Source organism: Cupressus sempervirens, chromosome 1 (assembly GCF_028749045.1).
Source record: "Cupressus sempervirens isolate cs-2001-9-10 chromosome 1, ASM2874904v1, whole genome shotgun sequence".
Taxonomy (NCBI): domain Eukaryota; kingdom Viridiplantae; phylum Streptophyta; class Pinopsida; order Cupressales; family Cupressaceae; genus Cupressus; species Cupressus sempervirens.
In genome coordinates this window covers 462,626,704-462,698,792 of record NC_143118.1, presented here as the reverse complement: position 1 = coordinate 462,698,792, position 72,089 = coordinate 462,626,704, and positions in this window count along the sequence as shown.

The following is a 72,089-nucleotide window of genomic DNA, read 5'->3' as shown; positions in this document are numbered from 1 at the left end:
CATGTATCATTTTCAAATTCATTTTGTCTTTTGTGATTTTTTGAGAACTTGTGAGTGGTTGAGAGGCTATGATGGCTTTGGAAAACATTCCACTTCACCAACAACATTTTGAGCATAGCTAATTGCACAACTAGCCAGAGTAGTATAGGGCACTGGTAAGTAGCAACTTTTTGTCAATTTTTTGAGCTCTTTTTGATGTTTTTTCATACATTTTTAGGGTTTTCCATAGAAAAAGTATCACACAAGTACTTTGGTAAATATCACACGATATTATTTTGCCCAAAATGTGTCGCACAAATACTATGTAGTCTATCATATGGGACATACTTATATGTCACATGAATTGATGCAAAATGTCACATGACCAAATTGTGTCACATAGCTTTAGAAAAAGTATCATATGATACTATTTTAGCAAATTATGTCACCTGCATTATGAAAAAGTATCACATAGTTATTTTTTAGCATGTTTTTATGGATTTTTTGTGCTATGATCATGTTTGCAATGTGTTACTAACGTGTACAAGCTATGTGTTGACAAGAGGTATTTCCAACACTACTGATCATAGCCCCCAAAGTGGTGGGGTTACATGTTGTACAATATTTAAGCGATGATGAGCATGCGGCCATATCTGCTATGGGTTTGAAATGGGTCATACAGATGCCCCATATATGGGCAAACCATGGATTATTGACTTGTTCTTTTAATCAATTAATGAACTTAGGATAACATAGTCAAACTATAGGTTATAATCAAAATAATTGATTATTAGCAACTTGGTTTAGGAAAATGATTAATTAAATTAGACAAAATGCTAAGAAGGGGGCTAATAGTCTAGATGAGCATTTTTAGGTGATTACAATTTCCCTCTTTGACTAATGTGTTATTGATCTAAGAACACATTACATCAAAGAAAATAGAAGCCAAGTAGGCAGCAATAGATCTGATTCTGAAGAATGAAATGTTGAAAGAAATAGCAAATCCTAAATGTACATCTTGATAGCAATAATAATAAACACTAAGAAAAGAAAAATAATGTCAGAATCCAAGAAGGATGCTAACACCTAGCAAAGTAGATAGATCAAGAGCAAGTGAAAAGATCAATCATATGCCCCTAAGAAATAAACAGCTGTAGAAAGTGATGATAAAGTATTTTTGCCCCCTTGGGATCAAAATTGAAATGAGGTAAGGGGAATGTAGAAATGAGCTAGATATGAATAAATTGAGATATAGCAATGTCCAAGATGATAGATGAATGATAAGAACCAAAGAGTGACTATTAAGAAGTGATAGAATGCCCTAGTTTGACCAGAGTTGATCACGAAGGATAAAGCATAAAAATTAGGTCAAATAAAGTAGAAAAGTGATTTTAACCATGAAAAGGTGAATAGAATGAGATATGAATCATAGAAATGGTAAAGACATGAAGAAATTAAGATGCCTTAGTGATGATTTGGAGATTAGACCTCAAAAAGTCAGCTAACTGCTCAAAAGAAGGTAGAATTTTAAAATGTGATTTTGACCATTGAGATGAACTCAGATTTTGATTTCAATCCCAAAAATGGATCCAAGATGTCAAAATTAGATAGGGATGTAGTTTTTGTACAATTCTAACGAGTTTGAAAATTACGTCAAAATGAGGTTAAAAGCTATAAAAGGGGCCCAAGTGTCATTTTCAAATTCATTTTGTCTTTTGTGATTTTTTGAGAGCTTGTGAGTGGTTGAGAGGCTATGCTAGCTTTGGAAAACATTCCACTTCACTGACACCATTTTAAGCATAGCTAATTGCAAAATTGGTCAGAGTAGTATAGGGCGCTAGTAAGTAGCAACTTTTTGTCATTTTTTTGAGCTCTTTTTGGTGTTTTTTTGTACATTTTTAGGGTTTTCCATAGAATATTGCATGATACTTAAAAAGTATCGCACAAGTACTTTGGTAAATATCACACGATATATTTTTGCCCAAATTGTGTCACACAAATACTATGTAGTCTATCATATGGGACATACCCATATGTCACATGAATCGGTGCAAAATGTCACACGACTAAATTGTGTCACATAGCTTTAGAAAAAGTATCATATGATACTATTTTAGAAAATTATGTCACTTGTAGTATGAAAAAGTATCACACAACTAATTTTTAGCATGTTTTTATGGATTTTTTGTGTTATGATCATGTTTTCAACATGTTACCGATGTGTAAATGCTATGTGTTGCTGATCAGAGCCCCCAAAGTGGTGGGGTTATGTGTTGTACAATATTTGAGCGATGATAAGCATGCAGCCATATCTACTATGGGTTTGCAATGGGTCATACAAATGCCCCATATATGGGCAAACCATGGATTATTGACTACATTGGCTGAGTGGTGGCATAGTGAGCATAACACCTTTCATCTACTAATTGGAGAGGTCTCAATTACATTAGAGGACGTGTATCACATTCTTTGAGTACCATGCCATGGTGAGTTGATAAGTTGTTTGATTAAGTGTTCTGGTCATGTTTTACAAATATCGATGCGAGGGATACTGATGTTAACCTTGGTTATATCATAGGTGTACTATGATCAGACCCTGATAGATGGGCAAGTCAAGATGTAGCAGTTATTTCATGATGTTAGCATTTTAGACTAGAATCTAGGTTGGGAGTGATTGATTGCTGAGTATGGAATAGATTTCCCTCTTCCTAGCTTATTATGTTCATGGGTAGCTTAGGCTTTGGTGATAGATAGGGGCTAGAAGGACTTCCCATTAGGATGGGATTGACTAGTATTTGATCTGATTGCATGGCCATGTAGGTTGGCATGGGGGCATGTGATACTAGTAGAGATGTACCATGAGCTACATGAGATAGTGTATCATGAGGGCCACTCATGGGCATGTGGCATAGTGGTGGCATAGATCTAGGTTTGGGAGGACATTGTTGTGATCCAACCATGGGTGCAGCCATGAGAGTGGAGCCAGCCATATATCTTTAGTTATAGAGGACTTATCCCACAAACACGTAGTGGGGATGTGACCTATTATCAACACATTTTTTATGAGCTAATAGTGTTCACATGGAATCCTTACCAAGAGTGTTGTAGATGGTCTGATGCATGGGAGTTGGACTACATGAGATATAGTAGGTCACTGGTGAGTAGGATGGTAGATGTAGTGGAATGGTTTGTCATCACTCGAGTATGGTAGCAGTTTTTAGAGTGCCAAGTGATATCAATGGAGACTACCACCTATGCTTGGATGCATTTAGATGAGGTAAAAGGATGGTTACTGATGTTGGATTACTAGAGAGCAGTATGGGATACAACGGCTCTAGTGGCGACTCCCTATTATTATTGCCTAGATGTAGTAGATGTAGGGGTAGATCGTGCATATTTCTATGAGAGACAGAGGCACCCATTTTCAAAATTCATAGAGCCTAATGCAGTATCCAAAGGATGGGGAAACAGAGGTGGTGGAGGTGGAGGTGGAGGTAGAGGCAGGGGTATAAGATGAATGGAGATTGGAGAGGGATCCTAATTAGGGAGGAGGAGGATGTGGGCATAGGCTATGAGGGAGATGGAGGAGGAGGAGATGCAACTAAGGTGATGGCAAGTAGGGAGAGTGGAGGTAGAGCCAAGTAGCCAGCTAGGGGAGGTGATGACAAGCATGATGCTAGGATCCACACTTTAGATGTAGAGTTACAGGTAGCTTAGGTTACCATTATAGTGCAGGATCAGTAGCTCATGGATGAGTGAGTATGAGGAGATGAGCTCCACAGGGAGAAGGATGTGATGAGGTGATAGGCAGCTCATCATGGTGCTTTTGTCACATACTATTATGCCACCTACAAGGTTGTAGTGCCACCAGGGTAGGGACTACTTGATGACTTAGAGTAGGTGGGTAGATCAAATGGTGTGGTATAGCCACCAGATAGGAGATAGGCTCCACCACTAGGGCCACCACCTCCTCCTATTGCAAAAGGGTGGGAGTTAGTCATAGGCTGATACCAATAGTTTTGACATTTTGATTGTACATCATGTATTTTTGAGACATATATCCAGATTTTGATCTCATTTTTGTATATGTACTATGACACATTGATATATATATGTGAGATACTAGATTTGATTGGAATTCTTGTGTACTTGTCTCAAATGGATTTTTCAGCATTTTAATTTTCATGTGATGTTTCAATTTCTATTTCTTACTCATGTATGCATTTGTTTGAATACTTATGCTCATGTATCTCTCTTATGTATTATGTTTTTAGCTCTCATGTGTATGATATAGACTTTATGTTTCTAAAAATATGTGACACTTGGATAGATTGAATGTGATGTTTAGATTAACCCCTTGTGATGACAGGATAACAAGACAGCTATGAAATGAAAAGATCAAGAAGGTGAAAGACATGATAAAGAAAGAAAAGAAGGATGTGAAAGTAGTTAGCTAATAGGTCCACAAAAAAGACAAAGAGAGAGTTCTCCCCATACACACGAATGCAAGACTAGACTAGAAAAATGATCCTTAAATGCAAGCAAATATGCCAAATAGTTTACCAGTAAGGGACACATAATATTTAGACTCTTGTTTCATCATTGAGTTCTTATTAGGGACATCATGATATCATAGAACCATCACTAGTATAACTATGAGGATATGAATATGATCGATATTAGATAGGTATGTGGAAATCCAATCTAAGAATCAAAGAACTAGAAGTCAAGATAACTACATGATTAGATTCCCTAAGTTTAGTATAGCAAGATTACACCTATATCAAGGCATAAGTGTTGGGATAACCCTTGAGTGTGGTCTTATGAAAAAATGGTCAAGGATGATATGTCCATAAGTCCAAGTGTCAAATAGGACAAGCATGAAACATTTAAAACACTATAGACAAATAAAGTATACCCACAAGTAGAAATCAAGAAAACATGCCCCATGCCCCCAGTCTTCTTTTCAATGACATCCTTGAGAGACTATTAGAGAGGGAACACATAGTAAAGAAATTTTCATAAAAAACACACAAAGTAAATAAAAATCAACATAGCTCAATCATTTAAAAAATTAAGTGTGTGTGTAAGTTACTTGGCCATTTCTTCAAGACTTGACTCTAATAGTGAGAAATATTTTGACATTAGAGACCATAGGTAAAACTATCTAAAAAGTGTTGAGAAACACTTAATGTCCAGTTGGGGGTAGTGTTGAGAAACATTGTTTTGTGAGTTGTGAAAGAAACCCTAGTGCACAAGGAAACCTCAAGTAGGATAAATAGCAATGCCCCTGAGACAAGGACACAGAACAATCCCAAGCTAGAAAATGTGTAGTGAAATGAGTGATTGAGACTGATAGACATAGGTGTAAGGGTCTCAAGCAGTGCCTATTTCTAGGTTTTCACCACTTGGCATATTTCTCTCTTTTTAGGAATTAAAAATAAATAAAATTGTATTTTTTATTTTTTTAATTTTTTTGGTGATACATCAAAGCGCCTATTACTAGGTTTTCACTAAGATGATCATTTTTTAAGGACATTTTTTAATTTTTATGATTTTTTTTAGGATCATAAATATGTAAAAAAGAGTTGAGTACTAAGCCTTTAAGCATAGAAATTTTTTAAGTGTAGGACATTAATAGGCTCTGCAAGATCTTTACCTTAAGGAGTAGACAGTTCATAAGCACCAAACCCAAATGCTACTATGATAATGTATGGGCCTAACCAATTGGGTTCAAACTTTCCCTTCTACTCTCTATGCTATTGATTCTTTCGATTTTCTCTAAGCATGAGGTCACCAACTTGAAAATTGCATGGATGAACCTTTTTGTTATACCGAGTAGACATCTACTTTTGATAAGCCCTCATGTGATCATAAGCTGCCTTATGACACTCATCAAGAGTCTTTAATTCTTGTATTTGCATAGCTCTATGGTCTTCATTAGTTATCAACCCATGCAAAGAGACTCACAAGGAGGGGATATCTACTTCTAATGGAAGAATGACCTCACAACCATAGACTAAAGAAAAAGGTGTGGCCCCTATAGGAGTAAAAATGGTAGTTCTATAGGCCCAAAGCGCTAAATTTATCTATATGTGTCAATCTCTCCTAGACTTATGAACTGTGTGATTCAATATTTTCAGCAATGTTTTGTTGGAGGCCTCTACTTGGCCATTCCCTTGAGGGTAATAAATAGAAGACTAGTGTTGTTTGATCCAAAACTTCTTACATAGCTATCTTAGGTCCTTATTTTTGAATTATCCTCCATTATCAGTGATAATAGAGGAAGGAATACTATATCAACAAATGGTGTGATTTAGTATGAATAGGGAAACATTCTTGCCTATAGCAGCAGATAATGGTATAGCTTCGACCCATTTAGTGAAATACTCAATTGTTGTAATAACAAAATTTTGGCCACTAGATGAACTTGGGTGAATCTTGCCAACCAAGTCAAAGGCCCATTGTTGAAATGACCAATATGTTTCTAGGAGCATGAATTAGATTACCATGGAGTTGACATTTTTGACAAGACTTGGCATAATGAGAAACATCAACTTGCATAGTTGGCTAGTAATAACCTACTCTAAGCAGCTTCTAAGCAAGTGCAAGGCCATTAGAATGTGCCCCAAAAATATCATCATGGAATTTGACAAGTGCCTTTTTAGAATCTTCTATCTCTAAAAATGTAATAAATGTTTCATCTAGACCCCTTATATACAAGTCACCAGAGACCAAAATGTAATGTGAGGCCTTGTGAAGGAATTGGCATTTTTGGTTGTGAATGAGGCTCTTAGGAACAATTTGATCATGTAGGTAAGAGAAGATAGTGGCATAGTGGGAGAAATCATGACCTACAATGATGTAGATCACTTGGTTATTAGGAGAATATAGGTAGGATGACACAATTCTTACACCAGGAACTCAAATTGAGATTCATGTTCTTATAGTTGGAGAATAGATGCTAGAGTGGTTGTAGCATTAGTAGCTTTATTTTCTACTCTAGGAATTTTCTGAAATGTCACAAAAGTGAAGTAGTTCCTTAGAGCATCTATCAATTTTTTTATAAGGTATCAACTTGTCATCTTTCATTTGATATTCATTATTTACCTAGTTAATAAGAAGTTGGGAATCTTCATAGGTATGTAATTCAATTATTCTCCATTCAAGAGTCATCTTGATCCCATTTGTTAAAGCCAATTATTCCACCATGTTGTTTGTACAAGGGAACAAGAGTTTGTAAGATTTGGGAATTGTATGTCCATGAGGGGAAGCAAACAATATACCTGCTCTAGCTCCATTTTGTGTGTGAGAACCATCAAAGAACATTTTCCATGTTCTCTTAGTGATATACATAATTGAGGAATTTGGAAATTTAGCTTGTATGGGTGTTGTATCTTCTAGAGGAAAATCAACTAGTTGGTTAGCTATAGCTTGTCCTTTGATGGCTTTACATTTGACATACTGAATGTCAAATTTTGAACGAATCATCATCCATTTAGCTAGACGATCAATAAGTGCAGCTTTGCTCAATAGATATTTCAAAGGATCAATTTTAGCAACTTGGTGGACTATATAGCCAAAATGTAATGGCAGAGATTTTGAGAAGCAAAGACCACTATGAGACAAGCCTTCTCTATGCTAGTATAGTTCATCTCTTTAGAAACCAAAGTTTGACTAATATAATATATAGCCTATTCTTTACCAGTCTCATCAGTTTGGGCTAATAGTGTTCCTAGAGAAGAAGTTGTAGCTGAGATATACAAGATAAAAGGTTTTCCTAGAATAGGTGTCATAAAAAATGGAGGCTTTGCCAAGTACCCTTTGATTTGATCTAGACTTTTTTGACACTCATCATTCCAGATATGAGTAGAACCTTTGTGCAAATTCTTGTTGAAAGGTTGAACTTTATTAGCCAATTGATAAATAAACCTTCTTATGGATTGTAGATGTCCTTTTAGACTTCTGAGTTGACTGATATTTTTTGGAGGAGGCATATCCATGATAGCCTATACTTTTTCAAGATCAACCTCAATACCTTTTCCTGAGATAATGTAACCTAGCAATTTTCTAGAAGTAACACCAAAGGCACACTTTTTTGGATTTAGCCTAAGTTGGAATTGTTCCATACGGTCTAATATCAAACTAAGGTCTTTGAGATGTGTGTCTCTTTTTCTAGATTTTACCAATGTGTCATCAACATAGTCTTCCATATTTTTATGCATCATAACACAGAATATGGTGGTCATTGCTCTTTAGTAGGTAGCACTAGCATTCTTGAGCCCAAAAGGCATGACATTCCAATAGAAAGTAGCCCATGCACATGTGAAGATTGTCTTCTCTTGATCAACTGGAGCTATCTTAATTTGATTATACCTAGAAAACCCATCCATAAGGGAGTACATTTCATATCCTGTAGTCATGTCTATGATCATATCAATGTTTGGTAGTGAGAAATCATCCTTGGGGCATGCTTTGTTAAAATCTCTAAAATCAATACAAACTCAGATGGTTTTATCATGTTTGGATACAAGTACAATGTTGGAGATCCATTCTACATAGTCAATTTCTCTAATAAAGTTTGCATTCAAAAGTTTTTCCAACTATGCTTTCACAAACAAAGCTACATGTGGATGCATCTTCCTCAATTTTTGTTTAACAGGCTTGATATCAGGAGAAATAGACAAATGATGCATGATAAGATCTTTGTCAAGCCTAGGCATGTCTAAGTATGTCCATGTGAAATTAATCTTTTTTATCTTGAAAAAATTGGGCAAATTGCTCATTTTCTTCAGCTAACAATGATTGAGCTACATGAATAATTTTAGGAGATTCCTCTATCCCCAAGTTGATTAGCTACATAGGCTCAATGAGAACTGATGATCTATCTTGAAAAAATCTTGGTATACTACCAAGTACCTCATCCATAGGTGCCTCAAAGAGGTTTTCACCATTAGATATCTCTTTATTTTTACTATTTTTAGGTTCAAATACTACAACAATGTAGTTTTTTCCATCTGACTATTTATTTTTTCTTTTGATCTTATGACTAAGGAACTTGATATCTAATTTTTTCATTTGAATTGTAGGTTCACTAGTAGAAGAAGTGCTAGGTTCAATGGCATTTAGGTAATAGGAAATCTCATAGTCATTTTGGAAAGATGGTATTTCTGGTGTCTAATGTTGAATGGACTGATCTATGAGATCAGGATGAATCAATGAGAGTGAGGTAGAATCTTCAAGCTTATTGATGTGAAAAGAGTAATCTCTGGTGACATGTGAAGTTGAGCCTATATTGAATGTTTCAAAGGTATCCAGATTAGGAATAGTCCCAGAGGAACTAGTGTGACCCACTAAAGAATTTTGCGAGTCAAACTCATTGGACCTTACAATAGACTCATCTACCACATTCAATTGAATTGCGTAAGTGTGAATGACATCAACCTTGAGTTCACAAGAGGTTTCTGATAAACTTTCCTATTCATACTCTCAAGAGTTTGTACTCTAATCTCTAGCAATTAGATGAGCAATATTTTGTCTAATCTGGTCTCTACTCATGTCCTCATGGTTGGATTTATCTTGCTCTAGTTTTTGAGAAGTGGAAGCTATGGCATCATTAATAGTATTTGGAGTGTCTTCCCCCCAAAGAAGAGAAGTTGTAGGCACAAATTCATCTTGCAAAGTGGTAGCAATGAGTAGATGCTAGCATATTATTCTCTAGCCCAAATCCTAAGCCAACAATGTCTCGAGCATCACGACCTTGAGTATGACTTAAAGCTTCAATTAGACCTTTTTTATTACTATTTAAAGACCCATGACCTTGATATCCCATGTTTGCAAGCATCTTATATCCTTTTCCATATCGTTTGGGAGAAATGGGAGTGGCAACTATAATATCTTCTTCATCTTCCTCTCCCCTATATATCTAGTCTTTAATAGCTTGTTCTTCTTTTTCTACTTCTAAGGGAACTAAGGAATGGACAAAAGAGCTAGAAAGAGAGTCATGGAAAATGCAAAAGGTTGGTTTTTGTAGATGGCTTCCCATAAGACTGAGGGGAAATAGGTAGAGTAGTGCTAGAGTCTAAAGTGTATTCGCCCATACCAAGACTCATCATTTTCATTTTCCATTCACACTTTGTAAGAGATGGTGTTGGCTCATGAGAAGAGTGATTGTTGGGAACTAGTATTTCAATAGTAGATAATGTGTTGATGGACATTGAGTTGTCACCAGGTACCACTACTTTAGTACCATTAAAAGGAAACTTGATGCACTAATGGTATGTAGAAGGCATTGCTTGCATGCCATGAATCCATGGTTGTCCAAACAACAAATTATATGTAAGGGGTATATCTAGGACTTGGAAAAAAACATCCTTTTCCACTAGAGCAACTCTAATTAGTAACACAATTAGAACCTTGGAAGGTCTCTCAACCTTGTCATAAGCTTTTATGGTGATCTTGCACCTAGGATCAATAACAAATTCTAACATGCCCAATTGTTGGATCACATTAAAGGAAATAATATTTAAGCCTGTACCATTGTCTATCAAGACTTAGTGAATGTGAGTACAAAAGATTTGGACTTCAACATGGAGAGTAAGGTTTTGGGGATGACTAGGAGCTCGATCACCTTCTTTAGAAAAGGTGAGGTAATGAGGTGAAGAAATATGATTCACCATAGCTTGGAACTATTTTGCATCAATATCTATGGAAATATTGGTAGAGCATAAAGTTTTTTCAAGGATATCCTTGTGAAAAGGAGATAACTCTAACAACTCAAAAATAGAAATTTGAGTTAGGGTACACTATAATTGACTAAGAAGGTCATAGTTTGAGATCCTAGAAGTGGTTGGTTGTTTAGAAGATGTAGCATTCTTGGAATCCTGGGAAACTTTTAGAACAACCTTAGATTGCCCCCTAGTAACAACATTAATTGGTTCATTTTGTGATGAAAAAGAATTAGCCACTTAGAGCACCATTTTAGGTCTAGAGTCATTATGGTATTGAGGAACATCATGCATTTTTAAGAAAACCTTAGGTCATTCATCTACATATCAGTTGTCATCATTATAACTTGCCATGCATAAATACTCAATAGACTCAAGCATACCTATAACATTGTTGGTGTCAGCATAAGCATAGCTGATCTTGGCATCATGATTCTTTTTAATAGATTTAGAGGTTTCACCCTTCTCATATTCTGGTAAGGGTTGCTTAAAAGCTTTGTGATCAGCATTTTTGGTGAGACCATCTGTGACAAATTTTCCTTCTTCAATAAGATCTTGAATCACATCTTTGAACTTGAAATAATTTTTAGTGTTGTGACCCTTGCTTCGATGATAACTATAGATATGATCCTCTCTCCACTATGGGGGTTAAATGGTTGGGTCATAGGGTCAAGAATTATCTGGAAAAGTAATCAAGTTGTTTTCAATTAGGGTCTTTAAGACCATTTCATAAAGCTCAACCATTGTTGTGTAAACACATCATTTCTTGGTAAACTTAGAGCTTTTGTCAAGTGTTTGTGGTTTCAAATCTTCTTATTTCTTTGTGACATAGATGGTAGTGGAAAGATTAAACATGAGTTCCTTGGTCTTAGGAGTATCCACCACTCTATCATTAACAACATAATTTTTTTTATTCCAAGGTTTACCTTTGTCTTTACCATTTCCATTGTTGTTCTTGTCTTTGTTTATGAAAATATCACCCCTTTTTATAGCAACATCTTCAATACAATATGCACTCCCAACCATGGCATTGAATGATATGAATAGTTTTTTCCTTAGATCAAAATATAATTCTAGTATGAGCGTATTGACAAAAATATCATTTTTTTTAGCCTTAGGAACTTGCCATAAATATCAAGAGTATAATGACCTCCATCATTGGGGATATGTTGTAAAAGGATCTCCCAATTTTTGTTTGATGTTACACAAGTCTAGCACTGTCATAGGATGTTGAATATTATAGGATTATTGCTGGATAAAATGTTGTGCAAGCTCATCAAATGTCTTAATGGGAGGACTCAATTTGATGAACCATTCCATAGCTTGCCCTCTTAGACTCCTAGGGAATAACCTCATAAGAAAGGTGTCTTCATGCATAAAATCCATGCTAAGAGAATAGGAATGCCTCACATAATCATGAGGATCACCATTTCCATCATATTTTTCATACTTAGGAACCTCTATATCCTTAGGAAATGGTAGCATGTAGAGACTCCTATCAAATGGAAGTGCACATATTGATTCAACAAATGAAGTTTTAGGTGGTTTTTTTGAAACTTGCAGTTGTGTGAATTGTTTCCTCAGTTCTTGTATTTCTTCCCTTAATATTTTAGCTTCAGTGGGTTCTTATTTTGGAATTATACACTCTATATCAAAATATTGGGGGAGTTTCTATCCTCTTGCTGCCATGTATCATAAGTATTGGTCTCTATTTTCCTCTAAAGCTCTAAGCATCAATTTTTGAGCAAAGCCATCTTGTTAGAATTTTATAAAATCTTTGCTAGTTACTTCTTCATCATTTTCATGATGAGAAGGGCATGCACTCATGGTGACTCTAGGAGTTCTTAGTGGTGTGTTTTTTCCATCATTTCCATCAAAAGGATTTTGAGAGCAAGTTCCCTTATCCCTTTCATGGTGGGCATGGTTATTGTTTTTAGCTTGTTGATGTCCTTTCTCCTTAGCATTCATGGCTTCAAAGATCATTTGATTTTCATGTACTTGTTCCTCTAAATGGTGATCAATTTCATTGGGGTGCACCATGGTGACCAAACCATTCTCACCCTTAGGTGTCTCACAAGTTGTTCCAAATGGGTTTTTGAAACTGTATAGTAGATTATGCCTAACATTAGCTATTTTCATTTTAGTAGACTCATGGTCTTCCACACAAGGCTATCCATGAGGACATCTAGCTGGGGTTTCTAATTGTTTAAAAGAAAAAGGGGTATGATTACCTCTCCCAACCTAAAATCTAGTTGTAATCGGCATGTAAATAATTTTTTTTTTGTTTAATATGATGAGAAAAGTAAGCCAAATATGAAGCTTTTACAATCAAGATTAGCCACTTGTCAAAGTGTGATAGATGGCTTGTCAAGCAATGCTCAAGAATTTACAGCACTCGTGACTTGAGCTGAGCAAGTGAGTAAGAAGCTCAATGGAAAGTAGCTAAAAAAGAATGGTAACCAAATTTTGACAAGCAATTTATCAGTGATGTTTTAAGACTTACATTTGATGGACTAAACCCATCTTTTCAACCTAGGACAATTTCCTAACATACAAATGTGCAACCAGGACCCAGGAAATGGGAGTGATGCACCCTAGAACAGAAAAACTAGAATGTAGACATTGTTTTAGTAAGAAATAGTTCTAGGAAATACTTTCTTAGTTACTAGGTGATAATAGAACAACATAAAATGTCATACAATGCACTTCAAAATAGGAGGGTGATACTTTTCTAGCAGATGACAGTTCACACAAAGTGATGCAATAGAACTCAACATCCAGAGTAATATAAATCATAACAGGTAAGTGATACAATTTTGGAAACTTACAATCATGCGATATTTCTTTAGAGACCACACGATAATGTGCCAATTTGTGTGTACAAAAGACCAATTTTGACTCCAAAATTTGTGTTTTAGTCTTGACAATTAGGTGATTTTTCAAATTAGATAATGTATGTTCCTAGTTCATGTCAATTATTAGCAAGGTTTGCAAATAGTAAGTGTTTTAACATGTCTTCAAATAGTTGAACAAGGGTAAAAAAAACCTTACCAACATGAACTTTTGATATGATAACAACCTTTCTACTAATATTACCATAATTTTTTGATGTGCAAAAATGTTAGCGTTGGTCAACACATTCAAAAATAGTAGCCAAGCAATCTACCTTAAGGTCATGGTTCATTACTCAACAACTTGAACCACACTTGATGCTCCTTCACCTCACACCAAGTAGTTAACCACAAGAGATATTGTCTTTTTCATAGAAGTTCCATAAGCACAACTAAGGGAACACATATGGTGAGTGTAAATCTTGGGGTGATCTAGGTAGTCCACTAGCATCAATCCTTGCACCAAGAAGTTGAGTAGCAAAATAAGGTGGATGCTAACCTAGGGTGTCTAGACAGGGCTTTTGTTCATAGTTTTTCTCTTGCTCCTAATTAAGGGACACCCCATCTTGTGGTGGGTAATAGACCTCGCAGCCACAAGAGCACCTTAAGAATTCTTTCTTAGTGATCTCCCTATGGTCAAAATACCATAAGCGATCACATTAATTAAAAATAAATACTACATCTATTAAAGTTTTGTTTCCTTGGTAGCCTTGAGTTTATAGTTGGTTGGAAGAGCTAGGTATTTTACTTGTCCCCACTTGGGTCATTCCTCTCAGGTTGTTTGAGAGTAGGCCTACTAAAGGATTCTAACTAAACATTGAGTGGATCAACTTTTGGAGGTCAAGATTTTTGATTCACCTCAAAGGTGAAGAGCATACTCTCCTATTCCAATTTTTTCACCCAAACACACCAAGAAGATTAAATTATCTACTTGCTTTCAAAATCCAAAGGTGGGTCAAGATTTTTGATTCACCATAAGGTCAAAGAGCATACTCTCCTATCACCAAGGAATCTCGATTACAAGTTTAATGTGCCTAAAAATGAACAACTATTATATGCCACACATGAAATATAAGAACAAGCAAATGTTTGGTTTTTATGCATCAGGCAACCCTGCAAACAATTGTTAGTAGCCCTTTTGCATTTGGAGCTTTGACATGCATTCTTTTAAGCAATATTTCAAGTTTTCAAAATGGAAACCTACAACCACAATCATTAGCACCATAGGTTAGGTTCCAAAATTTTTTTAAAAATCTATAAATGGACTTCTATAAAATAGTTAAAGACCTAAAAAAATGAGCAACCAACAAGAAAAAAATAAGAAATGACCAAAACATCCTAAACAACAAGAAAATCCTTGTCAGGTGATAGTTTTACTAGAAGACTATCGTACAATACTTCTCAATATATGTGGGTGACAAAATCTTCCTGTATAATAGATTTTACTAAGCTAGATAACAAAATCTAGAATACTAGAGCATCAACGTTAATATGGTAATGTGACACTATTTCCAAAAATGTATCACACAATAGTTATGTGAACTATTGTACAAAACTAGAAAAATATCACTCAAGGAATGCAATTAAAATAGAAAAGAAAGTGTAGACAGTAAGCGGAAAAAAACAATAAAAATGAGAATGCAAAGGACACAACATGATGTTCTGCCCCACAGTGGGTACCAAAAATGTACTCTAAAAAAAGAGTGTACTTCCCTAAACCCTTCTATCTAAAGTTTTCCATAGATTGGAAAGCTTGAATTCCACCTTAGGGCTCCCTAATCATGGAGTAAAAAAGCATACAAATAAGTATAAAATGGCTCTTAACAGAGCCTTAGAAATGCAACCCTTTCTAGTAAACCATGAAATGGAAGATTCTTTGAGCAAGAGAAAGAATGCTACTATCAAAGAACTTCTAATGCATGCAATGCGAGAATGCAAATATGTTAAAATGAGATGCACAATACAACTAAGCTAAACAAATAAAAGTGTTACATCCATGCTAATTAGACTATGTGATCTAAGCTACTTGCAAAAAAAAAAACTACACTATATGCAAAATAAGCTAAGATGCCATGTAACAAAATGCTATGAATGCAAGGAATGTAGACAAGAAGATGGTATTCTCCACAAAACCTCTCAAGCATTCAAATGGAAATCCTATAGCATAACAATACTCAAGAGTGTGGATCCTTTGAGGGGGAAATATCTCTTCCTTTTAAAGCCATATGGATGGTGAGATCAAGGTTGAGATGGTGTATGATCAATAATTGAATTTTAAAATGGGAGGGATCCATGCAAAATGGGTTGACTTTTCATATAAGACAAAAGTCTCACAGGCCATTTCTTTTAATTAAAAAATAGAAAAAGAACTTTATGTGTGCACTTTAAGTGGGTTAGAAGAATGGGGTCTTTTATTTAATTAAAAAGAGACATGTTCTTTTAATCAAATAACAAAACTTAGGATAGCATAGTCAAACTATTAGTTATAATTAAATTAATTGATTATTAGCAGCTTGGTCTAGGTAAACAATTAATTAAATTAGCCAAAATGCTAGAAGGGGGCTAATAGTCTAGATAACCATTTTTAGGTGATTACACTTAGTAATAAATGTACTATGTCATGTTTGATCTTCTACCTTCTTTTCTGGTGATGTTTGTTCAAGATTTTTATGTTATATTTTTAATAAGTATCCAATCCTCTATATAATGGATTTCGATCATCTTAGTAAAAAGTAATGAGAAAATAAACAATGTTGGTTTAAGATTCAAAAGTTACTCTTTTTCCTATTCTTCATGAATTATTTAGTTGATGTAATCAAAGAAGGATTTTAATGAAAGAGTGATTTTGGAATACTTGTTGTGTTCTTCGTTAGTTGAAGCCAACCAAGGAGGCCCACTTGGGAGGTGAAATAGATTTAGGTAGAGTAGATTCATTCCTTACAATTTCTTATTTTCAAGATAGATTTACTATATTAGTCCTACAACATTGTTACTATAAAATTTCTTGGAGCACTTGCAAAAAATGATCATGGTGGATGTTTTGAATTGTTAACTAGTTTAGATTCATTTTCCAAAAGCTTTCTACAATTCTGTTGTTAGTTCAATTGTGTTTATTGTTTTGTCATAGTAGTAGAGATTCCTTTCATGCATTTTACTTTCTTGCAACATAGGTGTTAAGACTTAAAGAAACTTAGTGCACATAATGTGCTGACCCATTTCAAGTCCTATGTCCCTGGGTTGACAATTCAAGTGTATTTCATGATGGAATAGGTAGTCTTTAGAATACATATAATATCCTTGAGAAATAAAATGGTGTGATTATCTTCATCTCTTATGAAACCCTTACATTTTTGCTGTCATTACTAGGGATGGTGTCAAACTAGGAACCTTCATGAGTTCTTTATTTTTAGATTTGTTTGTTAGCTAAAAACCAAAAAGTTGTGGGCTTGATTAACAAGTCACCAGTTAAATTGCATACATTGAAGAGGAAGTCAATGAGATGAATATGGGAGATTTATCCAATGGGAGTCTTTTAATTTGAATGAAGAAATTGAAAAAGAAGCTAAGTTTCCTTTTTAGGATGCAAGTCTTGATTTTCCTACAGGATCTTCCTCTAGAGCAGAACCCTTGGATATAAGTGGTCTTTAACCTTTTGCTGAAATTTTGGCCAACTTTCTTGATAGTTCTAGTCCAAATCCACCTATTGTTAAGAATCCCATAGCCAACATCCCTTGCTAGTAGAAACCCCATAATCAAATACCTCCAATAATGTCACAACCTACTTTTCCTTTTCCTCTCCCAAGCCTCATAACCAATGTGATCTCAAAAATATACCTGCAACTACTCTTCCAAAGTTCTATGGCCTTGCAACTAAAGATCTTGATACTTTCTTGTTTGAGTTTGGCATACTTTATCATAGCTTTAACTATAACACTAATGCCCATAAGTTCACATTATTTCTAGCAACACTAAAATAATCAACGTTACGATGATTCATTGGTTTAGGAGCCAATGTATCAGGTACCTGGGATGAAATGAAAACTCTATTTTTAGATAAATACAAAGAGTTTTGCAAGGGGAATAATCCAAGAGGAGATGATTGTAGATGCTTAAAATCATCCCTAAACACTATATTAATTAATTTTAATATTGCCCATGACATTGTAATTAATTATTAATTAATTAATTATATTGCTCACATTCTTCTACTTATTTAATTAAATTATTTTAATTATATGAGTTCATTCTCCTAAGTATTTAAATTTAATTTAAATACTCCTAGTCATAATGTGTTAAATTAATTTAACACATGATCCTCCATCATCCCATTTTAAAAATAAATTTTGTTTATTTAATCCTCACATCCTATTAATTCCACTAAACCCATGATTAAATTAAATTTTATTTAATTTAATCTTAAGCCTAACCTAGAGCCTAGCCTATAACCATCATTTTCATCCTCTTAAGCCTACTTCTTCTCTAATCTCACTTAATCATTCCTAATCATCTTCCTAATCCCCCTCATTAGCCTAAGAGTGTGCTCACACATGTGTGAGATGGCATGCCTACACATTGAATTCTTGAACATTTACATGGCTTGCATGACACTTTATGTGGCATCTACATGGATGCCACCTCACCAAGCCCTCCCTTGAGCCTATAAATAGAGGCCTTGTCTCAAGCATTGGCATCTGCCATTATTGCATTATTACCATGCCATTTTAAGTCTTGAGTTTTCATGCTAGGGTTTTCAGTGTAGTTTGAGTTTTCATAGAGATTTTTAGTTGAATACTAACCATTTGGTAGCTGGTTTAGCTTTCTATTTTCATTATTGGTCTAGTTTATATGCATTTTCTCATCTGCATTCCATTCACATCTTAGTTTAGCTTGCATAATTAGTTTCTTTGTTGCATTTCATATTTTCACCATTGAATGCTTTAAGTATGGCTTTCTCCATAGCCATTTCTAGAAGTATTCTTCATTTCATGTATTTTAGGATCATATTATATCATCACTCACATTTGTACATTCACTCAAGAGATTCACTCCATTGTTCTATTTGAGAGAGCACATTTAACATACCCTCCATCTTAACACACCAAAAAGGCTTCTTATAGGTACCTTTTTGGAGCTGTAGAGGTGGCTAAAAGATTGGTTTTGTTGGCTGCTTAGAGTTGCAAAACTCAAGCAAGCATTAGTTAGTTAATGTTCCTTCATTTTATTGAGTCTTTGATGCATATTTGAGGTTTTAAACTAATGTTTACTTGTTGATTCATGCTCTCAACAAGTCACATTTTCTAGCACACATTTTGGCGTGATCAATGAGACCTACATCCCAGATTTCATTCTAAAAATCTACAAACAAACCTTGTTCAGTCATAAAACATCGCATTGTCATCTTTGTTGGCCACAACTTCATCTATGATTATCATCTGTGTAGACCAGCATCTCAGCAGACTAGCGTCTATCTTTTTCAGTGTCTTCACCACAATTCAAAAACTATATCACTTTCTCTTCCATTTTAGCATCTCTATAGGAAACCATTCTATCATTTAGGTTTTTAGACTGTTGTCTTCAAAGTTTATCCTATCGTCTACGAAGTTCCATCTATCATCTATATGGAGTTAGTTTTTCATCTATGAAGTTAAGTAAGTCTGTCATCTTTAATGTATAGTTTTTCATCTGTGAATACATTCTATCATCTGCGTTGTGTGCGGGTCTTATTTTTTCATCTCTAACTTTCAACGTCTCTACATTTCACATTATTGTCTGTGTCTGATAACCATTTAGTTTGCTTAGAAACACACAAAGTGTCTTCTATCATCTACGAGTTTTAGCGACTACAGATTTTGGCATCTATGTTGTTCATCGTCTTTGTATACTAGCATTTGTGCCTGCATTTTGGCATCTGTAATTTTTAGCAGAATTATGCAATTGTGAACAATTATTTTTGCTAACATATTGACTTGCAAATTTTTACTGACAGTTTTGATGCAAAGAGTTATCCTTTAAAACTTAAAAAGCAAAACTAATAGTGATTTTTATCACTAAAGGAGATTTGTAGTGATTTTTATCACTTAAACTTAAGGGTTAATGAACTTTTATGGATTAACACTTTCATTTGAATGCATGAATGTTTGGGTTAGCTAACATTTAGACTTAGTGCTTAAAATGGACATGAATGTTTAGAGTAGCAAACATTTGGACTTTGGTGCTTAAAATGGACATGAATGTTTAGGGTAGAAGGCACATTTGGACTTGGTGCTTAAAAAAGAATTCACACCATCTTGAATGCTTTAAAGGATAATGGACATTTATGCCTAGGCTAGACAACATTTGGAATTGGTACTTAAAATGGACATGTATGCCTAGGCTAGATCACATTTTGATTTGGTGCTTAAAATGAAGTCATACACTCTTGAATTCCCTAAAGTAAATTAACTTTATTTTTTGCATTTTTATTTTCAGCATTTTATTTTCACGTACTCGCTTTACTTTCTTTTTGATGAATTTGCATTTTCATTTACGTTGGCACTATTTCAAGTTGGAAAGAACCTTATATGTTTTAATCATGAGTGTCTTCAAGTAGATAGAAAATTGAAAGCTTCATTGGGAAAGAACAAGTGTCTTTTAAACCCCAAAACCACTTACATATTCTCTCCCCTCATGCCTTCGGGTGATTTTGGGTGCACAAGAAATAAGTGGTTTTGTTTTTCTTTTTTAGGAGACCTACTTGGGGATTTCATCACCCCTTAGGATGACCTCAACTCCAATGTTCTGGAAGACTATAAAAATTAGGAGGTGAATCGAAAGACACCTCTCTTAGAAGTGGAATATTGTCACTCTTGGCTAAGCCCCAAAGAACTTTATAACTTTGGGAAGTGAAGGAGGAGATTTGGGTTACTGTCTCCCCCTGGCTGTGTGGTGGCATTTCCTTTCATCTATAGATTTGAGCCTCATGTACCTTGTGTATATCGAGGATGCCCTTTAGATAAGCCTTATTCATCCTAGTGATAACCTTCTTAGGGTTGTTGGCATGTTTAGCGTGCTTTTTCAAACATTCAAAACCAAAGCCAAAACATCAAAGAAGTTCTAAAATGAGTGAAATTGTGAGGTAACCTTTCATTGAGTGAGATAGGTTAAGTAGTTTGCATTTTGAAATTGGTTGAGTCTAATCACATCTTATTGCAAAGTTTTTGGATACTTGAAATTTGGATCTTGTTTTATTCCTACCATGACCGATAAAGTCAACCAAGTCAAACATAAGAAATTGAAGTTGTCCAAACCACCCATCTACAAGGAAAGGAAGAACCTAGCACATAGTGACAAACAATTTTGATATGCCATCAAAGACATTCAAAAGGAAGAAGCTAGACAAGATCATTATGATAGAATTGAATACAATGGAAAACTTCTAAACTAGTTTGGTTTCCTAGGAGTGAACCCAATGTTTTTATTTCTAGTGAATGAGGATTTAGTTAGCTCCGTAAGTGACTACAACACTTTCATCTTCTATACCTACCTCCATTTTTCAAACTCCTAGTCTTCCACTTTCAAATCTTCTTCTAGAGAGCTTGAACCTTTAAAACATCTTTTGAAACTATGATGCTAGACCTTTTATCTATAAGTAAACATTTATCCTAATCACACTTACTTATTTGGGATCACATGTCCATCTCTAAATAGTGAGCCATCAACTTGGTGTCCTATCTTGCCTCAAGATCACTTGACTATCTTTGGTAGGAGAAAGATACTACTATCCTCTAATCAAACTTTGTTTGCTAAACCAAGGTCTTTTTGGTCACACTTGGGTAGTTGACCCTTTAATCACATAAGGTTAATATATATTATCCTCATTTTCTTTTTCTTCCATAATCTTCCACCCATTGGCTTGGTCACTCTTGTATGGTACACACACGATCAAGAAGGTTCATGTTTAATCCCATGTCACGTTTGTTGGAATTATTGAGGCAATCAAAGATGGAGAATCCTTTTCCTCCACTCACAACTTCATTAGGGAGCACAATTACCTCTAGTTCAAACCTTGGTATGCCTAACTCAACATTTGTACAAGAACTAGAAGATTCCTTCCATAACACAACTTTGGGAGGTAATGATGAAGACGTATACCAAGATGAAGATCCTTTTGACCCCAACGATGTACCTACTGATGTTAGGACATTCCTTGTGGATCCCTACGATGTGGAAATGATGGAGAAATCCATTAGGGCAAAAAAAATTGAGATATTCCTAAATTTGGTCAAGGATGGTGTTAATGTTCCCCCAAGCTTTGATGAGAACACTTTGTTTAGATAAATTACAAAAGGTGGTGCTCCTGTATTTCCCACTTCAAATGCAGCTCTGACTTCTAGCAAAGGGAAAGAAACCATGTTAACAACTAGTGCTATGCCTACATCTAGCACTTCAACACAACCTACATTTCAATTGAGTGTAGAACATATTCAACAAATCATTAGTGCCATGCCCAATGTTACCACACATGCTAGTATTCCACAATCTACCTTGACAACCTCAACTATGGGATGCTTAGGCATTGGGCAAGTGCCTACTCAACCAATGGCAATTTTGACACAACCAATGCAATCCTCTTATTTACAAGTGCCAACCACTACGATAAAGACATCCATGCCAATTCCCACAACTGCATATCAATGCATTGGCCAAAATGGAGTACCTCCACCACCTCACACTACATTTGGGACTCCCTAAAATTTAGGAGGTGGATTAATGAACTCCCAAAAATCACAAGTGCAACCTAATCAAGATTTGGCTCAACAATTCCAAGAATTGAGAAATTTGGTCCTTAACATGAACAACAAAGGGGTGAACGATGTCTCTTTTAAGGAAATTTGTCCTTTTCCATTTGATAAATTCATTAATATGGTGCCATTTCTACCTAGTTTTTAAATTCCTAAATTTGATAAGTATACGAAAGAGACATGCCCCATCACCCATCTCAAGGAATTTTCCATCTTGTGCCAGGAAGTAGCCTACAATGATGACTATCTTAAGAGGCTCTTTGCACAAAGTCTTGGAGGCCCCGCACTTGAGTGGTTAATGAATTTACCTAAGGGCTCCTTTACTTCTTTCAATGACTTGACAAGAGAGTTTATAGCACAATACTCTTACAACATTGAACATCATGCCTCATTGAGTGATTTGTGCAACACAAAATAACAAAATGGAGAAACTTTTGCCAACTTCCTACAAAGGTGGAGAAATCTTGGTAATTGTATGCCATATAAAATTGAAGATTCCCACCTTGTGGATATATTTATCAAGAACTTGATACCCAAAATGTCTTTCCACATAAAAATGGCTAGCCCTGAAGACTTTTCCACTTTAGTCAAAAAGGGCAAGAATATTGAAAATGGACTTTTGGAAAAAGGTGCCATTAAACATTATAGTTCATCATCCTCCAACAATGAGTCAAACAACAATAGCAAACCCAAATTCTGATCCAAGAATAAGGGTGTTACACATGATGGTGTTACTAATGTCAAAAATCTTCAAGGAGGGAACAACAACAACTACCGCAATTGAAACAACAACCATTTGAATCATGACAATCAAGGCAATAAACAATCCCATAATCAAACACAATTCTTTCCATGCAACAAAAACTACAATCATGACAATGATCAAAATAGAAAGTTCACTAACTTTCATGAACCTTTGGAGGCCATCTTTCAAAAATTAGTGGATCACAACTTGATGGTATTCCCTAACACATGTCCTTTTGATGAAAATCAACCAAAGTCAAAATGGTATAGGGAAAATGAATATTGTAAATATCACCATATCAAAGGACATGACACCAACAAATATATCAAGCTCAAAGTTTTTATCCAAAATCTTGTTGATGATGGGGAAATTGAAGTAGAAGGAGGCCCAACCTCTAAAAATGATAAATTAAAGATATTCCAATAACCATTTCCCAATCACAAAAATGATAACAACAATACCAACAATGTGAATCGAGCTTCCACATCAAATGCATTACCTTATGATTATTCTACTAACCACATATAAGGATTTGACTCCTTGTGTGGTAAGATAGAAACTAGTGATATATGTGGATTTGACTCCTTGTGTGGTCACATTGAAGAGGTAGACACTCATGTGAATACCCATGTCTTACAAGCAGCTGATTGTGATGCCACCACTCGACAAGGAAGACTCACTTTGCAAGTTGCCACTCCCAATAACACTAATCCATCAATGCCACATGCACCTACTGTGCCATCCACCTCACAAAGGCCTAACTCTCACTATGATGTATTGTCCTAGCTAGGTAAGACTCCTGCACAAATATCTATCTTGAGCTTCTAACCACATCACCCATACATAAAGAGATCTTGGAGAAAGCTCTTTTAGAGTCTCATGTTCCTAAAAACATTAATGCTTCCCAATTCACCGCTATGATTGAAAACCTTTCTACCCAACAACACCTTGTCTTCATAGATAAATATTTCCAAGGTCTAGATCCCCACCATAATTTTTTGCTCCACATTGAAGTCCTTATATAGTAACATAAGATTAAAAGAGTCCTTATAGAAAATGGATCCAGTTTGAACCTTTGTACATTGAAAATGATTGGCATCTTGGGACTACCAAAGGATCTTCTAGATGTTAATAAAAGGATCACAATAAAAGCATATGATGAGAGGGAAAGAGAATCAAAAGGGGTTATCATGTTGCCTCTAAAAGTTGGACCAGCCATTGTAAATACTAAATGCCATGTCCTAGACTTAGATTTTCCATATAACATCTTGCTTGGTAGACCGTGGATACATACACTAAAGGTAGCCCCATCTACCTATCATAAATGCTTGAAATTCCCCCACCAAGGAAGAGAGGTCACAATCCCAAGGGATCCCACTCCTTTTGCATTTTGTAAAAGATTGGAAGGTGTGCCAATAATTTTTTGTCCAATAAGTGAGTTTTCCAAAGTTATACCTAAGTCTCTCACCATAACAAAACCACCTTCCATGAAAATACGAAAATTAGCTAATGAGGATTCAAATTCCTACAAGAGAAAAGAGAAGGCTGAAGATACTAAAATTAACACCACAATGAAGAAGGTTACTTTTGTTGATTTACGAATGGGAGAGTATAAGTTTGAAAATGCCTTGTGTGTTGGAAAACTACCACTCTCCCCTCGTTCCTTTAGAAAACCTTCTCAATTATCACCTTCTACTAATAAGGAAACCATGCAAGTTAGAAAGACAACATTTGAGCATTGGTGTTCACTTAATGATGAGCACATGGAAGATAATATCCTAGATTGGCTATATTTTGATGGCAAAGATGAACCTATGCAGTTTCCTAAGGGTAAATATGTTAAGGCACCTCCCATTATTAAAAACATGGGATATAATGGTATTGGCCTTAGACCAAAATAAGATGGAATTAGACAACCCTTAGAATCTAATAGCTATCCTAAAGGACATGGATTGGGCTCCATTAAACCTAAGGTATCCTTTGCTGACAACTATTGTACGGTTGAACCTGATTCTGAGACTAAAGAGGAGGAATTTTTTGAAGTGCCTCTCCAATACATTGAGGATGACCTAGATAACTATGTGCATGCCATTACCATACATGACCTTTCATCCATCAAATTACCTCGCACTAACCTTGACATGATAGATTGGGACCTTCAAGATACACCACTAGCTCTTGATATCTATAAGTTTGATGAAGCAATGATGGAACTCTTTGGCCTTAAGAGTTTCTGAGATTACAAACATGAGATCTAATAAAATGAGGAAGCCTAATTTGGTAGCCAAGTCAACTCTCTTAGTCACAAAAGTGAAAAAGAAAGAAAAAATGGAAAAATAAATGAAACATCCTCTAGTGAAAAATCTTCTAGGGCACTTTTGGATGAAGAAAAAGATAAAATAAAGGATGCATCTTCTGGTGAAAACCTCTTAGAGGTACCAAAAGAGGGAGAGTTTTACTTGCCACTTGGATCCTTGCCACCAAAAAAATCACCTATTTTGAATGAAGACACAATTCCTATCAATTTGGGAACAAAGGATAATCCACGAATCACCTACATTGCTGCTACCTTAAGTCTTAAGGAACAAAAAGCCATGACCGAATTCTTGAAAAAGGGAAAAATCAATTTTGCATGGACATACAAAGACATGCTTGGCCTAGACATAGATTTGGTTGTGCATCATTTAATAGTTAATCCCAAGATTAAACCAGTGAAGCAAAAGTTGTGCAATATGCACCCTAAGGTAGCACACCTAGTCAAAGCAGAGTTGTAGAAAATGTTAGAGACAAAGTTCATCCATCCTATTGACTATCCTAAGTGGGTCTCCAACATTGTTCCTATAGGGAAAGCATCTAGGGGAATCCATGTTTGTTCAAATTTTTGAGATTTAAATCTTACATGTCCTAAGGATGATTTTCCACTTCCTAACATAGATATCATAGTGGATTTGACTGTTGGACATGAGATGTTGTCTTTGATGGATGGATTTTTCAGTTATAACCAAATCAGAATTACAGAAGAGGATCAACATAAAATGGCATTTACCACCCCATGGGGAACATTTTGTTATCAAGTCATGCCTTTTGGCTTGAAAAATGTCGGTGCCACTTATCAATGCGCAATGACTATCATATTCCATGATCTTCTACATGCCATAATGGAGGACTATGTTGATGATATCCTAGGAAAATCCAAGACAAGAGAATCTCACATTGATGTCCTTACCACTATTTTTGATAGGTTGGAGAAATAAAAAGTGCACCTTAATCCTAAGAAGTGCATATTTGGGGTCAAATCAAGAATATTGTTAGGCTACATTATGTCAAGAAGAGGTATTGAGGTAGATCCAAAAAAAGTGAAGGCCATCATGGATATTCCTCCACCTACCACATTGAAACAACTCCACAATTTTCAAGGGAAGTTACAATCTATTAGGAGATTTGTGTCACAACTAGTAGATAAAGTCCATCCACTTCAGCATTTTCTTCACAAGGGAAACACATTTCAATGGGATTGTCTATGCCAAAAAGCATTTGAACAAAATAAGACATATTTGGCTAACCCTCTAGTTTTAGTACCTCCACTTGCAGGATGACAATTGATTCTATACATTTCAGCTACTTTAGTTTCCCTAGGAGCACTTTTGACACAACTAGATGACAATGGGAATGAGCAAGCCATATATTACCTCAGTCGAACACTAGTTGGTTGTGAGTTAAACTACACTGCTATTGAGAGAGCATGTTTGGTTGTAGTTTTCTGTATGCAAAAACTATGTCATTATATGCTTAATCATACTACATATCTCATTGCCAAGATAGATCCACTCAAATATTTGTTATCAAAAGCCACCCTCACTGGTTGAGTAGCAAAATGGGTCTTAATTTTAAGTGAATTCAACATTGTTTATAAGGATCATAAGGCCATTAAGGGACAAGTAATTGTAGATCAACTTGCTGAAGCTCCTCTTCAAGATGACGATCCCATTGTAGCTAATTTTCTAGATGACACAATTATGACCCTAGCCCCTACAACACCATGGAATTTTTTTTTAATGGATCCTTTACACAAAAGGGATCGAGGGTAGGAATTTTTTTTGTGACACCAAAAGGGGATCTTATTCTTAAGTCTTATAAAATATCATTCCCTTGCACAAATAATATAGCTAAGTATGAAGGTTTAGTCATAGGACTATGTCAAGCTATCAGATGAAATATCAAAAACCTTCTTGTCTTTGGAGACTCACAATTGGTCATTAAACAAGTCATAGATGAATACCACACCAAGGATGAGAAATTGTTGCCCTACCGTAGAATAGTTGAGGATCTTAATCAAAATTTTACAAAGATTTTCTTTCAGCAAATTCCAAGGGCTAATAATAAAGTAGTAGATGCCATGGCTACTATTGCCTCTATGATTGCCATGCCAGAATATAGTCCTAAATATGAGTTTCTCATTGAGAATCTTTTTACTCTTGCTTATGAGAAAATTGATTCAGAGATGGTGTGTGATATTGTTGTTCTTGAGTCTCCATGGTATGTCAACATCTTTGCCTATTTACATCACAAAACCATTCCCATAACCCTCACCCCAAACCAAAGCAAAACCTTCGTCTGTCGAACTACCCGATATACCATCCTAGGTGACACACTTTTTCAAAAACACTTTGATGGAACCCTCCTTCGATGTCTCAATTCAGATGAAGCTAGAATGGCATTAGAAGAGGTTCACCAAGGGATTTGTCATGCCCACTCTAGCGGCCTTATGTTAGCAAAAAAGATTCTTAGGACAGGTTACTATTGGCCCACTATTGAAGCAAATACATATCAATTTGTGAAAAGATGTGTTCCATGTCAGTAGCATGGTGATTTGATACATGCTCCCACCCAAGACCTTTAGCCCACCATCACCCCATGGCCCTTTTCCCACTGGGGATTCAATCTTTTTGGTCAAGTATACCCAAATTTCTCAAATGGCCACAACTAAATTATTGCCACCACTGAGTATTTTACAAAGTGGGTCGAGGCTATTCTCTTAACCTACATCACCAAAAAATAGATTTTGAAGTTCATCTTGAACTAAATTATTTTTCATTTGGGGATACCTCAAGATATCATGACTGATAATGGAACCCCTTTCAAAAATTAGGAGGTTGCCACATTGTGTAGGAAATTTGGAATCACCCAGCATTTTTCCACCAGATACTACCCCCAAGGTAATGGCCATGCTGAAGCTACCAATAAAACTAGTTTGAAAATCCTAAAGAAAATTGTTGATGCAGCTGGCCGTGATTGGCACATCCAAATTGCTCCCTCCCTTTGGGCTTATCGCACCTCCATCTGTACCCCCTAAGGAGCCAGCCCATTTCCCCTTTTTTATGGTTTCAAAGCCATATTGCCCATCAAAATTGAGCTCCCTTCCCTCAGAATCTCTCTCAAGAATCTAATATCCAAAGAAGAATACCAAGTTGCTCACTTGCAAGAGCTGGCACTCCTCGATGAGAGATGACTCAATGCCCTAAACCACCTCCACATGTATCAAAATTGCCTTTAGCTTTAGTATCATAAGAAATTCAAGCCATAGGAGTTTGAAGTGGGTGACTTAGTTTTGTAGCATAATATGAAGAACCTCCAAAACCGTGAAAAGAAAGGAAAGTTTGAGGCAAATTGGCTAGGTTTGTTTATCATTACAACCAAATATGGTTCTAGGGCATATCAGATTGCTACTCCAGAGGAAGATCTTCTCCCTAAGCCTATAAATATCTAGCATCTAAAGTAGTTCTATGCTTGAGCCTTTGTAGTTCCTATACAGTGTTTATAGTCCCACAAAAATCCAAAAAAATCAGAAAATTAGAAAATCCAAAAAAAAAAAATTCATAAAATGTTCTTTAAAAAAGCCTTAAAAAGCAGAAAAATGTTCTTGAAAAAAGTATGTTTTGATCCATTGTCTATAAGGCTCACTTCACTCCATTCCACCATCCCATTTCTCTTGTGAAAATTCTTATCTAGCCTTTTATGTTTCATGTATCCAATAAAAGACCTCTTGTCTGCAAGGCTTTTTTTCACTTCCATCTTTTTAAAGACATCTAGTCTACAAGGCATTTTTTCGTCGAGTGATTGTCAATCCCATTACACTGAGATTTTTCACAACAGTGACCACACTTGGAATTACACAAAATCACCATTTGAGACTTAGTGATTCAAGAAACTTTTTCACTTCATAGCCCTTGCTAGAAATGCACAACTTTATGATCATTGACATTTTGACTTGACACACTGTTATAGGATGAATCCTTCCTATAAGCGATATTGCGACATTCACTTCTAGACCTAAGGTTCTTGGCAAGAACTATGGATTGAATGACTACTTGGTCATGAGGTCTCTTTTTGGTTGATTTTTTGTGTTAGTGAAAGCCTTTTATGGTGCACCTTGATCTTCCATATTTTGGTCATACCTGAATGGCTCTCATTGACTACACATGTTTTTGTGGTATGATCTATTTTTGAGGCTTTATTTCATGTGTTAGTTTCAGGTTATGTTAATGCATTATGTAATGGGAGCAATGGGTTAGCACACGTCCCACCAAAGATCCCTAAAATACTTTGGGTGTGCCCAGACCTCTCTATTGTGTATATGACATTTGATCCATCATGACTATGCAAACTACACCTATCATCCTAAAGTCTCTATGGTTTTGTATGTCTAGTCCACACAAAAGAGTCATGTCATTTATGCTTCTATAGCATATAATGCATAAACTCATTTGCAAAATTAACTTAAGGTCTGCTCTCCATATGAACACAATGAAATATCTTCATATCATGTAGTTAGGATGCATGTAGTATAGGGTTTCATTCAAGTCATGCTTGAGACAAGGTTCTATTTATTTCCCCCTCCTATGCTACGCTATTGGGTTTCTATGAGTGACAGTTATGATAGATATTCATTCATTAGTTCATTTTCATTAGATTGCATTAGCTTCTCATTATTGCATTCATTCATTTTCCATTCCATTAGTGTTCATTTGTTTCCTCTCATTTAGTGTTTATTAGGCATTTTTCATTCATTTTATTAAATTGCATTAGATCATTCCATTAGTTGCATACATTCATTTTAGTCATCACATCTAGGTTCATATACATCATAATCACATCTCACACACACACATATATATATATAAAATGCATCCATGTAAAATAAAAAAATGCATACATCTCATAATTGCCCACAAATATGCATCACACACATATTAGGCATCATGTACATATGCATACATCATAAGACACATCACATAACATCACATCCTACATCACAAATGTTAGTATCCACATCATAAACATCATATGCATCACATATATCCATACACATATAGAGTCATTGAATCATGTCATGTATATATCTCAAAAAATAGTGTTTGTATAGTCCATATACAAATCATATAGCATCATGTAGTACAAATTCATCATAAAAAACTCGCTACATCTATACATCTCTATCAAAATATGATCACTCTACAAAATCTGGAAGCCATGCAATGAGGGCCCTGCCCCCCTATGTCACCCCCTCAAGGAGGTCTCTGCTATCCTACGGACTGCTTTGATCTGGCTCTACCACTTGAGATCCATGAGCTAGCTCCCCTCTCAAAATTTAGCTATTGTTGATCAACAGGCATGACCTCAATATAAAATGACTTATAATAGGTTGCCTCTCATATGGATCATACCTCTACTTGGCTAGTTGTGATGGCCTCCTACATCACTAAGACAACTCCCCTAGGTTGTACCATCTGTCTGGCTATGTCCCTCTACCTATGATATCCATCCAGCTACACCTAATGGGTGGCCCACTCAGCATGTAATATGGCTACCTCCCCCCAAAGTCTCTCTAGCTCTGCCCACTCCTCTGCCCCTGTGTGGATGCCCATCCTTGCAAACTCCCTTGCATCCACCCATGCCTGTAGGGCCACTAAGGCCTCCTGTGCACTATCCCACCTAGCCCTCTACACCTATAGCTCTGCTTGTATGGCCCCCATGGCCTTCTCTATGCTCTCTACTCATTCATGCTGCACCTGTGCTATCCCCTATAGATAGGCTACCTCTACATGGAGGCTATCCTGCTCTACCCTCACCATATCCAGGTCCTCCACTGGCCCCTATCTTTGTCTTCCTACTGTAACCTATACCTATACCTGTAGCTATGTTGGTGCCTACAGTTGTGCCTGTGCCTCTTCTTGGGGCCCTATTTGTGGTGGTCCTTGTACTGGTGATGACCCTCAACCCCACTTTACACTGGCTCTATGCCTGTGAGGCCCCTACTATGCACCCTACACTAGAGGTGGCATCATTGCTGCTTGTCCCCCATCTCTTGCACCATCCCCATCCCCCGATGCCTACTCTACTAGTGGAGGTGACCCTGGCACTGTAAGCCTAGGTGCATGTACCTCTGCTTGGGGCCCTATCTGTGGTGGTCCTTATACTAGTGATGACCCTTAACCCCACCTTACATTGGCTCTATGCCCGTGAGGCCCCTACTATGCACCCTACACTAGAGGTGGAATCATTGCTACCTATCCCCCATCTCCTGCACCATCCCCATCCCCCCATGCCTACTCTACTAGTGGAGGTGCACCTAGCTAGTCGGCTGCCCACCACTGTGCATATGCAAGTGTCATACCTGCATCTCCCTTGTCTTGATCATGCACCCATGGTAGTGTTTCCATCCCCAACCAAGAAGCTTGAGCCAATTGTAAGATAATCCCATGTTCCCATAGTAATCTATACTCTTGTGACACCACAAGATATGATAATCTCTCTGGAACTGCATCTTGTATCCTATCGAACTACCATCACACTTGAGAGGGCATGTAGCACATGATCACATGCATGGATCAACCAATGATCTAGTAGTTAGTCTATGTGTACGGGAGGTACATCTGATCCTTTGTGTCATCCTTGCCACCTACTACCAGTGTTTGCCCCCATCACTCTACCCCATCATAGGGAGTCCACTCGAACATGATGATCTCATCGATGCACCAGCACTAGAACCCCACCGACTCTGTCAATGTATACTGGATGGGAGGCTAGTATTTGTAGGTGAATGGCTCCCTATGCTGCTTGGTCTCCCATTGAGTGATGGGCCATGTGACCCCAATGTGCTCCCATGACTAGACCATCAGCAGCGTCAGTCCTGGTCCTACAGTGTGCTGGGCTCGATATGCACACATGTGAAAATTGTGATATAACTTAGCCAGGATCATCTATCCCTAGTAGTAGACTACTCCCTCCTCCTATAGTAGGGTGTTTAGCACTCACACCCAACTGATCGGCCACCCATGTCCTGCATGATCTAGCAGCATCTACTATATCAATGAGGCTAGGTATACTGCCAGCCTCAATAACCTCTGCTCTAATGGGCCTATCCATGACAACCACAATTATTGCATGGGTAATCATTGTTATTGTCTACCAAAGCACTCCCTTAGGGATGGATCAGAACCCTCTAGTACATACTTTAGGTATGCACCTCTGATTAGCACTTGTAAGATCTACCACACATTCAGGAGTGTGACTGTACCCTCCCCCATCGGTAGATGGAAGCTCCCTGTAGGCATGTGCCATTACTCTATGAGAGACAATAGTTGTGTTGAATGGGCCCTTAGGTATGGCCACTCGTGTATGTTCTCTAGGCCACATAGTCACACGTGTCCCCAATCTACATCTGTGAGTCTCTCTTATATCGCCATGGTTGGAGGATAGTGCTCCCTTGACCTAAACACCACCATGTCCTCCTGCAACATAAACATGTAGAATATTAGTATTTCTAGCCTATAATGTCCCTAAAATGGAGCATCTTCCCTTCCCTCCTTCTGATCTAACCCAATTGGCAGAGCCACTAATCAGCGCAGATGCCAATATACACAAATGCTAATCAGCAAAAATGTTGATCCACGTAGATGTTGATCATTATAGATGACAACATTTGGTCATCTTCAGAGACGATGAACCATGCTCCATTGTCTCTACTAGCCCAAAGCCATTTTGTCATCAGCAAAGATGATAGGATGAACCCTATCATCTCTGCATCCCTTTTGGCATCTACATAGATGACAGGATGCATCCTGTCATCTCTGCAGATGTCAAGATCACCATTTTGTCATCTGCACAGAGGATAGGTTGGAGTCTGTCATCTCTACCCAGACCTCATTTTTAGTGCATGTATGGCATATTAAATGCACCTCACCTAGCCTAGTCTACCAAAATATGAAGAGGATTAGATGACTTACCAGTGGGCCCATCTCGACTGCTCTTTGGTACTCCCTAACATGCTCACTAAGTTACAATCAATCAATGGAGTCCATTTTTGCTCTAGATGCTCTACTTATGGTGTGACAATAACCTTCTTTGGGCCCCTCTGAGGCTTATATAGGCCCCCCCACTGACCCATTTGAGCCCATGTCTTTCTTGAGCCATGTCTATCCCTTGTTTACCTGCAAGTCATGCAAATGTTGTCATTTATTCCCATTTTCTCTCCTTTTTCTTCTTTCTTAAGACCTTTTTTGCAAAAATTGCCCAAAATTTATTTTTTGCACAATTTTCACAAGGGGGCACCCTCTTCATTTGTTGTCACCATAGGACTCCAACCTTCTCTAAGGAAACCTATATTTTCTTTTCTTTGATATGATGTCATTTTGACATCACATCAAAGAGGGGCAAAATATAGATGCTTAAAATCATCTCTAAACACTATATTAATTAATTTTAATATTGCCCATGACATTGTAATTAATTATTAATTAATTAATTATATTGCTCACATTCTTCTACTTATTTAATTAAATTATTTTAATTAAATGAGTTCATTCTCCTAAGTATTTAAATTTAATTAAAATACTCCTAGCCTTAATGTGTTAAATTAATTTAACACATGATCCTCTATCATCCCCTTTTTTAAATAATTTTTTTTTATTTAATCCTCACATCCTATTAATTCCTCTAAACCCATGATTAAATTAAATTTTATTTAATTTAATCTTAACCTTAACCTATAGCCTAGCCTATAACCATCATTTTCATCCTTTTAATCTTACTTCTTCTCTAATCCCACTTAATCATTCCTAATCATCTCCCTAATCCCCCTCATTAGCCTAAGAGTATGCTCACACATGTGTGAGATGGCATGCCTACACACTCCCCTTTGCACTCTTGTCTCCCACTCTTCTTCTCAAGTTTGCTCACACATGTGTGAGAAAACTTTGAATTCTTGACCATTTGCATGGCTTGCATGTCATCTTGTGTGGCATCTACATGGATGCCACCTCACCAAGCCCTCTCTTGAGCCTATAAATAGAGGCCTTGTCTCAAGCATTGGCATCTACCATTATTGCATTGTTACCATGCCATTTTGAGTCTTGAGTTTTCATGCTAAGGTTTTTATTGTAGTTTGAGTTTTCATAGAGATTTCTAGGTGAATACTAACCATTTGGTAGCTGGTTTAGCTTTGTATTTGCATTATTGATCTAGTTTATATGAATTTTCTCATCTCCATTTCATTCACATCTTAGTTTAGCTTCCATATCTAGTTAGTTTCTTTGTTGCATTTCATATTTTTATCATTGAATGCTTTAAGTATGGCTTTCTCCATAGTCATTTCTTGAATTATTCTTCATTTCATATAGTTTAGGATCATATTGCATCATCACTCACATTTGCACATTCACTCAAGAGATTCACTCCATTGTAGTGTTTGGGAGAGCACACCAAACATACCCTCCATCATAACACACCAAAAAGGCTTCTTATAGGTTTTTTTGTTGAGCTATAGAGGTGGTTGAAAGATTGGTTTTGTTGGCTACTTAGAGTTGCAAAACTCAAGCAAGCATTAGTTAGTTAATCTTCCTTCATTTTATTGAGTCTTTGATACATATTTGAAGTTTTAAACTAATGTTTGTTTGTTGATTCATGCTCTCAATAGGTCACATTTTCTAGCACACAATGATATCTTTAGAATATCACAAAATAAAGATGAAACATTGGGGGACTATGTTTCATATTTCTTGTATTCACTATAGAAAAACCCCAAGCATGTACTAATAAAGGATTCACAGAAACTAGTCCTCTTGAAAGGGGTGAATGATAATTTTTTGGAAGCACTAGACCTAATGGATGGTGGTGATGTATATCAATTTTCTTGGGATGACCTCAAGAAAATTTATCTTACCTACTCAAGGTCAACTATGAAGAAAGATAGAGGACACTAGTCCATAGCTACTAAAGGGATCAATTAGGGTATTTCAAAGCTTGAGATATCTAATCTACTCTCAAATTTCAAGTAGGCCATCATAAATGATGTTGCTAAACATCTTGACACAATGACTATAAAGAAGAAGCATGTAGAGGCTGAAGTACAATTAGCCAAGTACTATCTACATTACTAGAAGCAGAAGAAGATCAATGCAAATTGGTCACTAGCATGGAGAACCAACATCTTCCCACTAAGTATATCAAGATAGAAGGGGAGGATGAGCAAGTATTCTTTTCTATTCAATGATGGCCATGGGCTTCATGTCAAGGTATGCCTCAAGACCCTTTACAAAATTCAAATCTATATGGTAATCAATGGAAAAATCATAGTTCCCAAGGTCCTCCATAATATAGTCAACCTAATTGGAATAATTCTTGGAAAAATAATCTACAACAACCTCAATGGCCTCAAAACTCCCAACCTTCCTGGCCAAACTAGTAAAACCACCAATGGTCTAACCAGAAAAATAATTAGTGGTAGAATCAATAGAACCAATAGCAACCACCCCAAGGGATTGGAAGTCTATAGACCAATGGAGAGGACCTTAGCAATGGCCTAACCAAAATCCTAGTAATCCACAATTACCACATCTAGTCTAACAACCTTCACTAGTGCCACCACCTACAAGTTCTGGACCTCAAAAGTAGATTCAATTGCTTGTACAACCTCAACCAAATCCAAATAACTAACATCCACAACAACCCATCTATTTTTTTGATGCTCAACAATACCCTTCTTATGCTCTAAATTTTGTAGATATACAATGAGATCTGGTACAACCCTACTAGCACCTAAGCAACCTCTCATAACTGAAATACCAGATGTTCCTAAAACATCAGAACTAGAAATTTCTCTACCACAAATGGTTGATCCAACCAATGTAACTAGCTCAACTCAAACTCAAATAGTAGTTGAACCTCATTTTCGATAAAAGCTCATACAAAGTAGACTTACACAAAGAGAGGAACAATCCTTTAACATCATTGATTAGCTAAAAAATGTGCATGTCCAAATTCCTTTATTCTAAGCCATTAAATATGTTCCTATTTATGGAAAATCCATCAGAGAAGCCTATCTAAAAAAGCATGGAAGAAAGAAAAAGGACCCAACCATAGTCCATGTTGTAGGAAAATTGGCTGATATTATTATTATTATTATTTTTAAGAGGGGTAAATGCTTTGATCTAGAGCTATGAACCAATGAGGCCACTAATCGGTGACCTCATCCCCATTAGATTTGAACCTTGATGGCAAGGATAAAAACTCAATAACTTAACCATCACAACATGCCACTATTGGCATTGGTTATTCCTAAATATTCTGATCTAAGAAGTCCAGTTGTGAATGTGATTATAAATGGTCAATCTGTTAAAAATGCTTTGATTGATCTTGGTGCTAATATAAATATTATGACTAAAGATACTATGAAAAATTGAATATATAAGGATTAAGGGAAACCCCAACAATTCTAAAACTTGTAGATAGTTCTACTATCACTCCTGATGGGATGATAAAAGACACAATAGTAACCCTACACTCTCTAGAATACCCTATAGATTTCATAGTTCTATCCCCAAAGGTCAACTTATCTAGTTACCTTATCATTTTAGGATGACCATGGTTAGCTGCAACCAATGCAAATATAAGTTGTAGGTCAAGGAGTATGTCCATATCAAATGGATAGGCAAAAAAGAAATTTGACTTATATCCTTTAGCACAACCCTAGCCATATTTAAGCACATATGTATGGCCAAATTTAGGGGATGGAGAGGAAGAGTATAACTCTATAGCACAAATTATGATGTTACATAGATATTATTTTCTAAAGCTACAGGAGGAGGATTCAATAATTCAGAGTATTCTTAATAATACTTGTGTTCTAGAAAAGGATGTATCTGATAGTTTTGTGTTGGAACTAACTACATATGAGGAATTTAATGAGAATTATTTTCTGCCCAACAAACAAACATTATCCATCATCATTTACCATGTGAACAAGATATAATCCCAATCTTTGAAGCTGATATGGTTGATCTCACAACTACTATTGACTTGTCAAAAGGTCATAATCTCCATGGAAATCACAAATTGCCTCCCAAATAGATGAAACAGTTAACAGAGCTTCTTCAAAAGCATGAAAAATCTTTTGCATGGGACTATGGGGATATGAAAGGGCTAAGTCCTACATTATGCACTCATATAATATATATCAATGAAGGGTGCTAGCCACTCTATCAACCCTAGAGGAGGATTAATCTAGCACTCAAAGAAAGAGTTAAAATTGAACTGCAAAAGTTTCTTGATGTTGATTTTATATACCCTATATCTCATAGTAGATGGGTCCCACCTTTGGTTATAGTACCTAAAAAGGGAGGAAAATGGAAAATTTGTGTACATTACAAAAAATTGAATAAGGAAACCAAAAAGGATCTCTTTCCTTTACCATTCATTGATCAAGTTCTGGACACTCTAGCTAGTAAGAAATATTTGTCTTTTCTTGATGGGTAGAGTGGTAATAATTAGATAAATATATTTCTCAAAGATCAAGATAAAACTACATTTACATGCCCATGGGGTACTTTTGAATATTCTATCTTTCCATTTGGCTTGTGTAATGCTTATGTGACATTTCAAAGAGTTGTGATTAGCATTTTTTCTGATATATTACATGACTACATGGAAATATACACAGATGATTTCATAGCATTTGGAGTCACCTTTAAGGAAGCTTTGATGAATCTTGAAAAGATTCTTGTCTTATATAAAGAGCATAATCTATCACTCAATAGTGAGAAATGTTTCATGCTCATACAGGAAGGAGTGGTGCTTAGTCATTTTATATTAGTTGCAAGAATACAAGTGGAGCCAACTAAGATAGAGGCAATTGTAACATTACCAATTCCTACAATCTTTTTTAGGTCATGTTGGCTATTATAGGAATTTCATCAAAGATTTTAGTAAGTTAGCTAGTCCTTTGCATACACTATTGACTAAAGAAGTTGAATTCAATTGGACACTCGCATGTAATGAAGTCTCCTTACAACTTTAAAAACTCCTCACCATGACACCAATTCTAAAGGGACAAGATTGGTCAATTCAATTTCATATCCATACTGATGCATCAGACTATGTTGTAGGCACTATATTAGGACAAAAACCTACTAATCTTGAAAATGTAATGTACTACATTAGTAAAAGCCTCCATGGTCCTGAACTAAATTACATAGTAACTAAGAAAGAACTTTTAGCTATAGTTTATGCATTGAACAAATTTAGACATTATATAACTTGATATCCTATTTTTATTCATATTGACCACTCAACTATAAGGTACTTAATGAACAAACCTACTGTAACTAGTATATTGGCAAGATGGCTCTTGTTGTTGCAAGAGTTTGATATTACCATTGTTGATAAGATAGGAAAGTCCAATATAGTTGTTGATTATTTGTCTAGACTGCACATTGCTGATGAAGATTTGAGTCCAATTGAAGATACCTTTCTAGATGAGAATTTATTCCACATAGAACCTCATACACCATGGTATGCAGACATGGCAAACTATCTTGCTGCAAATTGAATGTCCCCACACTTCTCTCACAAAGACAAGAGAAAGCTAGTAGAGAAAAATTTTCATTATTCATGGATAGATAACAATTTCTTCTATACTTGACTAGATTAGGTCATGAGGAGATGTGTTAGAGAGGATGAAATATATGACATACTACATGCCTATCATGATGAACCATGTGGAGGCCATTTTTCAAGAAAAAGAATAGCACTAAAGGTACTTACAATTGGATTCTATTGGCCAACATTACATAAGGATACAACAAATTATACCACCAAGTGTGAAAATGCCAAAGGATGGACCGACCAACCAAGTCAGATGAGATGCCACTCAATCCATGAATTATTGTAATACCCTTTGACAAGTGGGGTATGGACTTTATAAGTCCAATTGACCCAACATCAAATGGAAAATCCTATATCTTAGTATGCATGGATCATTTAACTAAATGGGTGGAAGTCAAGGCAATGAAAAATGCAAGAGATGAGAAAGTAGCTAAATTTTTATATGAGGAAATTTTCACATGCTATGGAGTTCCCAGAGAACTTGTCAAAAATCAAGGCAACTAGTTCACATCAAACTTGATCACTAAAGCTATGAAAGAATGCAACATAAGGCACTAGAAATCTAGTCCTTATCACCCTTAGGAAAATTGGAAAGTAGAGGTCACCAACAAAGAAATTGAAGCCATTCCGACTAAGACAGTGCAAATACATAAGAAAGATTGGAGTAGTAGGTTAACTGAAGCTATCTAGGCATACCGAACTACATGGAAGACAACAACTAGATTCACTACATTTGAACTTGTTTATGGAAAAGATGCAATGTTTCCTATTGAACTTGAACACAAAATACTATGCACTGCTTTGGAATTGAACATCAGTCTTCCTACAGCACAATAAGAGAGACTTCTCCACTTGAACTCACTGGATGAAATGAGAAAGACAAATTTGGAAAGAATAGAGGTCATTTAGTAGTAGCAAAAGAAGTGGCATGATGCACATATCAGTAATAAACAATTCCAAGTAGGAGATTGGGCTCTCCTATATGATTTTTGTTTCAAAGAGAATCCAAGGAAGTTGTAGACTCGGTGGCTAGGGCCTTATGAAATTTAATATGTACTTAACAATGGAGTAGTCCAACTGACAACCATTGATCCTATCTAGTTCAAATTGCTTGTAAATGGCCATAGGTTGCACCTTTATCATAAACCACAAACCAATGATGAGTTCCTACAATAGTTCTAACTAAACAATTTACTAGCTAAAATAGTTCCTACAGCAGAAGGTGCAAACCTTCTTCCTAAAGCTATACCATGGCAAACCCTCAATGAACACTCATAATAAAGCCTCATCTAATTTGAAGTCCATTATTTCATTCATTTTTCCTTTTCTTCATATCAACTCATCTCATTTCTTTATCTATCATCCACTTGCAGTCCATCTCACCTACAAATTCTATTTTTATTGCTTTCAATAAACCATATTGTTGACACCATTTATGTGATCATCAGACTTCACCACCTCATAATTTTTCATGCAAAAGTGTGCTCTCAAATTTTAGGTACAACATTTTTACTCTTTATTCATTTTTAGCACATAGGTTTCAATATTTATAAATAATACTACATTAAATGTATCATTTAAGCTTAAGCCAATTTCTCATTCCCATGCCAAAATTTTTAAGTGTGGACACTTGTCAAAATTTAGTAGGGGGCCAAGAAAGTGTATTAATTTCCAAATGTCATCTCCATGTCACCTTAGTTGTGTCCATGTTATAGGTTGTACTTTAGTGGCAGTTTGATTTTAATTTTTAAAAATCTTTTTTATCTATCATACCTTTTCATTGTGATTTTGGGAAAGATCACCACTAATTGACATGACTAAAAAGGACTATGATTTATTACAAGAAAACTTATAGTTTAACCTTGATGTCTTTCATAATTAATTGCATCATTATTTTACATGCTAAACATAATAGAGTCTTGTTAAGAGAATGTGATATTAGTATTTATAGAAGTGTTAAAGGGGTAAAACTTATTAGGGTGGTGAGAATAGATAAATTTGAGGCTAATAAATTTTAACATGGGAGGATATTTTTGTTGATATGAACTAGTTTTTCATAGTATTTTACTTATGGACGTAGAATAAGTCCAACAATTTCATGCTTGTGGATGGCTTGGCTACTTCTTGCAATTAATTAAACTCAATGAAGAAGTAGCAATGGAGTTTATGAGAACATTTGATGAGGGGAAGCCACGGTATGGGGATTAAAAGTAATTTCTACTAAGGAGTGAATAGTAGAAGTCATAGGACTACTAGCTAATGGGGAGCATTATTTGAATGAACATGATGCTAGGTCATCGCAGGTGCAGTTCTCTTAGTTAGGTGACCCTCAACTAGACATTTCAAAGCAAGGGTGTAAAAGACTCTCTCTTCCAGCTCCATATCTAGATTTGGAAACCCATATCATTCGATATTTAACCTGCAAAGGTAGGTTTTCAAACTTGCATGCTCACCATTTTAAGCTACTCAATTGTATAAGACATAACATCCAAGTTAATGTCCCCAATTTTCTTTATAATATTCTATGTATTAGTGCTGAAGAAACTTAGAAAGGAAATGCAAATTCTATTTCTTGTCATACCCTCATCAAAATTTTAGTTGAGAGTTCTCTTAGGGATTCCTCCCTTGTATCATGGGCAGACTTAGTTGAATTTAAAATCTTACATCCTTAAGCCAACACTATTTCGCAAAATTTAGGGAATGAGGAAGAAATTGCAAACCCTAGTCAAAATTTAGATGAAATAGAAAAAGTACCAACATTACCCTCTCTTGATAAACCTATTGAGCCTATTTCAGAGGGTGATATACCTAGCTCTTCTAGAGACAAAGACAAGTGTAAGGTTGGTAAAGAGAGCCCTAATCTTGAAAAGGAAGCCCAAAACCCTTTTGTTAAAGTAACAAAGAGAAAAAGGTTTATTCTTGCAACAACTACTCTTATAATGTCTACCCTAGTCGCACCTAAACCAAAGAAAACTTGCAAAATAGTAGAAGCTAAAGAGGTTCATGTGCATAGAATCCCTCACATGCAAGGTCAAGCATCTCTAGTTTCTACTGTAAACTAAAAGCTTCAGTTTCAAAATCTCATATAGAATCAGTAGTTGAGAATATACTAGATGACTCTCCTATACAGTTGGAACCCCAAAATGTGGAAACAAATAAAAATGAGCTTGTTAATGAAATTCCATAGGGAAGGAATGAAATGTGTGAGTCAAACACCACTGCTATCTTAGAAAAATGCCCTAAGAATGATCAACCTACCATACCACTAGTCCCTATATATTCTAATGTTTCTATCATGCCTTATAGATCTTCTTGGTATACCCATTACTTCCAGCAAGTTATTAAGGAGCAAAAGAAGAAATTTATGGCTTAAGAATTCCCTTCATAAACAAGCTAATCTATATTATTGGGTCTATACAATTATTTCAATTTTTAAAAGGCCTTGTAGAGGCAAGAAAGGAACCAAATGCAGAAAGTAATATTTGACAAAGATGAGGAAATTGAGTCACTTAAAGAGAAACTTGAGAAATAGAAACAAGAAATGAATAAAGCTTTGAAGTTAGCTAACTAGGTGATGGCCTGCAAGCCACCACCCAAGGTGTATTCCCTTTGTCTAAAAGAGTGGTTTCTACTATTTCAATTGATGATGACAACAAGGGATGTTGATTGTGAATTTAAAAATGCTAAAGATTTCTACAATGTGCATCAGACTTTGCCTTCATGGTGGAAGAATTTGTTGTGTCAACTTTATTTATATAATTTCATAATTCCACATGAGATAGAGTGGAATCATCTACTTTGCATAGGAGATGTTCACCTTAGAGCTTTAATGTCTTGGATGCACAATGAGACAAATTATGATAGGTAGTTAGATACCTATAGAGATGTCAAGAAATCTGAACCATTACCACTATGGGTTGAATCACATAAGTCTAATGACCTTCCAAGAGACTAGTTTAGATTAACCTATGGAAGATCAAAACTAGAGATCAGCGAGAAAATGTTTGTAGAAAGAGAAAATGTGTATAGAGAGTATCAGACACTTCCAAACTTTACATAGCAAAGAGCTATTGCAAGGCTTAGGAACTAATGGAACTAATTGCTAGAAGCTTTCAAAAAGGCAAAACCACATATCCCTATCAATTATGAGGTAGTTGTTAATAAGGTGGATAAGTATATACAATTGGGAAGACAAATTAGAAAGGAACTATGGATGCCATTGAATTTTTAGCCTCCTACCCTTCTTTCACCTCTTTATGATAATAATGCTACTAGATTGGATCCATTGGTTGAGGAACACCTAGGTGAACATTGGAAGTGCACCAGAGGATTCTTCTATATTTTAGATGTGGGAAGTAAGGGAAAACTATAGTGGGATATTTTAAAGCTATGGAAAAGAAGTATAATGCTTGAGGACAAGCATTTGAATAGTGGGAGGGCAAATGATGAGGCATATTAATGTCTTAATTTTGATATAGTTTTTATAGTTTGAACTTCCTGTTTGTGCTTTGTCTAAAAAATATTTCAAAAAAAATTGCGTAAATTCTTGTGAACTTATGCCAAAGATAGCTAGAACTTACTAAACCTATGGGTAGTGTGTATGACATACTTTGTTTAATATTATACATAGAATGCAGTATTTCATATAAATATTTTAAGCTATGTTCTAATATCTAAATAAGAGTAGGAATGTTATCTTGAATATGTGTTCCAAATGTTTCTAACCTTCAAGAAATGAAGAGCGATGAAAAAGGTTGGTGATTACTACATTAAAGGAAGAGGAATGATGAAGACTAATCATGGAAAGGAAAGAGTACTTTAGTTCCATTGGATAAGCCATGCCTATAGAGGAGTTAGTGTTCCAAAAAATCTAGGAAGACCTAACTTGCTATATTTTCCTACAAGTTGTTATTTTGTTGCCTACTAATAAATGTACTATGTCATGGTTGATCTTCCGCATTCTTTTCTAGAAATGTTTGTTCAATATTTTTATGTTATTTTTTTAATAAGTATCCTATCCTCTATATAATGGATTTGGATCATCTTAGTAAAAAAGTAATAAGAAAATAGACAATGCTAGTTTAAGATTCAAAAGTTACTTTTTTCCTATTCTTCATGAATTATTTAGTTGATGTAATCAAAGAAGGATTTTAATGAAAGAGTGATTTTGGAATACTTTTTGTGTTCTTAGTTAGTTGAAGCCAACCAAGGGAGCCTACTTGTGAGGTGGAATAGATATAGGTAGAGTAGATTCATTCCTTGCAATTTCCTATTTTCAATATAGATTTACTATATTAGTCCTACAACATTTTTACTATGAAATTTCCTATAGCGCTTGCAGAAAATGATCATGGTGGATGTTTTGAATTTTTATCTAGTTTAGATTAATTTTCCAAAAGCTTTCTATAATTATTTGTTGTTAGCTCAAGTGTGTTTACTTTTGTGTCACAGTAGCAGAGATTCCTTTCATGCATTTTGGTTTCCTGCAACATAGGTGTTAAGACTCTTAAAGAACTTAGTGCACATATTGTGCTAACCCATTTCAAGTCCTACATCCCTATATTGACAATTCAAGTGTATTTCATGATAGAATAGGTAGTCTTTAGAATAGATATAGTATCATTAAGAAAGACATTGGTGTGATTATCTTCATCTATTATGAGACCCTTATAGTTATGTGATACAAAACCTATATATCTAAATATGTAGGGTTGGATACACTTTTGTAGCTACACCTATGGTTGAATCATAACAATGTGCTCCTAGGCCTATACTCATGCTAACACTACTCCACATGCCCAAGAGTGTCCCCCATGGTAGATCACCTCATGCAAATTTTGATACATATCTATGAGGATCATAGGTCCCAATGCCATCCTTCCTGGTTGCCAATAAAATATGCTACTAAGCTCCCCCATCCTAGTGGGAAGCCCTTTTGGCTCCTATTAGTAACCAGAGCCTAGGTAACCAACAAACATAGTAGACAATGTAGTGCATACTCATCAACATACTCATCTATAAGTTGCTCCTAGCTCAAATGGTAGTCTAAAATGGTGACATCATAGAACATATCCTATATGATTGCTCTTCCCTCTGTTGAGGTCTAGTCATAATAAACCTATGACATATAACATAACCTCACATTAGTATGTCTCGCATGAATATCAAAAAAAAATAAAAACACAAAAGAGCAATCAAACATAGAACTCATCATATCACCATAGCATGGTACTCAAAGGATGTGATATACATCCTCCAAAGTGATTGTTTCCTCTCCCATGGGTAGGTGGAAGGTGTTGTGCTCACTATGCCATTACTCGACTAGCGTAGTCAACAACCCATGGTTCGACTATATGTGGGGCATCTGTGTAACCCACTTCCGCCTCATACTTGATATGGTAGTCCTTTCATCATTAGTAAGATGATCTAAAACACACAACCCCACCACTTTGGAAGCCTTGATGTGAAGTGTTAGAAACAACATCTACAAAACAGCAACAAAGAAACATTAGTAACATCGCAAAATAGAGCTCAAACTTTCAAAATTCAACTCAAAAATAAAAAAATCAAATTGTGCAACACTTTTTCTATACATCTGTGATACATTTTTTGATGAGATTTCATATGATATTTCTACTTAAGCCAAGTGATAAAACTTACTATGTTGAGGCGATAAATTTCAATATTAGCATGTCATACTTTTACCAAAAAAGTATCACAAGACTGTACAAATAAATGTCGCATGATACTAGAAAAGTCTCACCCAAAATTTGTAACTATAAAAAAATAAAATGTGGACATAATTTGGAAAATTCAAAAATGTAGCAAGATAAAGAGAAAAACTAGAATGTTTTTGCCCATGGTGGATGCCAAAAATGTACGCTCAAAAGGTGTCACACTCTAAACCCTTCTATCCAAGTAATTCCATGAGTTCAAAATGCTTGGATGTCAGATTAGACCTCCCTATCCATAGAGTACAAGAAATTATGTTTCAAGTATATGAGGGATCTTAGCTAAGCCTTAGAGATACTTTTCTTGTTAGTGAACCATGCAACAAGAGGTTTCTTTTAGACAAGATGCAAGAATGTAAATGTCCACAAGAGAACTCTCAAAATGTAATGCAAATATGAAGTAAGCTAATATGAAATGCAAAATGCAACTATAGTAACCAAGATGAGAGTATTAAAAACTAGCCTAGTTATGCTATGTGAGCTAGATTATAGCAAAAGAAAACTAAGCTATCATGCAACTACACTAAAATGTCATGGGATGAGAAAATGTAGACAAGAAAATGGAAGTTCTCCACAAAAGCTCTCAAGAATTTGAATGGTAAACCTACAACATAGAAACACTCAAGATTGTGGATCCTTTGAGAGGGGGAAAGCTCTTTCTTTTAAAGTCATTTGAATGGTGGAGATCAAGGCCAAGATGATGGAGGATCAAGGGTGGAGTTTGAAAATGAGATTGATCCATGTGCACACATAAGTCAACCAATAAACAAAGATTTGACTTTGCATGTGAGACAAAAAAAAGAATTTTCGTTCAATTTGCAAAATAGAAATAATGCTTTATGTGTGCACATTCAGTGGGATAGAAGAAAAGGGAATTTTATTTAATTAAAAGGGGACATGATATTTTAATCAAATAATGAACTTAGGATAGCATAGTCAAAACTATATGTTATAATCAAATATATTAATTTTTAGTGATTTGGCCTAAACAAATGATTAATTAATTTAGCCAAAATGCTGAGAGGGGTCTAATAGTCTAGACAACCATTTTTAGGTGATTACAAAAAGTATTAGAGATAATTTTGAGATAGAGTGGTGATTCACCTAGAATTGAGACTGCATTCAATGCATTGAGTATTTGACCTACCTTGTGTAGGAGTGCAAGTACTAGTGTAGATTATACTAGAAACATCAAAGGAAGAACTAAAGAAGATAGAAAGATCGAAGAAGGAATTTCCCTACTTGTAAGAAGAGAACCTGGTGGTAGGAAAATCTTTAAACTTTAGAATTGTAATGAATTTGGTCATAATGCTTCTAATTTTCCTAAGAGAGTAAAGAAATATAACACTAATTTAAAGCCTAGGAGATCTAGAGAATGTCTTTATAAAAATGATGAAGATCTCAAAGGTATTTTGGAAAGATTCTTGAGTGATAGTGATAATGAAAGTGATGAACTAGGATTTATCATAATTAAGGAAGAAAGTCCTAAAAAAGAGGAAGTTAGAGAAGAAAAGGCATTAGTATGAAAATTTGAAAATAACAAATCTAAATGGATCATATACAATGGTTGTTCACATCATATGACTAGTGATATGAATAAATTTGTTGAGTTCAACAGTTGTGATGGAGGAATCATTAGAGTTGGGAACAATGTGGATTATCATATTAAGGAAATAGGATCTATTATTCTTGATGATAAATCTAATACTGATGATGTTTATTTTATTGATGAGCTGAAACATAATCCTCTAAGTGTTGGAAAATTGATTGACAAGGGATGTCAATTACAATTCATAGAGAAGTCATATATTATCAAGGATAATAATGGTAAGTTGATTGGTACTAGCATGTGATCAAGTGGTAATGTTTTTCAAATGAATCCTACAAAGATGACATGCTTGGTTGCTAAAGTTGATAACAGTTGATTGTGGCATAAAAGGTTTTTTCATATAATTTTTGATAATATTGTGAAAGTGAGTAGTACACTTGTTAGGGATTTACCTAAACTAGTTAAGCTTACTAATATTGTATGCAAGGAATGTGTTATGGATAAGTGGAATAAAATCTCTTTTCTAGGAAAGAAGTTTACAACATCAAGAAATTTGGAGATAATGTACTCAAATTTGAGTGGTCATAAAAAACAAGATCATTCTATAATGAAAGGTGCTTTATGATTCTTTTTGATGATTTTACTAGGATGATGTGGGTAACATTTCTTGGAGAGAAATTTGAAACATTTAAGAATTTTAAGGTATTTAAGAATAGAGTCAAAAATGAATTTGGACTAAAGATCAAGTTGAGAGTTTACCTAAAATGAGTTTGAAAAATTTTGTGAAGTAAATGGCATTAAAAGAAAAATTTTAGCCACTAAGACACCTAAGCAAAATGGTGTAGCAAAAATTAGTGATAGAAGCAACTAGAGCTATGATATTTGAGAATGATGTCTAAAAGACATTTTGGAGAGAAGTAGTTAATGCAAAACTATATACAATGAACAAAGTATAGATCAAACAAGGTATTGGTAAGACTCCTTATGAACTTTTGCTTAGACAAGCACCATCAGTTATGAATTTTAGAGTTTTTGGAAGTATGTGTTACTGATAATTGGCTAATGTTGATATGTAATTATTATCATTTATGGCAACACATAATGTACATGTTCACAAGAAACATCTGAAATAAAGATAATTAGTGTTTGAGAAAATTGTCTATGTATAGAATTTGGCTTACAACAATGTATTGTTTTGTTTATAACTTGTTCCTGATGTTATATTATGACTAGAAAAGTTACATGGAGATAATATACATGTTACGAATAATGTGTATAACCTTAAAAGTTAGTATAGATTTTATATAATAGAGATAATCATGTTTGAAGTGAAATAAGACATCAAAATTGAAGGAAAAAACTATTTTATTTACAACATAATTACTTGTTCAATTAGGGCCAACATCCTAGATGTTTACCCTATGTTGGAAAAGTGGATTGTGATCTTAGCTGACCTAGAAACAATTTGTGTAAAGGCATGGTATTTATGCAAAGGACATGTTGTGATAAGAAGTGTAATTGTGATTCAAGTTGTGCAAATATTGTGATGTACAAAAATACTATGAAAGTGATATATAAAAAGTTTTATATGAGCTATTTTGTGATTCAAGATCAAGATGAAGATTAGAGACCAGTCAAGGAAGAAGATACAATACCTATTCTAGAAGTTTGATTACTTTTTTGGGCAATGAGCTCTTCTTGTAATTGGAAATGCATGTTTGGGTAATGGGCTCATCTTGGATCTATTATACCACAACTCCTAATAGGGTCAGAATCTCCTAACAAGGATTCAAAGTCTCCTAATAGGGGTTGCTTATACTAAATTTGCCTGTTGACTCCTAACAAGGTCCACCCTCTAACAAGGAACTTATATATCAATATATTATCTAGTGGGTATCATCCCCACCAGGGTTTCCCTAGTTAACAAAATATGGTGTTATAAGTTATTTTTGTGCATTGTTACTATTACTATTCAACATTACTTTATTGATTTGTTATGCATGTTTTAAAGTAAGTAATAATATCTAGTTGGTGACTAAAGTTTGTAGACTACTAATTCCCCCCCCCCCACCAAGTAATTCCTATTTCTAACAATTGATATCAAAGCACAATTATTTTGAAGAGGCTTAATAGCTTGAGTAAGATCCCTATGGATATGAAATAGTTAATGAAGAACCTTGAAGAAGCTCTTGAACAGATTGATCTCCTTACTAAAGAAAGAGATAATCTGAAGGATAGATATGAAGACTCCAAAATATACATTGGTCAATTGAAGGAAAGATTGAACATCTCAAATTAAAGCCTGAATCTATTGAATTTCAAACTAGTGATGATGTTTATTCAAATTGAAGATAGAATACAAGATCTTGAAGCATGAATTGAAGATTACAAATCTGAAGTTGACTTTGAGAAATGATCCTAGCAAAGTTGAATATGATTTGAAGACTAAAAATGAAGATATGAGAGCAAGTTTGGCAAAGAAAATATTTGAGTTTGAAACATTGAAAGAACATCATGAAGAACTCCATAAGTACAATAATATTGTGAAGGTGAATTAACATAGTGCAAGCAACAACTTGAGAAGTTTTATTCTAGCAGAGAAAAACATGATGATTCAATGTCAATACAAAAACCCACTTATGATAAGACTGATCTTGGTTATCTAATTAATATGTCTATGAAGAAACCTAAGTTTAGATTAGATCTAAAAGAAAAAGACAAATCTGATGATAAGATTGAATCCTATAAATCCTCTGAAAAATCCAAAGAAATTGAGCAAAATAAGGAAGTTGAAATCTTGGATGAACTAAAGCAAGTGGGATCTCCTAAGGTAATTAGATATGAATTTAGAGGTAAGAGTTTCTTATGTAATGAAATAAGTCATATGAAAGGAAATTTTACCAATAAGTTATTTAATCATGTTAAGGACTTTTATGTCATAATTGTCATGGTATGGGTCATAATTCAATTGATTGAAGGAAACCTAAGTATGATAATGATAGAAGAAATAGTAGAATGTCTAGAAACACTAACCCTAAAAATAGAAGAAGATCTAATGAAAGGACATCAAGAGAAGGAAGATCTTGTGAAGATAGAAGCAAATTGTGTACTATAAGTGTAACAACTTAGGACTCATTACCCAAAATTGTCATGCACCTGATGATTAGCAGAATCCTAGAAGTAGAACACCTGTATGTTAGTTATGAAACAAGTTGGAACACACATCAAAGCATTGTAGAATGGACAAAAATTTTGAACATAAAAGGAACAATGGAATATACTTTGGGAATAGAATGAATGATGGAAATAATGTCAAAAATAATAGAAGGAACCATGAAAGGAACTTGGGAACTAACAAAGACAATGAAGAACATAGAAACATTGTTAGTGAACTTTAAGAAGAACTTAATGAGGCATTTGTGAAAGGAATAGATATCTCAAAATAAAAGTTAGACGATGATGAGATGGGAAGATCGAAGTCAGTTGTTGAGTTTGATTCAATTAAGTTGAATTAAGCTTGTTCATAACATCAGAATTTGAGAACTTCATTTAGAAGTTGAATTAGAGGTAGAAAATTTTGGAAAAGGTGTATCTTGTTATGTTTAGATGATATCTAAGCTTTCTTGTAATTTGGAGTTCATCTAAACAAGTTATAAAGGAATTTAGAATTATCGGTATTACAAAAAATGTTAATTATGATGAAAAGTATATTTTTATAGAGAATTTCATGATGTGATGTCTTGTAGAGTTTTGTCATGATGAAAGGAGGCTATAGTAAGCCTCAGGTGACATCTGAAGATCAAGTAACTAATCTTGAGTAGTTAATTGGTTACAAAACATAACTTATAGCTTTTTCATATTTGCAAAGTATGCAATTAATGCAAGTTCAAGTTGATGTAATAAATGGAGTACAAAATTGATTTCCACTTCATTGCAAATATATATATATATATATATATACATATATATATATACATACATATATATATATACATATATATATATACATATATATATATATATACATACATATATATATACATATATACATATATATATACATATATACATACATATATATATATATATGTATGTATATATATATATGTATGTATATATATATATGTATGTATATATGTATATATGTATGTATATATACATATATACATATATACATACATATATATATATATACATACATATATATATATACATACATATATATACATACATACATACATATATATATATATATATATATATATATATATATATATATATATATATATATATATATATATATATATATATATAAAGCAAAGAACATTTAGAAGTGACTTGTTAGAGCAATTTTGAAGCAAACCTATATTTGAAAAGAGGTATTTTATCATTTTTCTACAAATTTATTCAGTAAACAATCATAATTGATAGAATCATGGATATGCCATTAGTGCATAGTGTTGAGAATGAAGATAGACCTAAGTTAAAGATTTTTTCCACAAAACCTAATGAAGGAAACCCTAACTCAACATTGTCTATCACTCCAAACAATGTAGTATATCTTGAAGATGTAGGAAATTATATAAATAGTAAGTTTGAGTCTATTGGTAGTGAATTCATGAAAAAAGATATGGAATTGATTTTCAACCATGACATAACTATGAAGCCCAGATTTGAACATCTGTAGGAATTAGACTTGTTTAAATATCACTTATATAGTGAGTTAGAAATAGATTATATTTAGTAGGATACATGATGGTAAATTATAGATGAAAGACAATGTAGTTGATATTTCTACTGACCTTATTCATAAGATAACTAGTCTTAGTAAAAAAGGCAGTGTACCTAAGGTGAGAAATTATTCAAGAAGAAAGTTGAAAGTTATACTAAAGTAGTATATAATAGAAAGACTAAGGTGATCAACACCATAAAGCAAGATAATGTGATATTTTTAAGTAGATTTATTGCCTATTCTATTTGTGCAAGTTCTAAGATTGATGAACTCTTAGTAGGATTCATCTATCCAACATATAGGATATGTGTAGAGAAAGAGCAAGTGAATCTTAGTGAAATTTTGAGAATGCAACTCTTAGAGAACCTAGAAAAGATCAAGAGAAAAAAGAATGGTGTGTTTAGATTCCAGTCATTGATCAATCACATATTCTTTCATGTACTTAAAAATTTTCCTTATTTATCAGTCATAGACATCATAAGTAGTGATAGATGCACAATGGAAAATATTATAGAAGTATGCAGAAGGCACCATGTAGATAAGATATTAGACAACGCCAACCTAATAATCAGAACATTTTAGAATGAAATGAAATAGAGATTTAGAATTGCACCTGCAATTGTTGATAGATTTAAGGAAGACATTTGTATTTTGGTTTATATAGATCATACTTATATTCAAGCAATAGAACCTAGGGAAACATTTTTTGACCCCTTAAGCTATGAACTAAATGATGATATAGTAGTTGGTTATATTGATTTGTTGTTAAATTTAGATAGAGATAAATTAGAATATAGATTTGGTACATATGATAAGATCACACAGTCAACTCATCAGGCATCTATGGAGAAGGCATAACATAAGAAAGTTGAGTCTTTAATGAATAAGGCACTATTAGAGGCCAAAATGATAGAGAGTGAATCTAAAGTTGTAAGACAAATGGTGAAGCAAGGTGTACTAAAAATTCAACCTTTATTAGTATCAGTTGTAGAGATATCTTTGGAACAGAGAATTTTGTATGCAATAGTGTCTGATGTTTAGCCTAGAGAATTGAAAAGAAAATCTAAAAGATTGGTGGAAGTAGTGTCTACTAAGACAAAGAGAGTCAAACAATAGGCCACTAGACTAGAAAAAAGATAGAAAATATTATTGATAAATAATTCTAATGATGAAGAGGAAGAGGAAAAAGAAACCAAACAAGCAGAAAAAGTGACTCTATCTAATCAAGTAGCAAGAAAATCTCAACAACCTTGGAAGCTGAAGATAGAGAAGATAAATACTACTATTGCCAATAAAGGTAACTTTGTTCAGATGAACAAGTTTTATGATTTGTATAACAATTTTGAGAAGGACTAGATTGATATATTTACTATGAGATATATATTATAGACAAAAAATTTAAATTGAATGATCTTGAGAGCATAATAAACTAGAAAGTCTGTGAGAGACTCATTTAGAAGAAGGCTCCTGTAAGGGAAGAAGATCTTGAACTTTAGAAGTCTATGCTTAGTACTATTTGTAAGACTAATGATGAAGAAGAAATCAAAAGATTATTGAATAACCTTGCACCATATTTGGGGAATAAATTGAGACCATTTCTATTTATGGTTGGTGAAAAGGATAAATTGAGGAATGAGACTACAACAACTATCATTCAAATGTTGTCAGAGTCAAAAGAAACATCTCCTCAAGCACCTAAAACCTTGAAAGTGTTACTGAGTAGTGATACTATGCAAATTGATCAAACCAATGTTACCATTAACATTGATGATATGAATCCATTTGGTGGTTATGAACCTAATGAACTAGATATTGAGGATATTAAGGATAAGTTGAGACAAATTGAAGAAGAGAAGAGGCTACTTGAAGTAGAGAAGAAGAAAATAAAGGAATCCAAGCAAAAAATTATTGAGGAAGAAAAGAAAAGAAAGGAAGAGGAAACCAAGAATAAATTTCTTGAGGAAGAAAAGAAAAGAAAGGAAGAGGAAGAAAAGAGAAGAACTACAAAAGAAGAGATAAGAAAGAAAACTAAGGAAGATGAAAAGAGATGATTGGAAGAGAAGAGAGAAAGAGAGGAAAGAGAAAAGAAAGAAGAAGAAGAGAGAAGAACAAAAGAACTAGCAAAGAAACAAAGGGAGAATGATACTAAGCCATCTAGTTCATCTACTTCACTCTCTCTTGCTAGTTTATCTACTGATGGTGATGATCAAATAGATCTAATCTCATCCTTGACCAAGCTCATTAAGAAGAATAGGAAAGTGAACAATTTACAAAGAACTCTAATGGAAGTTATAGATAGACTACATATATAGTACCTTGGTAGTATAGCACACAAAATTAGATCCTAAATAGAGAGGACAAGCAGTGCTAAAATCATTTGAAGAAGAGTTTTTCAATTTGTTGAATATTGCATAGGCAAAGGCATAGATTTCCCATGATGCTAACTTTTTTAGTACCCTCTATCAAAATATCAAGAATAACTTAGTTAACCTTGATACTTGTATAAAAGAACTTCAAAAGTGCCAACAAGATGGAAAACTTTGTATTTTAAGTGTACTATATCATACAAACTGACTAAAGACATTGATAGTCAGATAGAAGTAAAGATGAGTGAGCTAGAGGTATTATCTAGCCAAATCCAACATCCATTTTAAAAAGTAGATGATTTTGAAGGACAAGTGGCCAATATTCAAAGTGACATTAGGAAACAAGAACTTCAAAAGTAACAAATTTGGAAGAGGATATCTAATTTCAAAGAATGTGTTGCTCTAAAATTATCTTTTGATGATAAGAAGTGAGAGGAATGTGTTAAGGCCAAGGACACATATTCCAACTTTTTATATTTAGATCTCAATGTAGTTGAGATTGTATCATATGCTTTATATGCAATTCTCACATCAACTGAGTCTACCAAAGAAACATGGACTAGGGGTATGGATAGTCTGAAGGATAATTTTGTTGATTGCATGAAGATCATATCAACATAAGGAAGGAAAACATTTTAAGACAATTTTTGGACAAAATCTTGACATTTTGATCTTTGTCATTGATGTCAAAGGGGGAGAGATACAATGTAAAAATTGAAAATCAAGTAAAGAGAAAATATATTGTAAAGTATATTATAAGGGGGAACATATGTAAAGATTAACAAATTGTAATAGATGTTATGTAAGGTGTTATTTTTTTTTGTGGTGTTAAGTTTTTGTCACTTAGCCAATTTTCCCTTCTTTTTTTTCCATCAATGCCAAGTGGGGAGATTGTTGACAATTGACTAATAGTGATATGCAACACATGAAGTACATTTTTATAGGAAACCTTGGGAATAAAGATACTTAGTGTTTGGTAATTAGAAAATTGTCTAAGTATAGAATTTGGTTTATAGAAATGTATCATTTTGTTTATATCTTATTGCTAACAACATATTACAATTAGTGAAGTTACATTGAGATAGTATACATGTTGGAGATGATGTATATAACCTCAAAAGTTATTACAAACTATAGTGAATAGAGATAATCATGTTTGAAGTGAAACAAGATAGAAGAATTGAAGGAAAGAATTATTTTGTTTACAAAATAATTACTTTCTCAATTAGGGTCGACATCCTAGATTTTTACCTTATGTTGGAAAAATGGATTGTGGTCTTAGCTAACCCACCAACAATTTCTATAAAGGCATGGTATTTATGCAAAAGACATCTTGCGATAAGAAGTGTAATTGTGATGCAAGTTGTTTGAATATTGTGATGTGTGAACTTACTATGAAAGCAATATATGTAAAGTTTTATATGAGCTATTTGGTGATCCAAGATCAAGCTAAAGATCAAAGATTAGTCAAGGAAGAAGATGTAGTACCTATTCTAGAAGTCTGATTACTTGTTTGGCCAGTGAGCTCTTCTTGTAATTGGAACTAAATATTTGGGTAGTGGGCTCATCTTGCATCTACTGTACAACTCCTAATAGGGTTGGAATCTGCTAACTAGGATTCAAAGTCTCCTAACATGGACTGCTTATATTGAATTTTCTCACTAACCCCTAATAGGGTCAATCCTCTAACAAGGAATTTATATATTAGTATACTATCTAGTGGATATCATCCCCACTAGGGTTTTCCCTCGGCTAGTATTTCCCTACTTAAAAAAATATGGTGTTATGAGTTACCTTTGTGCATTTTTATTGTTACTATTTAGCATTACTTTATTTCTTTGTTATGCATGGTTTAAAGTAAGTAATAAGATCCAATTGGTGACTAAAGTTTGTAGATTACTTATTCACCCCCCCTCTCAATAATCCCTACTCTAACAAGTGTTACATTAAGAGAGAATATGACATTGGTAAGTTTGATGCAAGAAGAGATGAAGATATGTTTCTTGGTTATTCATTGAATAGAAAAGCATATATATTTTAATCAAAGAACTAAGACTATTATTAAGAGAAAAAATATTAAAGTAGATGAGAAGTTTGGAATTCATGAAATAATACTTGATTATGATTTTGATGAAGAAACTAATCCAAAGGATAAACAAGAGAATGTTGAGTTGTTCTATGAAACTAACAAAGATCTATAGAATGTTATGTAGATTGTGGAATGCAGAGAAGAACCAAGGAGTGAACCTAGAGTTGAAGTAAGTGTTGAGGCAATGACATCTAACAAGAACTTGATAAAGAACCATCCTAATAATCAAATTACTGGTAGCAAGGACAAAGGTGTGATAACAAGAAAAAAGGTACAAAGAGAAGAACTATATTTGATTTCTCAATTAGAGCCTAATAGTATAGGTTAATTTAGTAAAGATGACTTCTTGATTCAAGCTATGAGTGAGGAATTAGATCAGATTGAGAAGAATGATAAATGGGAATTGGTTCCTAGACCTAAGACAAGAATATTATAGGAACAAAATGATTTTTCAAAAATAAGATGAATGAACAAGATGAGATTGTGATAAATAAATAAAGGCTAGTATGCAAAGGACATTCATAGCAAGAAGGTATCAACTATGAGGAAATATTTATACATGTTGCTAGAATATATGAAGTTAGAATGTTTTTGGCTTATGAGGCTAACAAGAAATTCAAAGTGTATCAATGGGATGTGAAGTCATCATTTTTTAATAGAAAAATTGAAGAAGAAGTTTACATTAAGAAGCCTAAAGGATTTCCATTGATAAAAGGAGATATGGTCTACGAATTGAAGAAATAAATGTATGGTTTAAAACAAGCACCTAGAGCTTAGTATGTGAGGTTGGATAAATATTTGGAAACTTGGGATTTGCTAAGGGTACTATAGCTAATAACTTATATTTGATAGAATTTGAGAATGATCTATTGATTATTAAAGTATATTTGGATGATATAATCTTTGGAGGTGATGATGGAGCAAGTGAAACATTCTCTTGTGAAATGAAGGAGTTTGAGATGAGCATGATTAGCAAGAAGTATTTCTTGAGTTTGCAAATTGTGCATAACAGTGAAGGAATTTTCTTATCACAAACTAAGTACTTGAAAGATTTGTTGAAAATAATTAGTTTGGAAAGTTGTAAATGTATTGGTACACCTATAGTAACTAGTCATAATTTATCTAGTAAAGATGAGACATCTATTGTTGAGAAAAAGAATTATAGATCCATGATTGGAGGTTTGCAACACTTGACACATACGAGACCAAATTAGCCATTGCAATTGGAATTGTTACAATATGTCAAGCTAATCCTAAAGAAGAACATTATGTAGTAGTAAAAAGGATTTTCATATATTTGAAGGGTACACTAGAAGTTGAAGGATATTGGAGTTGAGTTTACTGAACCCTTTTTCATCTATTGTGATAACACAAGTATAGTAAGTGTAGCACTCATAAAAATCCTTATCATTTTGGGAATTTTTTTTTCCCATCTCCTAAGTCAAAGTTAAACTTGAACATTCATTTCACCTCAAGTTCAACTTTAGGTTCAAGTTAGTTGTCTAAGAGTTTAAAATTTAAGACCTCTTTTGATCCTAGTTTTCAATTCAAAGTCTGTTAGTTTGAATAGTTGAATTTGAAGTTTAACTCCAACCTTTCAACTTCAAGTTTGACTTCAACATTATGCTTACTAATAGATTGTGGCCCCACTTTTTGTGTAGGTTTTATTTTAACAAGGTATTTAAGTGTAAGTCTTTAGAAACCATACATGATGGCATAGTCATATGTTGAAAACATGATAATAGTTATAATTATGAGGTACATGTCAAAATATAAGTCATCATTTTACGAAGTGTGATTGCAAGAAGAGGTCATTCAAATGTAAGATCATGTGCCAATTTGATAGGAGCATTTAACTAAAAAGACTAAATTTTCTTGTCAAATAAATATTTTCATGGATGTATTAATGATTTCACATTCCCATATCTATTCATGATCTTTCTATAAAATTGTTCCTTAAGTATTGATTTCTTAGCGATTTATCCCAAACTTGTTGTTCTGGAGTCTAGAGCGACAAAGCTAGTAAGGATTTGTAGGAGTAGGCTGGCACATGAAATAGATGAGTACAAAATAGCCTTTCCCATGGTTTTCCATTTCTAGTTTTTCTTTAAGAATTTCAAGCAACTATATGTAGTGGGTCATTTTCATTTTCAAATTAACATGACTCTGTTTCTACCAAAACTCTCAAAACCTAAAAATACCTATTTGCTGAGCTCCCTCCCTGAAATTTGAGATACATTTTTAGTAAATTTGAACTTAAAAGAGTTAGTAGAAAGAACTAGAAGTACCCAGAATGGAACCATAACTTATAAATTAACCTTAAGTAGATTGCTAGAGGATATTGCTTTTCCTCCTAGTATGGAATGCCCTGAGTTAGTAATAAAATATGAAAACAACTACCATCCTCAGAGTAAATGCATAAAGTAGATTTTAAGTGAAATCCTAGAAAGCATTGATAGGGTTACTATTATATCAGCTTTAAAAGTCCCTCACAAAGAGCCTTATGAACCCTAGACTTTTGAAGAAGCAACACAGCTATATGAAGGAAACAAGAGATATTACAACTCTATGTTTGCACAAATTTAGCTTTTGAATCTAGTGATGGGAGGGTCAAGGTTAACCAAACCTTTGACTATTGAAAATTTTATAAAGGAAGTTGTTGATATAGTTGTCATCATGAATAAGGTGAAATGAAATGAGTATGCTTTCCATTGGCAGGATTGAATGTTTTTCTTCATTCAAAAGTCTCTAGGAGAAAAAATTTGACTAGGCTCATTTGATAACAGAAGCATTACATAAAGGACTATAGGGTTTGGCTAATTTTGCTCCTTTCCCCATGTCATCTTTCCTTATCTACATTTTTTTTCTTTCAAAGGAGTGGGAAGGTCTTCCTCATAAAATATGGATGGGAGATAGGACAATATATCAATACTATAAATATTTAAATGCCAAAAAGCCCTCCCAAGAATTCAAGAGAATTGATGATGTGTTTTTGGGAAGGATAGTATTTGAACTCAAGGGAAAGTAAAATTGTAGGATCTCAAAGAAGGCATCCAGGTGACTAAAATCTATGGTTTCTATTATATTCATTTTTCTAGGTTTTCCTACCTTAGAGCTAGAGCCTTTGATGGAAAACCTTTTAAGTTACCCCATTATTGCTTAAACAATAACACTCTATTGGAGATATGTAGGCAACTAATCATTGTTGAAAACCTATTTGAAAGTAATAAGAAGGAATATAGGGTAATCTAACCTATAGAATTAGGTCATTGTAGATGTTTGAATTTCAAGCATGCTATGATCATAAAAGAAGAAATGTTTAACCTCTTTCTTAAAGCTTATGTCTCCAAGAAAGGTTTTGATTGTGTAGGGTTTTCCAAAGAGAATCTCAAGGTCACATATGATTTCCAACATATTCCTCATCTAGAGGATTATTGGGCCAATGTCTCTAATCAATTTGAAGTCAGAAGAAGATTTTGGTTGAGGATGACCTTAGATCAAGTGAGAGCCGTCAAGAGTGGCCTAGACACTAGTGAAATAAAAGAGGATAAAAAAGAAGTGATAGATCCTTGGTACCTTGAACAAACTAAATGTTTCCTAATCCCTAAATTAGAGTGGAGAAAGAGAGAGGAAGGAGATATACATTCTTGAACTACAAATGTTCTCAAAATAATATAGGAATGACTTAAGAAAAATAAATTTCAAGAAATTGTCATTAAACATCAAAGAAACACTCAAGGTCTAAAGAAAAGAAGTCTTCCAAAAGGTTAATTGTTTCCTCTAACCATGGTATAAATTATTCTATTGTAGGTAAATAGGAACTTGAAGTTGAGCCAACCATATCCAAGGTTCAAGTTCAACTTAAAGAAGAGGCTATCAAAAGAGTAACTTTTTCAAACACTAGGAAGAAGCAATGAGGACACAACCCTAAGGAAAGTTGGGAAGTGCTAATAGATTTGGATTCCTCTAACGTTAAGCTTGAAAAAAAGTGAATCCCTATTAAGAACATCTTAGAGATGGTAGAAAGTCAAAAAATATCAACTAGAGATGGTAGCATCCCCATGGATACTCTTTTTCTAACCAACAGCTTCATTCACAACACCTAAAAAGACCCCCATAGCACCTAAATGGATCGAGACTTTAGTGGTCAAGAAATGAAGTATAGTAACATTGTCCCTACCCATTGTTGACTTGGTAAGTAAATGTCTGGGCAAGTCATCCAAAACCAAGAAAGAAAAAAGTGAATTCATGCTTGATTTTGATAAGGAAGAAGGGAACTAGTTGGTAGAGAACACCAAGCCATCTTAAGGTAAGGATGAAGGTGAAATGACTACTTAGGTTACCAAGTATCAAAGGTGGACCTTGGAAAAGGAAGTAGGGAACTAGATATTAAAAAATTTAAGTCTTTAACAAGAAAATTGTTGAATGGATCTAGAAGGATGTTATAGATAAGCAAGATAGGAAGGAGACAATGAAAAGTATGACCCAATATATCAATGTTATCTTACACCCAAAACCAAAGCCACTTAATGAGATGTCTATAATCATACATGTTAAGTCTCTAGTGAATCAATAGTTTTTATATATTTTACACAAAAGCAAGGAAATTGCTAAAACATTTGAGCAATGGATTCATTTTGTCTAGGATGAGATAGTTAAGTAGATAAATCTTTTGAATGAATCACAAACAAAAACCACTAATGTGACGAGGAAGATAGAATCAAACATTGATTCTCATGAGAAAGAACAGGTTAACTAGGTCAAAGAGGTTTCATGGATGGATGAAGTGCAAGAGTATGGTTTGTAGTAATTCCTCATAGAGAAACTAGTGATAGGATTAGATGAGAAGACCTTTTATGTGATCAAAAACTACATTAAATGTAGGAACAAAGCCATCATGCAAGGGGTCTTTGAAATCAAAGAATTACTCAGTGGACTTGAAGCCATAGATGACATTATTGAAGGTAACCTTAAATAGTTTCACAAGCAATGTGCCAAAGAAGAAAAAGATTCAATCTCTTCCAATGAAGAGATTATTAGAGACCTACAAAAGAAGTTCATGGAGGTGAAAGAAAAGAGAATGCCAAAAATATGGTATTTTTCCAACATAGCCCATGTAGAAGCCATGTTGATAATTAATCAGGAGCATCTAGAAATACATGAAGGAAAGGTCAGTGAACTTTGTAAAGAATAGGAAGTGTGGAAACATTAGATTGCATATCTTGGCCTACCTAATGAGTTGGTTATCTCCACCTTCACTTCCACATATGAGAACTAGAAATCAACCTAATTTTCCACTACTTTCATGGAGAAATCCTAGGACCTAATAACACTTGGAGCCATCTAGTTGGAAATGATTACCATGTTTTAGTTTCTTTACTATTATTATGCTTTAGTAATTTGCATAGTTAAGTAACTAGAAACTATTAACTCCTGGTAGAGTAATTTTGGGATCATGAATTTATCCAACCTTAAGGTGTTATATATGTAATAATTTGATACTTGAAAAAGGTTGACTCTCAGTGGATATGAAGAATTATTACTTTTTATTACTATCTATGTTTTTGAATTCCAATTAAAATTTTTATAATAATGATTATAAAATTTTGTTATTTTTATGATTGGAGCTTTCAAATAGATACGATTATCTATTTTGTGTGTGATTTGTTTTCTTGTGAAAGTGGATTACATGTGGAAATGCTCTAAAAAGTTAATGAATAAAGTCTTATTTTGAAATAAGAAGAAGTCAAGGGGGGAAAGTGAGGATTATAGCTTAATTTCAAAGTAATAGATAATCATGTGGATGATTTTTGTTATTGAATTCGAATGCTTTTTCAAACTACACATTCTTTTAATATTGATGAATTGAGTGTTATAACCTTTTTGGTATTTTCTACTAAAAATACTTGTGAGAGACATTCTCTCATAATGGGAAATTAATGAATATCTTTCATAAAGGTAGCTACACCTAATAATATTGAAAAACCTACACATATGTAGAGAGTTTCATATTATTTTGTAGAAACTCAAATAGTTGGTGACTTAACTTAGTACTTCTTTCAAAAGAACAAATATCAGCCTATCTGTGTTGGGAATAACTACTTGCCAACAATTTTTTTGGTGACTCTACTGGGATACAAAAATAGATAGACCAACATATCCCTCTCAAATTATCATATGAGTCATATGAATATTGAAAATAGTCTTGCCTAACTATAACCAATTACCTATTTTACAATCCAATCTAGGTTTTCTAGATAGATAAGAAGACCTTTTTTTTACTTTAATGCTTATGTTCGGGTCAATAAAATAAGCAATCAAAAATACCTCCAAGTTCAAAACATTATAGAGAGAGAAGAAGAAATAGTTGAGAGAATTAGAGGGATTCTAGAGGCTCAAGAAGAAGAAGTTGTAAATAGAGTTTCCTACATAAACTATTAGAGAAACCAAAGGAGACACTTACTAGTCACCCTGGCTAAAAAAGATACACTTGGACTAAAAATTTCTTAAGGCTAGTAGATAAAGATTTTGAAGATATAGCCAAGATTGACTTGAAACTAGATCTTTATTTAAAGATGAAGAAAACAAAAACTACTAGCAGATCATCATATTCTACCAAAGGTACTACCCAATTGTCCTCATTTCAATCCTAGCTTATTCTAGGAACATTGATTCCTTCTACCATTAATATTTTTGCTCTCAATATTGGACTTCTAAGAATGGAACTTAATCAGCCTTGGGGCATCATTGTAGGATCCTTGAGCTTAGTAGGCAATATAGAAAGATTACCTGAAGGATCTCAATATTTTTTCCTAGATTTAGTGGAGATGGGAAGAAATTGCATGAAGAAAATTTGAATGCCTTCATACAACATGTGGGGTATTGGTAGTTGCTACAAAAGGTGTAGTCGTGAGGCATTTCATCCAAACCTTGACTAATTTAGTAGTTGATTGGTTCCATCATTTTCCTAATGCATCCATCACATCTTGGGATACTATGAAAACTACCTTGAAGCCAAGTTTAAGTCTAAAAATGATTCTAATTCTTTGCCAATGCAATTGAGCCAAATGAAAAAGGAGATACATGTACCCATGCAAGAATTTTTTGCAAGATTCAACAAGTCTCTATAGAAAATTCCAAATGCTATTAGACCTAATGAAGAAAACCAAAAGGGTTTCTTTCTGAATGTGGTGCCCCCCGATGTTGCTTTCCTATTGAAAATAGATAACCCTTCCACACTCAAAGTTGCTCAAAGTCTTTCTATTGAGCTAGAGGATGATCAAACAATAACCTAAAAATGGAAGAAGTATGTACAAATCCCAAACTCTTAGGCATCTTCTTCATCTTCTTCTTCTAGTAATAATAATCTACTAATTCAAAAGATGATAAATGATATGATAGTTGTTAAGTGACAACTACCTAAAGCCACTACTCCTTATAAAGACATCCCATGAAGATACCCAAACCAAAACACTTCTAATGTGGGAAAGCAATTTAATCTTCCTCCTACCCAGTAAAAACTTCAAATTGAACTACCCTCTAGCAAAAAAACATTTGTATCTTTCATCTTACCAATGATCATGAGGGAGCCACATGTCTAGAAAATTTAAGACATGAGCAATTGGAAACTTAAAAAATAAGCCATTTTGAATATAATTATTGAAGAGGAGTCTTCTAAAGCACCTAGTGACTATATAAGTTACTATATAAAATAAGAATCTAATTTTGATAAAGGTGGTGACATTCTTGTAATTTTGGAAGAACCCACCTACACATTCTTAACTAGGGGGCAAGGAGGAGGAAAATATGACTCCCAACATAAGAGCACTATAGTATCTCCATAGGTGAAAGATTTTAAAGCTAGAATAGGGGAAGCATATAAAGCAATAGAAAACTAGGTTCCTCAAGTTCAAATTTTAAAAAGGTTTGATCTTGACTTACTCCTTGATATCATTGATTTTTGTAAATCTTCTAGAATCCATATTTCTCTTGTTGAATATTTTAGGACCAATCCTAAAGAACTTGATAAGTTAATAGATTATGTTCATGAACCTTCCTCATAAATACCTTCTAAATAAGCTAATAAGATCTCTTCCCATGAAGCAACTATAGTGAAGAAACAAGAATCTCATGGAGAATGAATTCAACCTAAAACCTTGATTCTAGATATCCCCATCAAAGAAAAACTTGAACCTTTCTATGTGTGTCTATTTATTCATAGCTTCAAGCTGAGTAATTATATTATAGATTCAAGAGCCTTAGATAATATAATTTCATAATCTAGAGCTAAATCCCTTGATCTTCCTTTGACCAAAACACTTGGTAAATGCTACTCTATGGATTCCAAGAAGTGCCTCTAGTTGGCCAAATCAAAGATGCCCAAGTATCATTAGCAATGTTACCTGATAAAATAATAATGCTCACTATTCTAGTAGTTGATATTCCTACTAGCTATGGCATGCTTCTTAGTAGAATCTTCTATTTGGATTTAGAAGGAGAAGTTAAAATGGATTGGTCATAATCTACTATACCCATAGGGAAAGAGAAAGTGACCTTATTGCCCAAAACCAAATCTAAATACATGATTTTCCCATCTTATGATCCTAAATCCCAAATCCTCTATCAAGAGAATAATTTTTCTAACTATTTTATTATGCCTAAAATTGAAGTGGCATGAATCTTGTAGGAAAATGATAACACTTCTTGGGTCATGGAATTTGATGGGAGTTGTTGTTCAACCGGATCAGAAGCGGGTATAGTATTGATCTCTCCTTCTAACCAAATTTTTCCTTCATCCTTCAAGCTTGTGTTTGAGAACAAAAAAAATAAAGTCGAGTATGAAGCTTTACTCTTAGGGTTAGAAGAAGAAAAGAGGAAAGGTATAAAGCTACTCAAGGAAAAGAGGGATATTAAATTAATAGTGAAGCAAGTCAAGAAATTATTCTCAATCAAAAAAAAATATTAAGACATTATAGGAACTAGGTATGGGATGAATTGGATTAGTTTGACACTTTTATAATTGAATCTATGCCTAGATAATTCAACACTTGGGCATATACTTTGGCAGTATTGGCATCCTTATTAATTCCCCATCCAGAGTTTCCAAGAGATAGATACACCATAGAAATTATACACATGCAAAATGTACCTAAAATAATCATTCATGGAAGGTATTTAGAGATGACACTCATATCAATGCTTTCTTGTAAAGTTTGGATAAATTCACTACCAATTACTTTGAAGGATCACAATCAAAGTGTCATGAGTTTTTCCCTAATAGAACCAATAAGGAAATAGAAGATGTTTTTCAACTCAAAGTTAATTTCATACCCAAAGGATTGGTAGAACTTGAAAATATTGTTGATACGCAAATTTTTTTATGACTCAAGATGCTACTTCCAATGATAGTATGCATGGTGGTTGCAAAAAGGTCAACATTGGTGATGAAAAAAATTTGAAGGTGGTGAATTTGGGAGCATGTTGTAATGAAAGGGGAAAAGGAAAGTTTCACCAAGTTGCTAAAAGAATACATAGATGTTTTTGCATGGTCTTATGAGGATCTAAAAAAATTTAGAGCAGGGCATTTTAAACACCATATACCTCTAAAATAAAGGACTTCACCTTTTAGACAAAAATTAAGAACTTACAATCCAAAGGGATCAAATACCATCTTTAGGGAGATTGATAAAATGCTAAAGGCCCATATTATCTTCCTAATACATCATTCTACTTGGGTGGCTAACATTGTTACCATGAGGAAGAAGAGTGGGGAGATTAGAGTGTGTGTGGACTTTAGAAATCTCAATCAAGCAAGTTTAAAAGATAACTTCACCCTACCCATGATGGAAAAAATACTCCAAACAATCCTATTCTAAGAAGTGATGTCTTTTCTTGATGGTTTCTCCAAATACAACCAAATAGGGATTGTTAAAGAAGATAAACACAAGATGAAATTCATGACATCGTGGGGTACCTTCTCCTACCAAAGAATGCTATTTAGACTAATAAATTCTAGTGCAACTTTTTAATGTGTAATGAACTCAATATTTTGGCATTTGTTGAATAAAATAATTACCATATATCTTGATGATATGAATATCTTTTCTAGGAGATGAAAGAAACATTTAAAGGAGTTAAGAGAAGTGCTACAAATATATAAAGAACATGGATTCTCATTGAATCTTAAAAAGTCTATTTTTTGTGTCACTGAGGAGAAATTATTGGGTCATATAGTTTCAAAAAAGTTATTAGAATCAATATAGAAAGGGTAAAGGCAATATAGCAGTTATGTCTTCTAGTGAACTACGATGGCATCAAATCTTTCTGTAGTTAGATAATTTTTCTTAGGAAATTTGTTCCTTATTTTCCCAAAAAAATAAGGCTGATGGCCAACCTTTTGAGTTAAAAATATATCTTTAAGTGGGATGAAAAAGTAGTTAAGTAATTTGAAGTAGTTAAAGAATTCATAGCCAAAGCACTTTTCCTAATTCACCCTAATTTCAAGCAAGATTTTGTGATTTACTGCTATGCATCCAAAAGCACTATGTTTGGTATTCTTATTTAGAAGAATGATAAAGGTGAAGAAATCCAAATCTCCTTCATGAGTGTCCCCCTTAAGAAAAAGAAATTGCATTATTCACCTACTGAAAAAAAAGCCTTCACCATTGTTAAAGTTCTGAAGCAATTTTTCTACTATATTCTCCATTAAAACTCGATAGTCTATGTCCCTAGCATGGTTTCTTGATGTATCCTTACATATAAATATGTGGCTATAAAACATAGAGCAACATGGGTAGCTAAAATGTAGAGTTTGACCTTGATATCAAACCTACCAAGTTAGTTTGAGGTCAAGGAATTTGTAAGATAATAGCAAAAAATAAAGAAGAAGGACCCTATCCCATTTATATGTTCATAGGTTTGAAATATGAATGGTTTTTTGATATCACATACTTTTTCACTTATGGATATTGCCCAAAGAACCATAAAAGGAAAGACCAAAGAAGCCTGCAATTAACAGAAGCTAAGTTTGTGATTGTCAATGGTGTTTCGTATAATAAGGGATTAGATGAAATATTTATTAAATGTGTTGATGTAGATCAACAAGAAAATTTACTTCAAGATTTCCATCATGAAGCATGAGGTGGACATTTTTCTTCTACAATGTTTGTTTCAAAATCTTGAGGAATGGTTATTACTAGCCAGGTATGTTCAAGTTTTCTTATAAATAGGTAAACAACTGCGAAAAATGAAAATAATTCACTAGTAAGCCTTATTTAGTTGTTCTTCCTTTGAAACTATTAGTCATAGAAAAACCCTTCCAATAGTGGAGGTTGGACTTTATTGGGCCCATTAACCCAAATTCGAGTTTTGTTCATACTCATATACTTATCACCATAGATTATTTTACCAAATGGGTGGAGGAAATAGTGGTAAAAGAAACTGCATCAAAAGTGGTATGTAAATTCTTGACTAAGAACATCTTGAATTATTTTGGATATCCCATCAAAATAGTGACTTACAATACCCAAAACTTCTCATCTTGGGAAATTCAGTTATTTTGTTATGATAATGGTATTCACTAATCACATTCTTTAGATTATTTTCCACATGAAAATGGATAGGATTCCATCAATAACAACTTGATTAATATCATGAAAAAGATGGTGGATGAAAAAGGACAAGACTTTCACAACAAGCTTTATGAGGAATTATAGGTAGGTAAAACTTCTCCTAAGAGAGCCATTTGCATGACTCCATTTGAATTGGTCTATGGAGTAGAGGCACAACTATCACTTCCTTTGGAATTAGCTACCCTAAAGTTGCAAAAGGTAATTGAAGATGAAGTTTTTAGTGATCCTTTGGAGAAAAGGATTTTGTACCTTCTAAAGATAGAAAAAGAGAGGATAGATCTAGCAGATCATATTATAGAGCACCAAGCTAGGGTAAAAAAGGTTTTTGACAAAGGAGCCTAACCATGAAAGTTTATGGAGGGATATAAAGTGTTTCTACAGGAAAAACAAAGAGAATTAATAGGAGCTCACAACAAGTTTGAGATCCTATAGAAAGGACCTTTCATGATTTCTCAAGAGTTGGGATCTAATACATTCATACTAAATTACACCAATGGAGATGAACTACCCCTTTCCTATAATGGGTAGGACTTGAAATTGTATCAAATTTAAGCCCCTAGCCATTTTTTCATTGTACATACTCATTTTCCTTTCCATTTTCCTCTACTTTCTTTTTGTGCTTGTCATTTTTGAGTCACCCTTCTTTTGAGTCAATTCAAGTTTAGTTTGCAAAACTAGTGATCCTAGGTCCATTCCAAAGTCTTCATAGTCTTGGTCCCCAGTCAGAGCCGATTGTTACACTCATAAATATCCTTATCATTTTGAGAATTTTTTTTTACCATTTTCGAAGTCAAATTTGAACTTGAACCTTCATTTCATCTCAAGTTTAACTTCAAGTTTGAGTTAGCTATCTAGGAATTTTAAAAGTTAAGACCTATTTTGATCCTAATTTTCAATTGATCGTTTGTCAATTTGAAGAGTTGAAGTCAAAGTTGAACTCCAACCTTACAACTTCAAGTTTGACTTCAACATAATGTTTATTGATAGATTGTGGCCTCACTTTTTCTATAGACATTATTTTAATAAGATATTTAAGTGAAAATATTTAGAAACTATACATGATGGCATATATAGATGTTGAAAAAATGATGATAGTTACAATTGTAAGGCACATGTCAAAGTACAAGTTAGCATTGAATGAAGTGTAATAGCAAGATGGGGTCATTCAAGTGTAAGATTGTGTGACCATTTGACAAGAGAATTTAACTGAAAAGACTAAAATTTCTTTTCAAATAAATCTTCACATGGATGTATTGATGATTTCACATTCCCACATTTGTTAATGATCTTTCTCAGAATTTCTTGGCCATTTATCCCAAACTTGCTATTCTAGAGTCTAGAGTGAAAATGATGGGAAGGGTTTGTAGGATTAGTTTGGCACACAAAATTAGTGAGTATAAAGAAATATTTTCTATGGTTTTCCATTTCTAGTTTCTCTTTAAGAATTTCAAGAAACTATATGTAGTGGGTCATTTTCATTTTCAAATTAATATGACTCTTTTTTGGCCAAAACACCGAAACTTGAAAAAACATGTTTGTTGAGTTCCCTCCCTAAAAATTGAGATACATTTTTAGTAACTTAATAGAGTTAGTAGAAAGAACCAAAAGTGTCTAAAATGAAGCCATATATCATGAATTAACTAATAGAGGATTGTTAGAGGCTATAGCTTTCCTCTTGCTATGAGATGTCTTGAGTTACTAATAGAATGTACAAATTGCTACGATCCTCATAGTAGATGCATAATGAATATTTTAGGTGAAGTCTTATGGATTAATAGGGTTACTATTATATCAACTTTGAAAATCCCTCACAAAAAGCCTTATGAGCCCTAGATTTTTGAAGAAGTGGTGGGGCTATATGAAGGAAACAAGAAAGATTAAAACTTAATGGCTGCAAAAAAAATTATTTTGAAGCCAAAAACAAGAGGGTCAAGGTTGCCCAAACCTCTGACTATTCAGCATTTTATTAAAGAAATTTTTGATATAGCTTTCCCCTTGAATAAGGTGAAAGGGAATGAGTACACTTTCCATTAGGAAGATTGGATGTATTTCTTCACTCAAAAGATTATAGGAGGTGAAAATTTTGTTGACTGGGCTCATTTGATAGAAGAAGGATTACATAAAGGACTATTAGGTTTGGCTAATTTTACTCCTTTCTTCATGTCATATTTCCTTATCTACATTTGGGTTATTCCAAAGGATTTAGAAGGTCCTCCTCACAAAACATGGATAGAAGATATGACAATATATTAATACTACAAAGATTTACAGGCTAGTAAGCCCTCCCAAGAATTTAGAACCAATGATGTGTTTTTAGGAAGGCTAGTTTTTGAACTCGAGGGAAAGGGAAAATATAGGATCTTAGAACAAGACATGTAGGTGATTGAAACATATAGTTTCTATTATATTTAGTTTCCTAATTTCACCTACCTTAGAGTCAAAGTCTTTGATGGAAAACCTCTCAAGTTACCTCCTTATTGCTTAAACAATGTCACTTTTTTGGAGATGTGCAAACAAGTGATCATCATTGAAAACTATCTAAAAGCACCAAGAAGGTATCTGGGGTACTCTTTCCTATAAAATTGGGTCATTATAGATGTCCAAATTTCAATCATGTTGTAAAGGTAAAAGAGTGGATTTTTAACCTCTATCTTAAACCATATGTCTCCAGGAAAGATTTTGATTATGTAGGGTTCGCCAAAGAGAATCTCAAGGTCACATATGAATACTAACATATTCCTCATCTAGAGGATTATTGGGCCAACTTCTCTAATAAATTTGAAGTTAGAAAAATATTGTGTTTGAGGATGAACTTAGATCAAGTGACAACCTTCAAGATCAAATTGGACACTGGTGGAGTAAAAGAGGATAAAAAAGAAGAAGTGATAGACCATTGGTACCTTGAAAAAATTGAATGTTTCTTGATCCCAATATTAGAATAGAGCAAGAGAGAGGAAGGAAATCTACATTCCTAAACTACTAATGTGCTAAAAATAATAGAGGAATGATTTAAGAAAAAAAATCAAGAAATTGTCATCAAGACACTAAAGAAACACTCAACGTCTAAAGAAAAGAAGTATTCACAAAGGTTAATTGTTTCCTCTGATCATGGTGTAAATGATTATATTTTAGGTAAATAGGATCTTGAATTTGAACCAACCATATCTATGGTTCAAGTTCAACTTAAAGCAAAGGCTATCAAAAAAGTAACCTGCTTGAGCACTAGGAAGAAGCAAAGAGGACACAACCCTAAGGAATATCTAGAAGTGCTAATAGATTTGGACTCCCCTAAAGTTGAATATGAAAAAAAGTGAATCCCTAATAACAATATCTCAAAGATGGAAAATAGTTATAAAAACTCAACTAGAGATGGTAGCATCCCCATGGATACTCTTGTTCTAACCAAATCCTTCACAATGCCAAAAAGACCCCCATAACACCTAAATGGATGGAAACTTTAGTGGTAAAGAAACATAGTACCATTGTCCCTACCCATTTATGACCTCATAAGTAAATGTTTGGGAAAGTCATCCAAAACCAAGAAAGCAAAAATTGAATCTAGAATTTTGATAAGGACACAAGGTACTAGTTGGTAGAGATTGTCAAGCCATCTCAAGATAAGGATGAAGGTGAACTAACTATTGAGGACTACAAAGTATCAAAAGTGGAAGTTGGAAAAGGAAGTAGGGTAGTGGATATGAAATTTTTTGAAGTCTCTAACAAGAATATTGTTGACCTTGTCTTGAAGGATGTTAAAGATAAGAAATATAGGAATGAAATAATGAAAAATATGGCCCAATATATCAATTCTATCTTACACCTAGAACCAAAGCCACTTAATGAGATGTCTACAATCATAGATGTTAAGTCTCTAGTTAATAAATAGTTTTTAGATAATTCATAGAGGAGAAAGGAAATTTCTAAAAAAATT